The 72,089-nt window shown below is 38.8% G+C and overlaps 3 protein-coding genes across 3 annotated transcripts; 2 read left to right on the top strand and 1 right to left on the bottom strand.

The window, feature by feature from the left end:
• The first annotated feature begins 17,317 nt into the window (after window positions 1–17,317).
• On the top strand, window positions 17,318–20,482 carry hint3 (histidine triad nucleotide binding protein 3). The gene is made up of 6 exons (XM_066683437.1): window positions 17,318–17,351; window positions 17,772–18,001; window positions 18,360–18,477; window positions 18,629–18,698; window positions 18,800–18,926; window positions 19,644–20,482. Exons 2-6 carry the CDS (start codon window positions 17,864–17,866, stop codon window positions 19,680–19,682), a joined length of 492 nt encoding a protein of 163 aa, XP_066539534.1. The 5' UTR covers window positions 17,318–17,351; window positions 17,772–17,863; the 3' UTR covers window positions 19,683–20,482.
• A 58-nt stretch (window positions 20,483–20,540) lies between these two features.
• Window positions 20,541–23,134, bottom strand: si:dkey-29b11.3 (actin-binding Rho-activating protein-like). The gene is made up of 2 exons (XM_066683438.1): window positions 23,033–23,134; window positions 20,541–21,842 (listed from the first exon to the last, which is right to left on the bottom strand). Exon 2 carries the CDS (start codon window positions 21,809–21,811, stop codon window positions 21,341–21,343), a length of 471 nt encoding a protein of 156 aa, XP_066539535.1. The 5' UTR covers window positions 21,812–21,842; window positions 23,033–23,134; the 3' UTR covers window positions 20,541–21,340.
• Window positions 23,135–23,304: 170 nt separating this feature from the next.
• On the top strand, window positions 23,305–37,023 carry trmt11 (tRNA methyltransferase 11 homolog). The gene is made up of 13 exons (XM_066683775.1): window positions 23,305–23,566; window positions 24,085–24,150; window positions 24,577–24,650; window positions 24,880–24,961; window positions 25,056–25,148; window positions 25,239–25,373; window positions 25,591–25,747; window positions 27,326–27,406; window positions 27,549–27,713; window positions 28,148–28,220; window positions 28,915–29,049; window positions 34,165–34,285; window positions 36,787–37,023. Exons 1-13 carry the CDS (start codon window positions 23,489–23,491, stop codon window positions 36,931–36,933), a joined length of 1,407 nt encoding a protein of 468 aa, XP_066539872.1. The 5' UTR covers window positions 23,305–23,488; the 3' UTR covers window positions 36,934–37,023.
• Window positions 37,024–72,089: the final 35,066 nt, after the last annotated feature.

The following is a 72,089-nucleotide window of genomic DNA, read 5'->3' as shown; positions in this document are numbered from 1 at the left end:
GTAGAATATTAGACGAGGCAACTTAATTTTTGGCCAGACATTGTACAAGCCCATGTAGTTAAAGGGGTTTATACTGCTTTTTACTGAAGGGACAAAGTCATTGAAAAGACAAGTCATTAAGTATGACTCAAACATTCAACCTTTCAATAACCTTAGAGCATGGCATAATCATAAGAGATTTTATGACAAGGCCATTTGTGGCCTGAGAGGCAGAGGGAGGAGTAAAAATAGAGTGAAAGAACGAGCAAGGGAGGAGCGAGAGAGAGAGAGACAGAGAAACAGAGAGAGTGAGAGAAAGAGAGAGGAAAGAGGAATAAAGAGAAAGTGAGAAAGGGAAGAAATGAATTGAAAGCTGAGGAAACATGGCGTGCTGTGAATTTGTCACAAAGCTGGGTATATAAAGGGAAATCCCCCTTCAGGCCTTTACAAAGCCAGCAGTCAGTCAAGATGGATGTTAACCTTCTGATGACAATGAAACTCTAACTGTAATCTGCTGGCAAGCTGCGGCTGATTCTGTCGTCTTTTAAAACACGACAAGTCTGCTGCTGCTGTGTCCAACACACAGACACACACAGACACACACACACACACACACACACTCACACACAGGCAGAGGCGTGGGCGAAGGGTCACACTGGAGTCATGCACAGATAAACAGCATAGTCTGGATTCAGGCAAGACTAAACAAGCAGAGCCACGACATGTGATCTATTCCTGAGATTAGCTTTGTATTTAGACCCATACTGCATTTCAATCTAGGGCATCAGGTAACTTAGGAAAATAGGCTTCATGAGACAACTTGCCTGGGGCCATAGAGGGGGTCCTGAAAATGCCAAAATCCCCAATTCTCATTTCTTCTAATATAGCCAGCAAACAAGCTAATTCATTAATTTGTTCATTCTTTCATTATCTGTAAGCGCTTATCCAGTTCAGGGTTGTGGTGGGTCCGGAACCTACCCGGAATCATTGGGCGCAAGGCGGGAACCCACCGTGGAGGGAGCGCTAGTCCTTCACAGGGTGACACACACACACATTCACACCTATGGACAATTTTTGCGTAGTCAATCGACCTACCAACGTGTGCTTTTGGACCATGAGAGGAAACAGAACACCTAGAGGAAACCTATGCAGACACAGGGAGAACACACCAAACTCCTCACAGTCACCTGGAGCAGGGCTCAAACCCACAACCCCTGGAGCTGTGTGAAAGCAACACTACCTGTTGCTCCACCATGCTGCCCTAGCTAATTTATTAACTCACAAAAATTGTCACCCTGAATTCACATAATCCTATGTACTATATTTGAATCCTTGCCATCAAATTGGTAACACTGTTAGTCTTAGCAGTGGATATACACATATTTTCCAGTGTGAGCATACATTTAAATGCAAAAATATAGCCTTATAAACACACGAAACATCAAACAATGTAATTTCAGGCTTAAGGGATGTTTACAAAAAAGAAAAAAAAATCATATTTTCTGCATTGCAAGAAAATTCTCAGTTAAATTCAACGAGATAAAGAGTCATTTTGTTACTGAATGGCTACCTCAAAATTACTTTTACTTCACTAATTAATATCACATAAAGGGGACATTGTATACCCCTTTAACACAGTATTCTTGGGGCTTAATGAAAGGTTGGTCACATCCTTTAGTCAAAATACCACAAGGATCAAGTATGACAGCCTCGTTCTCTCCTGTCTAAACAACCCTGTTTAGATTGACCTGATTCTGCACCTGTTCGTTTAAATGATAATGTGCCACATACAAAAAGAAATGAGGCACAGAAACTTTTGCCATTTGGTTTTTACCATTTTTGCCCATTTCTCTTATCTCTTATTTCCACTGGCCAAATATGGTCCCTGGTGCCTGGAACAGAGTAGGTTTTCAGTCGAACTGTGCCAGTTAGTTACTAAATGGTGACATGTAAACCCTGCAGAGCCCTGATTGGCCAGAGAGACATATATATCACCGTGGAATGCAGAGCTCATTCAAATCCAGTACAAACTCACCACTTTAAAATCTCTTAAGTTACAGCATCTGTCACATTTACTTTTATCTGACTCACAACAGCAGCTCGTAAGATTACCTTGAGGGGTTTTGAAGAGGTTTTAATCTATGGAAGCAAATCTGTCTCATCAGACTTTAAAATATTACCACCTTTGAATTTGTAGCACTGAATTTTTTTTTTTTGCACTGAAATTCATTCATTCATCCATTCATTATCTGTAACTGCTTATCCAGTTCAGGGTCGCAGTGGGTCCAGAGCCTACCTGGAATCATTGGACGCAAGGCGGGAATACACCCTGGAGGGGGTCCCAGTCCTTCACAGGGCAACACAGACACACACACACACATTCACTCACACACTCCTACGGACACTTTGGAGTCACCAATCCACCTACCAATGTGTGTTTTTGGACTGTGGGAGGAAACCGGAGCACCCGGAGGAAACCCACGCGGACACTGGGAGAGCACACCAACTCCTCACAGACAGTCACCCGGAGCAGGAATCGAACCCACAACCTCCAGGTCCCTGGAGCTGTGGGACTGCGACACTACCTGCTGCTTCGCAATTATGCATCTGAATATAATTGCTCTTCAACTGAATTCGTGAATTTTCAAGAACACGTTTTCACTGTTATAATTTAAGGTTAATAAATTCAGATAAAAATATTCAAGCTTAAAAAAAATTAAAACAATATATTTTGAAGTTGCTCAGGTTCGATAGGCCAAATACAAATGTACAAACATTCAGAGTACACATCCGGGATACAAAGGATAAGCAATTGATTCTGTCTCCAATCGAACCAACATCCAACCGCGACGCTGAAGTTGGCTACGTACTCACCAGTTTCTTATTAGGATTTTCTGTTTCACCTTAAATGGTGCACTCTGTCGCTGCTAGATGGCGAAATACGAACACAACTTCCATACCGTGGAAAAGCTACACGTTTAGCTTCCTTCCGTGGATATTATCTCTTTATTTTCAAAGTGTCTCAAAACTCTGAAAGGCTCACTGAAGACACAATATAACAGAGTAATGATATTCTGCAGATGAAGCATGTCGAGCTGAGCTGAGTCGAGTCGTGTAGAGCGGTGTTCTGAGTTGTGCTACCTTGTCAAAACATGCTTCCATGGTGTACTTTTATACGTACAGTTGTTTAAATAAAATAGTAGGTAAGCTAAATGTAGTGTATCAGGGGATGTTGCCTACAGATGTATAAGCAGGAGATATTATAAGATAATATAAGATTACTACGGTGATGAGAAATAGTTTTATAGTTTTTACCTTTAATTCGTTTTTGAACACTTAAGCAAACAATAACAGTGAACTATGATTGTGTAATGCACCAGAGAAAAACATATTTAACACAAAAAACAATTTTGTTCTGAGCATGCGCAGAGCGGCAAAGTAGCACATTTCGACAAGTTAGCACAACTCAGGACACCTGACCCGTGTAGTGGAAAAGCACCATTATTTTTTCACTCTCATTTTTGTATGGAGCTCTAATTTCTGTGCTCTCTATTTTACTTGGTTATTTCTCCACTCTTGTTTTACTTGTTTCTCTAACTTTTATCTCATTTCTGCTTGATTTTTTTATTTCTCCATTCTTGTTTTGCTTGCTTCTCTTTGTTTTCTTCACTTTTGTGCTCTCATGAAATGACTGGGGATACTTAGATAAGGGTGTGGAATAATTCTAAAGGTTACCCTTACATAATAAGCAAAGCAACATCATATTTTTAATTTTTACTGGGTTGTATTATTTCGTAGGCTCAAGATCCACAAATCACTATTCCCATATATTCTTAAATAATACGTCACCTTTAAATGTTCTCTTCCCACTGACATCCTGTTTTCCACAGTCTAGGCTAAGTTTCCTTTACAGACATTAGCCAACTACATTAATTAGTCAAAGCACTTTCCCACTACCAGAGACAGGAGAAAACATTTAGTTTGTGCACTGTTGCTGTGAACATTGTCTGAACTTTTACGATAGCTTGGTAAGACACTGCTTTTTTTGTGGGTTATGATTTCTTGAACTATTCTATATGTGACAGCATTGTATCTACTTTTTAAAAAAAGTCAGCATCAACTGTATTTTGTAAATGATGTAGTGACTTTTGTTGACTAATTGTTTAAATAATTTCATTGAGTTTGAATGTCTGACTGTGTTGTTGTAGCTAATGAGAAATGAGCAGGTTGGGAAAACAGTTTGTCATTATTCTTCACTGACTCCTCAGCATTACACTAAATCTCTCCGGTGAATTCTCTGAAGAGGCGTCTGCTCTCTGGCTAGTGTTGGGGTGTGTGTGTGGCCATGTGGCTGCTTGTGCAGTAGGTTCAGAGCCTGCGCACGGCTGAGTGGCAGGCTGGTTATGCAGGAAATTCCAGGTGAGAAGAGAAAAGCTGTCAGGTGTGGGCAGCTGCACCCAGCAGAGCCCCAGCACCTAATGACGGCTACTTTAATGAGAGTTGATACATGATGAATGTGGCCATATGGTCAGACAGCCTGCCAGAGCCAGGAGCACACTTATCTTTTAGCATTTGCCGAGGTAAGGGAACCATCCAGCTCCAAAGTTACTAAAACAGCAGGGAGAGGATGTGACCTTCAGTCATCAAGTAGAGAGGGCTCTGTTCCACCTACAGTTCACAAAGGTCTAACTGCCATAAATGAACACTGTGAATGTTAATCTACTTGGTATATAAACTATTAATGCTGCCTCAAGTGTAGCCTGTAACTCTGTGGGTGATGGTTAATTGCCTATTGCTTTACATGGTTCCAAACCACTGAGTTCGAGGCGTTAATTTAAGTTCACTCCTCTACCCTATTAATGATCTAGTCTCAGTGCCTTGGATGCAGTGCATATAGAGAAACGTGGTAAGCCTGTGGGTCACCATGGGGCATAATGATCCACTGCAAAAAGCCCACCATCTTGAGAATATGTAGTAATATAAAAATCAAATGGCTTATCTTAAAATAATTCATAATTTAATTATGTCTCATGCTTCAGAATACTGTCTGTGGGTTGTAAAACGTGCGATTTCACTGAGTAGGTTTTAATTCTGTGCTTATATAGTCTGGAACAATCGTTCACTCATTAAATTTATAATTTGTTCACTCAGGCAAAAGTGATCAGAGAAGAACAGTGTGTGATCACTTGAATCATTGTCTGAGTTCTGAACTGCTGAAGATACCCAGCTGAGCAAATTTCATGCACGTATGCTCCTGCTGACCCATGGAAGAGGAAAAATCTTTCCACAGATACTAGTATGTCAATGCTACAGTTCTGCAATCTCTATGCTTTATTATTATTTTTTTTTAATGTACAACTTTGGGTCAGTGTTGAGGGTTTTTTTTCTTCTTTTTGGAAGAATCTGCGTGCAAAGATTTTGCTCACTTTCTTACATTATATGTTACTCTCTCTCTCTCTCTCTCTCTCTCTTTCTGTTTGTGTGTAGGCAGAACAAAAGCTGGCTAACATTATTGCTAACAGTTCTCTTTGGATTAAATAAAAAGAAAGGTTACTGTGTTTATTCATGTGAATTTTTTAAAGACAATTTTAGATCTGGTCTCAAAGTCAGGAATAGGAGTCAGAATAAGGCTTCAGTTTCATGCTTGTGTAGACACCCAGTCCAAAAAATAAAGCACTCATTATATTGGCAGATGACCACAGAACCCGTATTCATAAGTAAAGGTATTTCCAATTATTTCATATATTTTGCAGGAATTCACAGTCATGTATTCATAGAACATGCACACTGCATTCTGGCATAAGAAATGGAAAAATGCAGAGTTTCTGCACACAGAGCAAAGTGCTCCACTAGCAAAGTGAAATACTGTGCATCGCATATGGTTCCATTAAACCCTCCGTATCCAAGTGCATCCACAGGACTAAATAGCATTTCAATCAGATCAGAGCTGTCCTCAATCATCTCTCTGCTCTTCTCAGATCTCCCATAATCCTGTTTAGTCAGGCTGTGAAATTTCCAGTGGGTGTGTGTGTATGTGTGTGTCTGTGTGTACGTGTGTGTGTGAGAGAGAGAGAGAGAGAGAGAGAGAGAGAGAGAGAGAAGACATAGTGAGAGACCAAGAGGAAGAATGAAATAAAGGCAGAGAGAGAGGGGAGAGAGAGAGAGAGAGAGAGAGAGAGAGTCATTGGGCTGTATCAGAGTGGCTGAAGCCATATGCTGTCCCTGCTCAAATTTCCTAGCTTGCCTGTTTTGGCCCTCTGTGCTTCAGAGGGAGACACACGCTAAGGGTATGTGAGCGGAGCCACATTGTCCTCTCACACCAGATGTTATCAAGCTCACTAATTGGCTCAGCGAAAACAAAGGAAGGGCCTGGAATGCCCCTCGCTCACACTGGCATTGCACAGTCCACCGACCCAGTAAATGCACAGCAGCAAATCAAGTAGTAATCCCACTCAGAATATTCTCCAAAACTCTAGAGGTGTAACAATCCACAAATGATCAGGTTCAATGCAATTTTCAATTCTGAAGATTTTAAAGGATTTATTTTTACATTTATGGTTTAACATGTCTTCATCTAGGTTGGTGGAGTGGCACAACCATAACCATGTGTTATTCCTAACATTGAATTTTATCCTTGGCAATTCCACAGACATCCTTGCTTGGAGTCTGAGCATGATTGTGTGGGTGAGATGGCCCTCCCTTTCCTCTGTCCCCAGGTGGAATTCTTTGGGTGCCTATTAGCTGACCACACAAAATTAGCAATTAGCATTCTCCTCCAAACCTTTTGTCCAATGACACTACATTGCAGCAGTTGAGAATCTTGTTGCTAACTTTACATGACTGGGCAGAAGCACAGAAACTAGCCTTCACTCTCCCGTGTTGGTAGCTAAACGTGATGGGTGGGCACCAATTTTACCATGCTCTAAATATAAAAATCAGATTGATATGGCTCAGAAGTTACTTTGCCAACAAAATAACCTGAAAACCACAAGTTCTAGAACTGATGCAAATTCAGAAAAGAAGCTCAGTTATGAGCACTAACTGAATGCACAAAGTTGCATTGTTTTGATCTTTAAAATAGCTTTTAAAGAAAGTAGTAAATCAGAGTCTTTCATGGGAGGAAGTGTAATGCAGTTCGATATTTCAATACACCATTTAAATCTGGTCTTCGGATCCCGCTTTTCAACTTTTACACCATTACAAGACTCCTAACCTAAGACTAGTCAGTTAACAAGCTTTCTGCATGGGAAGCCTGTTCCACTCGGCCGGCAGTTTCTGAGTGTGTATGTGTTATCACATGAAGGCACAGTCAAAAGCATCATAAAAAATCTTCAGACAGACCTTGTAGACCCCCGAGAGGATCAGTCTCTCAAGAGCTGAACAGCCTTTCTCCATTTTAATGTAAAAGCATTTTACACTGAGATCAGTTTCCCATGGAGTGGATTTCCTCACCGTCCTCAGGTTTCTTGTTATTGTAACAATTAGGGTATTTTCACAGCCATCCTGTGCAGACGGAACTGTTAGAGACATTAACGGAGTTTGGAAATGAAAGAAAGTCAGAGGCGTCAAGAAAAAAGGGCCACTATATCCACTTAATCGTTATTTCAAAAGAAAACATTTGGACAGAATATATTTCCCACTTCTCACTACAGCCTTCCTGATGCATTGTTTTGAATGTAGGTAACTCATAAAACAGAAACACCAGAGGCTATTTGGGTTACCTAGTTGGGCTCTGAAAAAAGGGCTTTCAGCAGGTCCTGCTCTCTGATGTTTTGTCAAACATTATGAGCTGCCAGATGTTCTACGTGTGATCCTGACCTGGCTCTGGTGTGTTACGTCTGCGTCTGCGCTATATGATGCCGTAATGTTCCTATTCAAAGTTACTGCTCTTATTATTTCCAGTGGATTTACTGTGACTAGAAGTAAAGCAGCGTTTGGCTGGAGAATTCAAAGATGTGAATAAAATGTGTATCTCACTGCAGCAAATCATTGTCTATATTCAAATTCTCCTCTGTCTGAATTTAGTACATATCCAGGGCTACTATTAAATCATTTGCAGTGGGAAGAAATGGTTCATTTCTATGTGCGTTCAGTTTTCTTTTACGGTAGACAGTCTGGGACAGTTTTCCAGACACAAATTAAGTCTAGTTTTGGACTACAGTTAACTGCTCTAAGTGCCTGTCTAGTAGGTGGCAACAGCAGTGGAAATATGCATCTCCCAATGCCAGAACATTAAAGCCAGGCAAATGATCAATGTAAGAAAAACAAAATGCAGAAAAAGAGTTCAAACAGGCCAGATGATGGTACAATCCATAGTGTTCACCCCAAGCATGTGATCGGTTTTCTGCGAGTAAAGGCTTCATCAGTGGATTCTTATGCAACGTGTACAAGAAGGCCAAGGTTACTCGGAAAACCAGGCTATTAAGTCTCTCCCTTGAAATATGTTTGGCAGAATTACCATATAAAAACATGTACTAATTTATATGGACATCCTTTCCCTTGAAAGTGGACACAAGCCTCCAGACAACTGTGCAGAGGACAAGGTTCTTTAGGTGCACAATATACACGTGTGAGGAAACCTGCTCATTCAACATTTATGTTGTATAGCCTTTGCTGTAGCCTTTTATGTATTTCTTTTATCATTTCTGGGAGATTTTGATGGCATTCATCCTTGAGAACATTAGTGAAGTCAAGTTCTGATGTCAGAATTAGTTCTGTTAGATCTTACATGCCACGTCAACCTAACCTACAGGTAATGGATGAACATCATTCACTCTGGAGCGCATTTCCAGTGGCCCAGGGTCTGGTGGTCTTTACAACCCTTTAGCCCAGTGGTTTCCAAACATTTTCTGTAGTGCCCCGTTTTGTGGTTGAGAATATTCTTTCCCCCACCCATCCCAGACTCCAACACATACATCTCCAACACATCTATTGCTTCCACACTCCATTACAATGTATACAAACATTTTAATCAAACTTTTGCAGTGTAATTATCATCAGTGACATGCATTTTTTATGCAATTAATTTGCCTTGCTGCACACCCCCTGCATTAGCCTCCCATTTTAGGAACCACTACTCTAGCCCTTGCTTGGCATTGAGCATAGTGACCTTAGGCTCATACAGCAGCTTAGTGCTCTGAACACCTGTATTCAATGGATAGTCAAACACTTGTATCCACAATAGTAGCCAAATTCATTCATTCATTCATTCATTGGCTGTAACCACTTCCCCAGTTCAGGGTTCCGGAGCCTACCCAGAAATCACTGGGTGCCAGGTGGGAACACACCCTGGAGGGGCACCAGTCCTTCGCATGGTGACACACACTTACACATTCATTCACACACTCATGTCCACATATGGAAAATCTTGATTAGCCAATCTATCTACCAATGTTTGTTTTTGGACCTTGAATGTCTACAAACTGTTAATGTACTGATAATATATCAGCAAAATTCATTAATTCATTCATTGTCTGTAACTGCTTATCCAGTTCAGGGTCATGGTGGGTTCGGAACTTACCTGAAATCATTGGGCGCAAGGCAGGAGCACACCCTGGAGGGCGCCATTACTTCACAGGGTGACACACACACATTAACTCACACACTCACACCTTCGGACACTTTTGAGTCACCAATCCTCCTATCAACGTATGTTTTTGGACCGTGGGAGGAAACCGGTGCACCTGGAGGAAACCCACGTGGACAAGGGGAGAACACACCAAACACCAAATCCAGAACCCACGAGTCTATAAGGAGTGTCTACAAACTTTTAATATACAGATAATATACCAGCAAAATATTGAACCAATACTTACAGACTAAGCTAAAATTTACATTAAAATACATTTAAAATGGGCAAAGTTACATCTCTTTTGCACAGCATAATGTTGATGCAGGTAGTGTCACTGCCTCACAACGCCAGGATCTTGGGTTCTACATTCAATTCTCATCTTTGGTCACTTCCTCTCAGGAGTTTGGCGTGTTCTCCCTGTGTCTGCTGGGGTGTCTTCCAGGTGCTCCAATTTCCGTACTCAGTCCCAAACCACACGTAGGTAGGTGAACTGACTGTGTGTAGATTCTACTTTTGTGAGTGTGTGTGTTACTGGGTGAGCGTGTGATACCCTGCCATGTACTAGCGTTCTGTCTGTGGTGTGTTCCTGTGGTGTGCTTTATGATTCCGGATAGTCTCCAGACCCACCACGACTCTGCTCAGCAGTTACAGAAAATGAATGAATCAACATCTGTCTTTGTAAAGAGCTTTCATGTTAATGGCTGAAATGAGAATTCCAGTGTTTAAGTTCAGATAAATGTAGGTTTAGAGCTTCATATGAACAGCGTATGTCCCATTTCTTTGGTCTGCACCATTTCTATTATTAACATTAGCAGCAAATATCTCATTTTTGCACAATATTAGAAGTTAGAAAAGGTTTATTGTTGTTATACTTGACATAGAATGAAATTGCATGAGACATACACAACATCACCTCCTTTATCAGGCCTGAGTATCATTGAGAGCAATCACAAAGTACATGTATCAGTTCTCCTCAGGGCATAATGAAAGGGTTCTACTGTATAGAACTTATATAACTGTGTAAGATCTGTCTGCAGAGTGAAGAAATACAGCCTTCACTAAAGTACTAACACTCATCTGTAAGCCATTTCAAGGCAAGTGGCCTATTTACCGGTCACAGTGTTTTTCATGAGGTCTTTGTACAGCCTTAGAAATGATTTCTGAATAAGAAAATGGAACTGATTGGGAAAAGGGGGAACTAAATTGAGTGCTGCTTTTTTTAAGGATTTTTTTTATTGCTGCAAGCTAAAAAAATAAAACGATTCTGTATTGACAAGAAATGTCCTTGAAACCTGCACAGGTTTAGTAATTGCTGTCTATTGGACACTGAGAGAAACAGACTAGCAGTGTAGTAAAATTCTTTTCTGGAATTGCCCAGGAATGCAGCGATGAAGGCTTGCTATAAACTTAGCAACACGATATGAACTACTGGTGATATCTTTGTTTGTTTGTTTGTGTGTGTGTGTGTGTGTGTGTGTGTGTGTGTGTGTGTGTGTAATAATAACAGAAGTATTGTGGTGCTATACAAAACCATTTTAAATAAAAATGTTTTTAACTTATATTAATGTAACAAGGGCGGCACGGTGGTGCAGCAGGTAGTGTCGCAGTCACATAGCTCCAGGGGCCTATAGGTTGTGGGTTCAATTCCCACTCTGGGTGACTGTCTGTGAGGAGTTGGTGTGTTCTCCCTGTGTCCGCGTGGGTTTCCTCCCACAGTACAAAAACACATGTTGGTAGGTGGATTGGCAACTCAAAAGTGTGTGTGTGTTTCCCTGTGAAGAACTGGCGCCCCCTCCAGGGTGTATTCCTGCCTTGTGCCCAATGATTCCAGGTAGGCTCTGGTCCCACCGCGACCCTGAACTGGATAAGGGTTACAGGTGAATGAATGAATAATGTAACAAGATGCCATCTGAATCCTGTCTGTTTGTCTGTTCACCATAAGATTCAGACTGTGTATACTGCTGACATCATTTTCATATTATACAATATTATCAACTACAAAACCAACAAGTGAAGGAACACATCGTAACCTAGTGAAGGCAATTATAGTCTGATTAGAAATGTTGATACTGCCAAGGTTCTAAGAACCCCTTTATTCATTTTAGTGTGGGACAAGTACTTAGTGAGACTGAGAGGAGAAAACTGAGAGTGACACAGGCAGCTGGATGAGTAAGAGGCTGTGCTGTGAGTGAGAATGGCTCGGTCCAGCTGCTGTCCTGGCAGCAGGTCTCAGGCCCTCTATGGACTGGAGTGGAACATTTCAATGTGAACCTCTGCCAGCCGTGAACAAAACCCAGGGGCAGAAAAGCAGCTGAAAAATGAAAACTCCAGTTGAACCCTCTGATCTACCTAAACATGTTTTTTCCATGTTGGTGTCTCTAATACATTGTTCTTTCAAACATGGGATAGTATATCGCCCACTAATCTGCAGATAGTTTGGACCTGTTTACCATCTGATTATGCAGCTTAAGTGCGGCAGAACTTTAGCAGAACTAACATCTTAATGTGCAGGACGGAGAAACACAGAGGGATGGAAATGCTAGCCATCAGAGCACGCCACTGACATGGTTCAGCAAAAGCTTCATTGTGACATGTTAACACTGCCTCCTGCTGGTAGAATACAGAACTTTAACTCTACAATTAAGGTCACCCTTTCCTCCATTTAGCTCCCAGCAGTTACTGGACAGACGCAGACACAATAGGGGGCTTTAGATGAACAAACGCCCCCATACAAATCCCTTCAATGTATAAACGAAATAACTACAGATTTTTTTTAAGTCATTGCTCTAAGCAGGTGATACAGTTGCATTACATACACATATATGTAAAGATATTTTTACTATTACATTTGAACACAGATTAATGCAAATATCAGCAATTAAAAATGCAGCCTAAACCAATTAGACATAATTAAAAATCTACTTATTAGCATCTAAATGCATCCAGCAATGTTCATATTCTGGCTCTGGCTTTTTGTTTTATAGAGGATCTCAAACATATTCAGTGAAGAAAAATATATTTTTGTTTAACCACAGGCAGTGCTGCGATATTCAAAACAGCCGTTTACTTTTTTCACAGAGGAATCCAGCCCAGATTCAGTGTTCCTAATTTGGTTCTGATGCTGACTACAGAAGGAACACACAACCTAAAAGATCTGTTGCTATGTCGCCGCCATTTTGTGCTGAAGAATGTTTTTATTTAAATGGGGTATACTGGGTGTAAAAATGAGAGTACAGTAAGGCTGAATGATTCAGGTAAAATGTCTAGTTATGTTTTTTCTTGCCAAAAATGCCATTGTGATTTATATTCTAATTATTAACTTGGAAGGTCCAGGCCTGTTTTTATAATGAAAGAATAACAATATCTGGCTTTAATTGACACATTTTTAACATTGAAGGTAGACTGCCAGACAAAGTCAAATCAAGAAATATATAGATTTTCGGTTTAAATTCTGAAATAGTGCTTTTTGTCATTGTCTGTTCTGCTGTTTGAAAATAATTGCACTGTGGCATTCAGGCTTATTTGACTTTAGGTTAGCGCAAGTACTGGGACAATTTAACTGATTGGCAGGGATAGGGATTGCTCTTTTGAAGACTGTCATCTCTAATCAGAAGCACTAATTACACCTGATGAAGTGTTCACAGAGGCACGCACAGAACAGGCCTGAAATGCAATAGAACAACATTTGAGGTTTGTGAGGAAGAATACGACACATTGTTGTGCCAACATGCAAGAAATGCAACAGATTCATGACGTGCGACAGCCGTGCTGAGAGCAGCAAGAACCTGGAATAGCAGGGGTCAGAATCAAGTCAGAAAATGATTAAAGAATCATATTATTTCCATGCCACATCGCCTTTTCTCCTGAGATCCGAGGTGGTTTTTCCATTCCTTTCTGTTTCCTGTTTTAATCAGCAGGATCTATTTACAAAGTCAGTGCCTCATGAATAATTCCGCCACCACTTCAGGACAGAAACACTGAAATTTCACAGTGGCCATGCTGGTTTTCTGTCATGAATCATTTAAAAGGGGCCAGTGTGAGGAATGTTGTGATTATTCTATACGTTTCTCTTACAACAACTAATATGAACCCATAGTTTTGGGTAAGCCATGGCTAATTCTGTTTTCTTGTTTTTTTTCAGTATTATAATTACTCCACCACTGCATGCTATAATTGCATACCAGTAAGATTTGGGTCATGATTTATTGTATGGAGCAGCAAAACAACAATTAGCATAATAGCTGTGGCAAGCTTATGACCTCCTATATTGTGCCTGCAAATTGCAGATTGGCACGTAAATTATTTTCATATTCTTCGAGTAAATAGGAGAGAATGAACAAGGAGGGTAAATTTGATGTTTCAAGTCGTGATTATTTTCGTAATTTGTTGTAATGAATCTCTGGATTGTTCGGAGTGCCAGTAGTGCAAATGAGCACTTAATTTAGAAACTAAACATGGACATGCATTTTAATGGCATCATTTGCATACATTACATTGTGCTAAATGTGTGTACTAACAAACTGGAGTGCACAGGATTAATTGGTAGGCTGACCTGCTAAAGGCAGTTTAGAAGATGATGTTGGCATCTACTTATCCTCTCTGCCTGTCTTGACTGTTCAACTTTAACCCTTGGAGTGCTCTCGCTCTGTCACCCTTAACTGGGTTCAGCACATACAGGAGTGATATATCAAACTTGTAGCTTTCTACAGCAATTTCTGTAGCAGTTTATGCCACAAGATATCAAGTGTCTTTGTTTTTTCCCTTCCGTTGCTTCCCTGAAGGGACTGAAATATTCACAGATGCTCATTTTCGAGCACAGTGCCATTGCTCATGCTTGAGAAAGCAGGAAAAAAAAAACTGTGCCCTAATACTGTGACTCACAAACAGACTCTTAACCAGTTTCTATGCTCCTGCTTAAACATATATTGAGTGTATGCTGCTGTGCATGCGTTTGGGGGCAGATGTCCTATCTGCATAATTGCTCTCAATGTGTCTCACACCAAATCCCATAAAATGATTTCTTGAGGTAGTAATAAAATAAAGAAGGACAAAACTTGTTTCAAATACCCATCAGGCAAGAGATATTGTTCTGCTTGCCTATATAAAACGATTACACACAAAATAATTGAAGATGTAACAGCCTCTTCAGGGGCAGACACTGAAATGAGCTTGATAAAGGGCATCAACGTTTTACTATTATTTGGAGTGGGGTGAATGGATAAAAGAATTATCTGAATTTTACATAAGCATATTAAAAAATTGCCTTTTCAATTGAATTGCTTTCCTATTTTTCTTTATACCTGCTGTCGTTTATAATGAATGGAAATGCTCCAAATTTGCATGGAATAAAATCACATTATTGCAACATACATAAAAATTGTTCTTCTTGTAGTTGCCAACACTATTTCTCTGATTTATATACCCCTCTATCCAGCACTTGGATTGGTCTCATGTGTAGGTGCTCCAGATCATCCTATTCTATCTTCAGTGGTTGAACAAACTGAGTATGGGTGAGAAATGGATGTGAGTATCTGAAGAACCTAATTAAAATGGATGTCTGGGTAATTGTGCACATACAGTGTATATCACTATAACACCATAGTTACACTACGTTACATCAGCCTCTAAGGTCTGTTATTGTCTCCATCTGTTATGTTGATGAATAACTGGTATCTGTAAGCAGTCTCTGAAAAGTTCTCTCTGACACTTCTCCAGTGGTAATTGCAAAGCAAGACATTGCTTGGTTAGCATGGTAATTAAAAAAAAAAAAGCTTAGACCTTGAACATTAACATTGCCACCACTTTCCTAATATCATCAATATCTATGCCCTTTTGTTTACAAATGAGTTTAGCAAACACAAGTGCTTTCACAAATTTAATTCTCCAGACAGTGCCCTCACACAGCATTCTAATGAGATCAACATCGGAACATTTAGCTTCATTGGCATGACAGAAATGAACACTGGCCTAGTAAATGGAGAACAGCTTTGCTTTGCAGACCTTTTTAATCATCTAAAAGACATACAATCTGCTCCACCCCATAAAGATCTTCAAGTTCAAGGTGTCTTTGAAGAGAAGGTAACCTATCACGGAGATGAGACAAACTCAAGTACTCTCAACTCAACTGTCATTAACAAATTTCAGGAGTGCTGTAATAAATAACAGGATTATGTACCATATTAGCAGCAGAAAAAAGACAACATCCATAAAACTCCACAGTATGGAATAGAAAGGAAACATAGAGAAAAGGACCTGTCAGTATTAAAGGGGCTGAAAACTTGACTGCATAACTATTAATGATCCTAGAGATTTTTAATCTACAGATCCTAGAGATCCCAGAGAATATTAAACATAGTCAAATTTGTAATTAAAATCCATTATTCAAATTAAAATAACAGCTAGGAATTCATAGTGGTGGTGAGTGCTAGTGGCCAACGTCCAAAGACTGTGATTCAGTGGCTATGATATAAGAAATTACATGGTGGTCCTTAGAAAATATTCTGACGTAGGCACCTTGTAATCTATTGCTCACTCTCAAATGGCTTAAAAGGAAGCTAACAGATGCTTCCTTTTGACAAAAATGATTGAGAGCTGACATTTTTGATGACATAAAACATGATTGACATAAAACAATATCGGCTTATGAGTTAATACATATATACTTATCAAAAGGACCTGTCCTCTGACATAAAAAAAGGTATTGCTCTCTTTCTACTTGTGAAACATCTTCAGAGGCACAGTTGTGAAAATGCACACCCACTGAGAGCTGTGAATAAAGCACTGCAGAGGTGTCAGGGACACCAGGAAATCATTAAAGAAGCTCTCCATGTAACGCTGTTCAAAAAATGCATACATCACAATGACTAATGAATGTAACATATGGATACAATTCAGTAATATGGTTATAACAATCGTAGCTGGTGTAAGTATAACACAGAATTAAACATGTCTGACAATCCTGATAACTGGATCCCTTTAGAATCAGCCTATCAGCTGTCATACCAAGGATATACCAACACTGATGACAGTACTGTACTGATTAACAACCCAGAGGAAAGAAAAATCAAAAAAGATATTTACAGTTTCTCACAGACAATAACAAGATCAAATGGAAAAACAAAGGGGACTATAGACTGCCAGATGAACTAAACTCTACTCTCTCCTCTCTCTTTCTTTTCATTACAGAGCAACCTATGAAAAATAAAGTCTATGTCTGAATTAATATTATTTAAATAAATAAATAAACATAAACAAATAAATAATATCAGGTTTCAGCAAAACATCATTTTGGGAGGGTAAATAAGTATATGTTTGTATATCCTTCAAGCTTATACTTTACAGCTGACAATTTACAGCCTGTTTGTGAAGAGATTGCTAGAAGGGAACAGCCAGTTTACCAATATTATATTCAGAATTTCCACTTGACATTAGGTTTTACAGGAGTTACATTCTGGCGTATTTAAACTTTTTTTTTTCCATTTTCCAATGCACCTAAAATAAGCAACTATGAAGCCAAAGAACATTTTATTCAAATTTTCCATTCCACTTTAAATTATGAGGCTAACATTGGACATACACCAGGTTCTTGTTGAATGTTCCATTCCACCTTTAATGCTTAGAGATAATAGCAAAACCCCCGTGAAGTGTTTTTAATATGCTAAAAGATTTGTACACAAAACATGTCACAACAGACAAATTCAACCAGTCAGGTTTCCTGTCACCATGGAGGCGAGTTAAGGAGGAGATAAGCAGGTTGGCGGGGACAAACCTTTTTTTTTTTTTTTCTGTAGACCTGCAGAATGTAAGTCATTTTTACAGCACAGATTCTGCAGAATAATGACAGATTCTTTCTCTATTATCCCATCACAGCCATTTTATAGAAGTGAAGCATTAGAACAACTTTGAATTTTGCTATAAGATATTTCAGGATTTTATTCTAGGATTAATTACTAAATGCCATTGTGATGAACAGATATTTTAGGTTGCAGGGGATTAATTAAATTTAAGGGACGATTTCCCAAACAAGGATTAAGCTTAAAGGACTATATCCTCCTTTCAATGGTAAAATCACAGTTTAAAATGCTGTGTAGTCCAGGACTAGGCTTATTTGTCTGGGAAAACATCCTAAAATATACAAATATTTACTTATTCTCTCTCTCTCTCTCTCTCTCTCTCTCTCTCTCTCTCTCTCTCTCTCTCTCTTTCTCTCTCACTCTCAAAGAGAAACTGTAAGCCAGACGGGACTTGTATGTTGAAAGTCATTATACGCCATCTTGGTGTGATGTTATTAGCTCGCTTCACAGGGGTTTGAAGATGGCAAGCAATGACAACGCTGCGGCTCCAACAACAACAACTGAGTCTGTTACACAGGAGCAGCGCGTAGGTTACGATAAAAAATGTATTTTCTGTAGGATAGTGAACAGGGAGGTGGACACGGAGCTGCTGCACAGTGTAAGTTCAGTCTGTGTTTCAGGGTGGTAGCAGGGGTCTGGGGTTTAACTGCAGGTGAGCAGGACCCAATAGCTCTCAGGACCAGAGTGCGTTTACTTGCACCTTGCAAGCTTTTGTTAATGTGTTGAGCCAAAATAAATAAATAATATATATATATATATATGTTTTATTTTTGTAGAATTACACAGTGTTTCTGTAAACACTAAACAACTGCTCATACAATATTTCTTCTAATGTTTAGAGTAACAGCTTCTGTTCCACAGCTTTAGATTTTTGCTGGATTATACAATTCTAAGCCTATGCTTAATATTTCACTTTGTTAGAAGTCATTTTGTTCTTTTCTTTTTTTTCTTTTCAGGATGAAGAGATATCTTGTTTTAGAGATATAAGACCTGGAGCCCCTCATCACTACCTTGTTGTGCCAACAAAACATGTAGGGAATTGTAAATCGCTCCGCAAAGAACATATTCCACTAGGTAAAAGCACAATTCTGGCTGAATCTTTAAAGACCTTGTCAAGCAGTGCATATTCTGGATTTTTACTGTTGCATGACTCCGAAGGTATTAAGGACATGAAGGCAGAATAATGAGCTTTCATATGTGTATCTCTCTTAACTGATTTTCCTAGTGGAGAAATTGGTGGAAACTGGAAAAGAGATTCTTCAGAAGAACAACGTCACAGATTTTAGTGATGTCAGGTGATATAATAAATCTGTGCCCAAGTGTGTTTTAACTTTACAGATTTTTATCCTCTTGTAATGTAAGCTGGATTTATTTATATTGAGTCTTTGTGTGTTAGGTTTGGTTTCCACTGGCCTCCATTCCACAGTGTTGTACATCTTCATCTTCATGTGCTGGCACCAGCCAGTCAAATGGGCTTCATGTCTCGCTTGATCTTTCGTCCAGACTCCTATTGGTTTATCACGGTGAGCGTTTTATCATTCTCTGTATTCTGGCTGAAGCTTGGTAAGACCATCTATAGATGTCATCTACTAAGATTAATATTTTTTCCACTTCCAATTATCTTGTCCAAGTCACTAAATTGCTGAGATAACGTAGCTCAACAGTGTGTGCTTTTGTCTGGAGTTGGACAAGCACAATTATTTTAAATTGAGTTGTAGCAGGGAAAGAATACCTCTATTGTTTACAGCTGCTGTAGCAGAATGCTGGGGTTACAGTTAAATCTGTGAAAGGGCCCTTCATCTGATTTAGTTTACTCCTTAAGTAAACTTTGTAAGAAAGCCTTAATACACCAATTTGAATTAATACATGGATTCACAGCATAGTGTTTTGTTGGTTGGTAAACTATTCCCAGTGGAGGTCTGTGTTTTGCCAGGGTTTCTGTTGATGGGTTAATTAATAAGGGTGTTTGTAATCCTTTAATGAAATAATATGAACATGGATAATTGTAAGAGTTTGCTGTCCAAAACCTGTTTTGACTTCACTGCTACGTTACTATTCATGACAACAAAGAATCGTGTGTGGGTTGTCATAATTAAAGACTACACAATCGTTGAGGCCAAATTTCACACAAGGTGAAAACTTCATGGTCTGTTCTTTAAAGACATATTCAGTAGGATGTTAATTACATAGAAGAGAGAAGAATGAAGATGTATGACTTGTTTTTAATTCTTTTATTGCAGGCAGACCATTTACTCCAAAGACTGAACTCAATGGAATAACTGGATTGAGAAAAAGATTACATTACACTGATATTGGGAATGTAAGTTGAAGTACTGTGTGGACACGAGGTGATGCTCAAGTGCCTCAGTGTTTTAATGATGATCTAGGCATTATTATTTGCTTGTGATCCAGCCAGATGAACTGAGTGAAGTAGCTGCTACATGTGAATCCTTTTAAAGTGCTTAACTAGTCATTAGTAACTTTTGACCATTAAACTGGCTGTTTTTATCTTTGAGTGAATGAATTTCCTTTACTGATTGATGTATAATTCACTGGAATCCTGCCTGATAAATATAGACACTGGTTCTTACAAAGTTGTAGAAATATACTGTTTTTATGTATGTGTTTGTCAAGTTCTCATATTCCTAAATAACTGCATGACACACACTAACCTCAACACAACCCGAATGTAATGATTTCATGATGTAAAATATTGTCACTGTCCAAAGAAAACAATTATCTCCAGAATAGAGTAGGAGAAGAAATACCTTCTTAAATTTCAGGAGAAGTCAATGTAACTTTTTTTATTCCTCCCCCAAGTAGTTTTGGAATATTTCTATTGGTCTGTTCCTCATGACATTTTTACACAATGTGATGTAGTACACTAAAAAATCATCAAAAAATTGGGTACATGTTTTTCTTTGGACAGCGACTGTGTGCTACACATTTCAGTGAAAATCTGTCAAATTAATCATTACCACATTCTGATGAGCATTAAAACAAAAAGAGAAAATAGGTGATATTTGCCCTTTGGAATATATCCTCATGTCGAGCCTGAATACATTACAATTCTTACAAATGACATTTAAGAGAGATGTTATTTATTTTACTGCATAAATTTGCCTCATTTGTGAATAAACTTAATAATAAATACACTTGTATAGAGCATTTCATAATATATACAAAATCTATAAAATAAATATCATGACCAAAAATAGCATCCCAAATGTTATTGTGCTTGCTTTTATATGATGTAAATCATATATTCTAACATCAGCATTGTATACAGATACTGAATTGAGTGCGCCAGCGCTAATGATTACATTTTATTGAATGCCTCTGCTCAGTTTTGCTTTAATTATACTGATTAATTTATATAAAACTGACTTTTAAGCTTAGTTTTTTTTTTTCCTTTTTCCAATCATAACCTTGTCACATTTGTTTCCTTCATGTCTGATGGTGTCTGCTTAATCTTTTGTGTTTAAATATCTGCGATGTGGTTTCAGGGTAAACTCTTCTTAGTCACTGGAATTGCTGCTAGATTTTTTATATGAAGAAACTTAGCTTTGAAAGCTTTAAAATTAGAATTTTTTAACAATTCTGTTATAGATGAAAATATTATTAATGGCATTTGAATTTTATCTTTGGATTGTATACGTGTTCCAAATATGACTAAGGCCAAGTTGCCTGGTGAAACTAATGTTTTCAAATTTAAAGGTATGGATCAAAGGCAAAAGTCATCAAAACAAGTCAATAAAGCAGTTTGCATTTCCTTGCAATTCCTGTTTGAACAGAGGAATCACAGAAGTTTGCCATACTCTGGTTCTTTAGGACTAGACACGAAGGCCTCTGCTCTAAGCACTAGAGTTGGCAGAATGTTAATTTTCACAGCCTATTCTCATGCACCCATACAGAGTATATTAGTATTTGCCTACAGTTACTGAACCAGCGAGATTAGCACCTGGTCATCTCTTCCTTGCCACAGCATCTCCCCTTCAAAATGAACCAGCCCCTGTCTCCGGGCTCGCAGTAGCACCCCCACAACTTTGTTAGAGACGCTCACATAATATTCAAACAGCACTCCGAAGCGCACAACTGGCTTGCCATCCTCTTGCCTCACACCAATCTCTCGGATGATTTTACACAGTTCTTGCACCTCCTTGCTGACATGTGAGTGAGCATCTTGCCCTCTCTGCTGTGTTTTTGAGCCTTCCACAGGCCTCCCATAACCATCCTGACCCAGCTGTAGCTGCACAACCGGTGCCTTTTCATTGCTGAAGGGATTGTGTTTCTGATACTCCTGATGATCACTGGACCATTTCATCCAGCTCTGTGTTAATCCTTTAACAGAAACCTCACCAGTGTCTGATTTGCCTTCACTTGGCTCTGGTGCTCCATTGGTCTCCATGGTTTATTTCACAGTGTATACAGCCTCTACCCTGAAAAAAAGACACAATGAAGTAGTTAGTGCTTCTGTAGCTGTGGTGGGGTATGGGACAGCAGGTAACATGTAATATGTAGATGTTTAATGATAAAGCCAATTTTCTGTTAAATTTACCAATGATAATATATTAACCTAGTTATGATTTCCCTTTGCCTATTCAGAATATTCAGGACAATTCCAAAAAGTTTCCACATTCAGTCATTAAAATATGCTGTAAGCCTGCTGATCCAGAGAAAATAAAGTCGATTCCTCTTAAGCAAACTCAAACTAATACTTACATATTGGTCACCTGATGCCCACGATACTGTTTTACAGTAGATTTAAGGCTTTGACATAAACTTATTTTTAAATTCATCTTCTGGTCATATATTAAACTATGAAAAACTATTCACTGTTCATCAATATGACATTACTGACAATAACAGATAAAACTTATTGCCTTTAAAGCAACACTTGGTAATATTTTTACCTTAACAATTACTTCAAAATCATTGTGATACTTCTGTAACATGTAACGGGGAGAGTAGATCCTCCGTCTTTGCTACGTGACCCATAGAATTTGCCCATTTGAAAATTGGAGGGTGTCTTTCTCAAAGTTGTCACTTTGATAGCATAGTGGTAGCCAAATAACAGAGATATATGGAGCCAAGTTCTATCAACTGAAGGGGAGCTCAGTAATTTGCATGCAACAATATATTTTATTAGTTTTTACGTCTATGTTAAATTTACAAGATCATACGTCATAATTGAGTTATATGCAAATGAGCACTGAATTTAGCACCGAGCCGCGGAAAAGGGAGCTACAGTGACGCTTTAAATAATTTAAAACTAAGCACAACAGAGGGCAAAGTAGTATAAACAGCACTTGTCTTTGTTCTTAAATAAAGAAAACGGCTCAGTTTGTGCTTTGGAGACCACCAGTGCATTTTTTACCCATTTATGGGCAATAAATTATAACACAGCGTTTCCCAACAGAAGACATCCATTAAATAAAAATATTACTTAGTTTTATGCCTAGAAAACCTAGGGATGGGTAAAGCACAATAGTACTGAATAAACGAATAAAAAGAAAAGAAAAGAAGGACAGGTGTAAAGATGGAAATAGTGAAGTGGAAACTTCGAGAAAGCTTTATATTGTATATGTCACAGCGCCTAAAACCTGTAAAGTCATAACTCTTCACTCACCCTCTCCCTTCACTCCAGAGTCGAGCCTCATATGTACTGACAAATGAAAACATGGGGTGCGTCCAAAAATACAGTCTACTGTAGCCTACTACTCTAATGAGTGCACTTGTTTCTAGGTGTGAAGAACTAATTCTACCGCCCTCATTAGTGTAAAAAGTGTAGTTTTGGACACAGCCTCGGTGCTGAGCCGCTGATACACGCTACACCCTACAATGACACCCTAACGTTTAAATCATCTTCAGAGATAAATGTAGCACTTTAACCTCTGCTACACGGCTGAGCATGTGTATCATTTATTCTGACAGCAAACACAAATTACAGGATAAATATATCGAGTGAAACGGACACACGTAATTTTAACTGCGTTCATTAAACCCTCGTTGTTAAAGTATCACTGCAGGTCGGAACTGTGTTTGTGGAGCAGGCGCTGCAGTCGGAGCTGAAACACTGAAAGACATGGCGCTCCACTGTGGGAAAACATGCCGACAATATTTACTGCATTTAGCACACGACCATGTGGACTTCAGATTACCGGTACTGAGCATAAACCCTTCAAACTCTTCACTCGAATAATACGGGTATAACAGATCTGTGTCTGTTTTCAGCGCTGGCTGTAGTAGAATAAAGTATGAGCTGAATTACCTAGTCTCAGGCTTTACTTCACTGCACAGGGGGTTCCACTATGTGTTTACTATTATGTATAAATCGTTTATAAACCGAAGTCATTGCTTTCACTTTTCAGCAAGATATATATTACTACGGTCAGATGACAAATGGATTAAAATTGTCATTACCTTCAGCAATCAAAATTCAAGCACTAAATGCAAGATCTTCTTGGTGTTCTTAATTATAAAAATAAACCCAGACCATAGTTCTTAGAAAGTAAATGAATGTTCGATTAGATTAAATTAGATACTTTGTGCTATCCTAGGTTATGTCATCAGGACATATAAAATTAATTTCCATAGCTAAGTTTTATCACACTAGACATTGTATAGATAATTACAGACATTGTTTGAGATTTAAAATGTTTATATATTTGTTATTTTCAGGAGATTAAAGCATTGCTGTCCCTTAGAGGTCAACAGTGTGTTCCATCAGAGAACTTCAGAGAAATGGTGACCATCTGTTTTCTTATAACTCTTTCACAAACCAATGGACAAATGCATTTTTGGAAAAACAGCCACATTTTTATTGATTCATTAATTTACTGGTTAAACAGAACAGTTGATTGTCCCTGATTTTTAAATACACATCTACATATTTCATATTTTGGATAATTATTTTAGGGAATCAAAGTTTCAGGTCAGTGGGAGTGAAAAACCCCAAGGTGACCCTGAATCAATGTCTAGCTGACTTTTTATTATGCCTTATTGTTTGTTTTACATGAAAATGATACAAAAGGTTTTTACGTTTCTTGGGTGGCCGGATAATCCTTAATAATTATGCAGTTAACAAAATTGATTGAATTAAAATATGTTAGCACGATAAAAAAAAAAAGGTTATGCAAGCATTTGCAACCAGTATTTTTATTACACCCACAGTCTCCATTTTGGCACCTAAATGGTCTGTCAGAGGACGATGTGCGGAGTGTCATGTCAAGAACAGTCTGCGCCAAGTAAGTGAATTAGGAACAACAATAATAGTTATTTGTAATCCATTGTGCTACGAAGATGCCTGCGCTAAGAATTTCTTTTTAAACAACGTCTTTGACTATTGTTCAGCACATAAAGAATTCTTCATATTTGTGCAAAATATAAAATTAATATAAATATTAATTTAATAATTTTAAGAGCTGAAATTTTAAACTCATGATAAAAAGTTTTTTATATCTATTTCATTTCTAGATCTGCTTTTGAGCTTTGGGGACATGGCAACACAGCTGCAGAGCTGAAGTCATCACTGTTGGGATATCCATTGAAAGATATGGTTTGTGTCTTTTTTTAGTTACTTGGTTACCCTTCTTTATATAGATTTTATACAGATTTGTTTTCTTGAATTTCTATGCATTTTTCATACACAGGCTCCTTTTCTAAAAGAAGAATCAACGTACAAAATTAATGTCTATACATTCAACAAGACTTTGTTGTTTAAGGACAGAATAGAGAAGATAGATGTGAGTGTTAATATATAACTCTTTATTTAAAAATGATTTATTATAAAGGAATTCATGTAAATGTAAAATAAACTTGCTGTCACTCTGTAGGCCTTGGGCTACCTGCCTTTTCAGGGGAAAGTGAATCTGAAGGATCCAGATCATATTTTTTGTTTATTGGAAGACTATGGACTTGATCCTAATGACATCCCAGAAGAGCCTTTCCACATATATTTTGGCAGATGGGTGAGTCAAGGTTTACTTTTAAATCTAAAATGTCTGATCCTGTTTGAGTTAATAATAAAAGTGAGTTATAAAAAGCAAAGCAAGAACTGTAGTGTTGTGCTTATTTAAGAAATACAGAATTTAATTGATTATGGTTTTGAATTTTCTACTTCAGTCCCGTTTTTTTTTAAGTAGATGTTTTGAAAATGTTATATTTGTAACTGTTGTCTGCCTACAGATTGCAGACGGGCAGAGGGAGCTTATCCGTTCTCACAGTGTGAAGAAAAGACACTTCATTGGGAACACCAGTATGGACGCGGGTCTATCTTTCATAATGGCCAACCACGCCAAAGTAAAAGCTCATGATCTGGTCTATGACCCTTTTGTTGGAACAGGTGAGGAGCAAAAACAAATAAAGCTAAACAACATACAATTCTACGAGGATATCATGACCTCAGCATTTAATTGAATTATCCACGGCACACTCCAAATTTAGCTATAAACTTGATGTAACTCACATCTTTGCTGAATTCCCAGAAGAGATAACACTTTTGAAACTTTTGCAGTGAGCCATGGCAGAAAAATACACCAGGTGTTGACATCTCAGTGCTGTAGATTAAAAGAAAATGTTCAAGCTTTACTTGGAGGAGCTGTATGTGTGGACACAAACATCAATAACATTTGTCCAGGACTTTGCCCATGCTTTACCCTGCTGAGGCCCTAGAACAAATTCTGAGTAATATCAGAGTCAATGCGTGGGTGACTAGAGGCTTTAATGGTCCAGAAAATCATGCTGTATCACCTGCACAAACTGCACAGGTCCAACACCATGACCAAAGCTTGCAGAACATTTCCAGCTGCAAGAACACATCTGACTGAGAAAATCTCCCACTGTTCACTATATGTGTTAAAGGACAACTCCAGATAATGTCTGGAGTTCATATGTGAAAACATATGTGAAAGCTTATGAGGAGTATTACAGTTTTTTTATAGTAAAAAAAAACTGAAAATAGTCCTAGTCATTACATATATAATACTAATAGCATTGTATAATATATAATTAATTAAATGTGTATGAATTCCTTATAACATATGACCCAAAACACAGTTAATTATGGTGTTTGTGAGCAGTGCCATTTTTAATAACGAGCCTTTCATTTCCAGGATTAATGAGTAGTTTTGAGAATATTGAAAATTTGTGGACTGATAATGTTTCAAATACAAAAATGGATCTAAGTTAAAACACATTTTCTTAAAATGATAAATAGTTTATATTTGATTTAAAATGTGTAATAAAAACTAGCCTGTTTGCTTGGAGCTTTTTATTTTTAAAGCAGAACCATGCAGGCGTCTCATTTGCAGTTGAAATTGGACTATGTTTGGTGCCTTAGTGTGTCTGAATGATGGAGGAGACATAGTACACTTTACTGCTTCTCATTCCCTCTTAACAGGAGCCAAGAGCTGACATCTCTCTCTGTATAGGTTATTTTTTTGTCTGAGCATGGAAACAGTGTTCCATATAATCAGTCTGATTTTTTTTTCTATCTCATCTCTAGCCCACATTTTTTTTGTACCTCAGAAAGCTTATGGTGTGTCATCAATCACATTAAAGAAGGGTGTGTGTGTGTACTGTGGAGTTCCTTACTCTTCTGTCTTCTTGCCTGGCCGTGCCGTGGCTGTGTACATAGCGTGCTGTGGTGCCTGTCCTTTTGCCAGGCTTTATCATAAGCGTCTGCCATCACTGTTTGAGGTGTGAGATCTGCTGGCCAGATGTGCTAATTTAATACCAGCTTCAGTGGAAAGGCCAGGCATGTCTGGGCAAAGTTTTCCTCACAACCATTAGATGCTGTGGTGTTTACAGCTGGAAAGGAAACATCTGAATTAATTTATTTTAAAGACTAAAGTGCTAATGATTTCATTTTACAACTCTGTAATTCTGCATGTGTTCTGCCTTTTTTGTGATTCTTCTCTAGGTAGCCTTCTGGTTGCTTGCTCTCACTTCGGGGCTTATGTGTGCGGAACAGACATAGATTACAACACCATCCATGGAGTAGGTAAATAAGATCACATTGTTAGTGCCATACTTTGTTGTCTTCAGGAAAATTCAGGTCTTTTTTAAATGTATTCATATTGTCAAGTGATTAAGAGACTATGGCTAGTTTAGCTGTTTTTTTAATAGTGTCCAATGTCCTACAGGTAAAGCCAGCAGGAAGAATCAGAAGTGGCGGGGTCCAGATGAAAATATCAGAGCAAACTTACGGCAGTACGACAGGGAGTGCTTCTTTCTGGATGTGATGGTGTCCGATGCCTCTAAACCTGTTTGGAGGAAAGGAGCGCTGTTTGATGCTATAATCACAGATCGTATGTTGATTATATTATTTCCTACCTTTTCACGACAAAGCTTGTCAACTTTTTATTGCTGGGAATAATCCCTATTCATTTCCTTTGTACATTTAAAGGTTTCCTTTATATGTTTTTACCCTGGGTTGGTTTTGTGGGATTAAAGGACTGAAACTATATTTCCCTCAGTGTTTTAATCAAAGTGTGTAGAAGTCATCAAGGAATTATTTTGCTTTATGTAATAATGCAAATGAATCCAACCCTATTTGTATTTTGGCAGCTATTATTTTGTAAGTTAGCCTTGCATTCTTTTATATACACTGTCTTTTAGGTGACTTTAGTGGCAAAGTATTATAAGCTAAAACAGTGCTTATCAGTCAGTGTTTATAATGCTCAATTTCTAAAGCCATATTTGCGAAGAAGGATATACAGTGTCTATTCTCCCTGTGTTACAGCTCCTTATGGCATTCGTGAGTCAACAAGGAAAACAGGCTCTCATAAAGAGATAATTAATCCTCCTGAGGAGCTGTAAGCCTTTCACCTTCTTATTCCTGCATTTGTAATACATTCACTTAGCACTAACTTTAGCTTTATGCCATCAATCCATTATATAATCCAAAATTATGATGTTTAATCTCATGCTCTATATTAATTCATTCATTGTTTATAACTGCTGATCCAGTCCAGTTCCTGGGCGTAAGGTGGGAATGCACCCTGAAGGGTGTGTATTCCACAGACACTTTGAGTAGCCAATCCACCTACTAACATGTATTTTTGGACTGTTGGAGGAAACCATAGCTCTCATGCTCTAAACATGTATTACAGATATTTGTCTTTATTTAGCCACATTTTAAAATTTATTTTTCTTAATGAAATGTTCAGTTAAGGTTAATGGGAAATGTCTTATACTTTTTCTATGTGTTTTTCTGTGGAGAAAAAAAAAACACCAAAATATATATATCATGAAGGAGTTGGAAAAACTACATCTTGACACTAATAGATTTAAGCAATACTTACTTACTTTTTTTGTTTTACGTTTTCTGAAAAATAATATCATACACTGGCTTTTATTGGTATGTATTCTGTTCTAAATAATAATTTTTGAGTTACTTAAACCTATTTTATCTATAATTAGTTAATGACCACCCACAGTGCTTTTAGGTGTGTGTTGAATGTTTAATGCTGTAATCACAGATCATACGTGCTTTCTGGTCTTTTACAGTTCTGGGGAGAGTCATGTCCCTGTTTCCATGGCATACCACCTAAGTGACATCTTTGCTGACCTATTAAATTTTGCAGCCCATCACTTAGTAATGGGTGGACGGTTGGTCTACTGGTTTCCAGTGTATAGACCAGAGTAAGTAACATAATTTATTTTCTACAGTTACAAAACATGACCACAATCTGTTCTTTTGTTTTTTTTTTATCCAAATTGAGAATCTATACAAAACTTCATATTTTATTTCAGTATCATTTTAAATGGTCCAATAGAAATGTGTTAGAATGATGAGGGGAAACAAAGTTTACCATTTTACCAGTTTATATTTTACAATGCAAGGTTATGTCCTGACAGAATTTAGTAGAATTACAGAATATACAGACTATAGCAGAATTACATGTTTTATACCGTACACTAGGGGGCAGTCTGGCACTTTCTGTTTTTAGTTGTATCAGTGTCAGTAGTTTGAGCTACTCATTCTGAGATACGTGCTGGACTTGCTGAAGCCTGCTGGCTAGAAAACAGGTGGAAAGAGGGACATTCCGCTCAGCTCCTGCAGCTGCTGACTACACACAACCCTGTCCATGTCCATAAACCCACAGATTACAGGGCTGGAGATGAAGACTAAGGAGGAGGGTCCCTCAGTCTGTGATCAGAATTACAGTCAGCACTTACCTCATCTGTCATAGGCAAAGCACCCCCATCCCCTAAAAATCTCAACAGTAACAACTTCAGTCTGCTCCATTTTATCTGTATACTCTCCTATACCCAGGAATAAAACCCAGGAAGGTATTTGAGAATTGATCAGAGCATAGCCATAATGTGAAGAAATACTTGTGTTCTAAAAGAAGTTTAAATTTTCATAAAGGTCAGAGACTAAACCCCATTTATTTAATTTCTACACATTTTACTGAAGTAAAACGTGTACATTTTTTTACCTCCAGTCAAAAAGCTGATAATATATCTTTATTATATTATAAGCTGTAATAAAGTCAGCAATGTCGCTCAGATATTTCTGCTTTTCTGCTAAAAAATATTGTCATTTTTCTGTCATGTGGGTTAGTAATATTTACCAGTAGAATGTTGTATGTTTTCAGAAACATCTCCTGAAAAAAAAAAAAGAACACCATGTTATAGTTTACCTTAAAATTACAATTTCAAAATCATTGTGATGCTTTACTATGCTGTAATAGGAAGTATAGAGCCTCTGTCTTTGCTACTCTTGGCTGAGCACCGCAGAAACTGCACTTTGTAGTTTTGGAGGAGAGTAGGAAACAACCCCTCTACCTTCCCCTCCCCATTGAGTTCAGTACAGTTCTGTAAATATGAATCACAATAGGGTGTAGCTGCAGGAGCAAAAACCCAAATCTTACCTAGTGTTCCTTTTAATGACCATTTTAACAGGAAATTAATGAATGAACGTGTTCTCTGACTGTTGTACACGACGAAACTCACATACATCATATACTTTAATTAGATGTGCTCTCTGATGCCAACATTTAGAGTTCCATAAATACAGATGTAGAAGAACCAAACTCTACTGATGCCTTTGTGACAAATCCAGAGCCTAGTGCAAAAACTAATCCATACTAGCTCACGCAGACTAAACAGAGATGAACTCCAGTGTAAGGTCAGGTTCTGGGTCCAGTAGGTATCTTCTTACCCCTGACATACATGTGTGGGGCTCCAGTTACAGACATAAAGGGTTTCTAGCAGTGACCACACAGAATGCAGAGACCTAGGCATGTTCACAGTGGCATTAATGAAGGGTAGCTGTGTGTCTAGTGTTGATCCGTATATTTGCTGCAATGGACTGTAGGCTGCAAGATCTCTGGTCAAAAAAGCAGCACATACTTTACTGAACAGTGGTGTCAATGATTAAAGTTAATTCGATTCTAACATATGAAAATTGATGCGATTATATTCACCATGCTCAAATACGTTCACTCCCGTGCTGTCCATTGCTAAAATCGAAATATCACTAACCCACATGACAGAATAAAACTATTGTGTCCATGAGGGGGCAGTAGCACCTGGTAATTGAAGTTCTGTGGGTCTGTTTGAGTGACTGTCTCTGGAGTGAGGGTTTGTGTAGCAACACACTTGTTTATAAACAGTGGTGTCGGAAGAGGGCCTGAGTGCCGCAGGAATCTGGGCTTGTGGTGCTGCTGGGTCTCCAACAGTCAGCAGTGGAACCTGCGTAGTTTCCCCTCACAGGACACACGCAAACGCAGGCCTGTGGGGGTGAGCTCATATGAACCCCCCCACCACAACCACCCTCACCCCTTTTAAACACCTCTGCTGCTGTTAGGAGCCTCTGCTGTGCATTAACACACTAAGAAACTTCTTGAACTCGTTAGCCGTTTCCTCCTTTATCTGTGTTATAGCTGTTGCAGTGTTCCAGCCACTGCAGCTCTTATTCTCTTTGACTTTTGAACAGAACGGAAAAGGATTATGAGGCTTATCTCATGCTTATTTTTTTTATGTTTTTTTTTTTTGCAAAGTTAAGCAGAACACCACAAAGCTGATTTTCCATCATTTACCTGGCATGCAGGGTCATTAGGTGTAATGACAGCTGTTATGACAGTGTCAGTGTCACTTATCTCTGAATTTCAGGGGTATTTTATAGAATAATAGGTCGACTTTGATAATATTTTAATATAACCATCAATTTTCAACAGCAGAAAACTAGACATTAATTTTCTGTTCCTTTTCACTGGGTGAAAAACAGACTTGTTGACCACACTTCGCAGCAGATCATTAGTACAACACTCCAGTTGATCTAAAAGTTAAATGAATATTTTCCTGTCCTGATAATAAAATAACACACAATCTGAAGACTGTTTATTACTGAAATAGTTCAATTAGTTTTAATAATTCATTCATTCATTCATTCATTATCTGTAACTGCTTATCCAGTTCAGGGTCCAGAGCCTACCTGCAATCATTGGGCACAAGGCAGGAATACACCCTGGAGGGGACGCCAGTTCTTCACAGGGCAACACACACACACACACACACACACTCACACACTCACACCTACGGACACTTTTGAGTCCCCAATCCACTTACCAATGTGTGTTTTTGGACTATGGGTGGAAACCGGAGCACCTGAAGGAAACCCACGCTGACACAGGGAGAACACACCAAACTCCTCACAGACAGTCACCCAGAGCGGGAATCGAACCCACAACCTCCAAGTCCCTGGAGCTGTGTGACTGCGACAATTTTAATTACTTTTAGTGAAGTATAATTCATTTTAAACTTAATTCATACTGTTTTATTAAATATAATATTGCCAGTGCATTTTCAAGTGGCAGAAGCATTGAAATGTTTGAAAGCTCTGTCCTGTACTGCTTAAGTACAATTCATTTTGAGCGCTTCACATAACATCTCATTTTTGGGATATATATATATTAGATAGTCTTCTGCACTTACTGATTTGCTGTACACATCTGTTTAGATGATGTTCTCCTAGGTAAGGCGAAGAATATGATGCAAACTTAGCAGTAAATAGAGTTATCTTATGAGATGTCATCTCCCAACATACTGATCTTAGTAAACATAGGAACCCTAATAAAAGGTGATCCTTTGAGTCTGTTCGCACTCTTAGAAAAGCACCATTAATTCCTATGAGCTGATCACGCTAATGTGAAACGAAAACAAACAGAGAGTGTGAAAGCTTTACTCTTGCCAGTGTTGTTTTGGACTTTGCTCAAGCCTAACAAACACTGGCTCGCTTGAAGTATGTCCAGGCCTTAAAAGAGCATGGGCACCACAAGGTTAAAGCAGAGCTGAATGTAATCCATATGAGCTTCAAGTTAATCAGTCTCATTAGAGCATACTGGGACTGGTGGCATCCTTCCACTCTGACTCACAGCTCTATATTCTGAAGAGATGTCAGATGATTTCTGTGCAGAGTGCTCTCTGGAGTGTCCTTTCCTGGAAAGAAGCAATGTTTGATATTTCTCCTAGGTGACTACAGTACCGTCGTATAAACCGTCGGATGGAGGTGTATGTGTATCTTTCAGTGGGCTGTATAAACAGTTTCCTTTGTAAAGGCCACTGAGGTGATGCTACCTACATGTGACGTAATATAGATTTAGATTCTGAAGAATAAATCAGACCCAGAATTTAAATGCTGCCTAAGCATTTGTGTGTGTGTGTGTTTAGCTTTATTATTCTGTTGATTTTCCACTGATATGATCCATGACTTTTTTGCTTTTCCATTAGGTGAATCTGTTACCTGACACCAGGTACTCTAAGAGTAGGGACAAAACAGTGACATGTAATATTTGCAGAGTGCTTATTGGCCACAATGTCATCAGGCACCAAGCACAATTTAGCCATTTGTTAAATCTCTGTGCTACAGTATTGGTCACATTTATTTTCATCCAACTGTCAATGGCAGCTCATAAAATTACGCTATGGTCTTTAAACGAGATTCAAAGTCTGTGATTTTGTGTCTGTGGCCAACAAAAGAATCCAACAAGACCAGAACAGTGCAACAAGAAATAATAAATAAAAAAAAAACCCTACTGATCTGTCTGAGCTGGTGCGCAGCAGAGGTCTCATCACTCCCAAACAACAACAACAACATGCAAATACATGCTGAGTAACCACTTAACCCCACTGCCTCCAATGTTGTGCTTTCAAAAGCCTGTGGTTCCTGTTAGAGATGGTGTTTCGCAATGTCACAGGCTACAATTTGGGGGGAGCTGTTGTAGTGGAAAACCTGACAGGTTTCACGTCCCAAAAAGTAAGTAGAGCAGAATAGAGTAGGAACCATGCAGAGGAAAAGCACCATAAGATTGTCTCTAAATGCCTAGTTTAATCACTGATAATGGCTTTCCCTAAATATGGCAATGGACTGACTATCAGAAGACCCCCGTGACAGAGTTCGATGTAGTTGAGGCTCTCAATGGTAAATACCATTCATCTGTGCTGCTGTGTTTGTTATCTTGCTGCTCTTTGAAGTTTTCAGGGAATGCTTTAAAGACACATTTAAAGAATATGTGAACAAGAGCGCCAGTCGTGGGTTGTATCACAGCAAAATAAAATGAAAAAAATCAAGAAGCTGGGCGTACTATAGGGTGTAGACAAGGGTCAACCCAAGAAAATGCTTTTCGAGACATGAATCATTTTACAGTCATAAATCATTGCACATATTTATGTTTATTAACCATGTCCTTTGAAGTCGTTTCTCTCATATTTAATCTATATACTTGTTGCCATATGTCTTTCCACCTGCAGGTATTGTGAAGAAATGGTGCCATTGCACCCCTGCCTCTCACTCATCAGCAACTGTGAACAGACTCTGTCCAGCCACACATCCCGAAGGCTCATCACCATGGAGAAGATCAAGGAGCCAGAGGTGCGTGGGTGCGGGTGGCCGTACATGTGTGCAGGTTTTTAGAAATGGCAGCATTAAAGATGCATGTTTATTGTGCTTTGTTAAGAGTAGCGCTTTTGCTCTTATACGTGAGGCTTAGAGAAAACCCCACCATCTGGTAGTGGTTGAGTCACTTTTTTATACTACACTTTAATGACTTAATCACACATTGTATGGAAAATAATCCATCTTTGGATTTGACAACCACTTCACTTCAAAACCCCAAATTGTTCCCATAAAGGCCCATGTGAAACATTTATACACACACACACACACACACACACACACACACACACACAGGCCTGCTATTTTATCTGTGCAGACTGGCATGTGTCTCTAGCTTTTGTGCATCAAACCTGGAACACATAAGCTGTATGTGTCACATTTTCTTTGCTTGTTCTGTTGCTTTCTCCACCCCTTTTGAGATTGCTTTAATGCAATCTTGGCTGCAGTCCTTTGTTGAGAATATTTATATTTTTGCTCAGTGCTAATTTAATCATTTAAATTGAATCTCTAGTTGCTTGAAAATTATGCCACTTTTTTAAAGATATTCCATGTTGTAAAGATGATGGTTTGTTCTCTATATTAGAAATTATAGCAACATAAATCCTGAATGTGGAGAAGTGTTTAATTTTTATTTGCTAAATGATTGTTGACGATCCTAGTTTCTGAGGTTAGCAGTAAGGCTGTAAAAATAGCACCATAAAGTTAGGCTCTACAAAAACTTTCTGTTTCAGTACATACCAATCAAATGTAAATATGGCCAAAGCTTAAGAAGAACCTTTTGTTTTGCACATGGAATCCTATCATATATAACTGCTAGCTAACACATCAGTGTTATACGACTCATTGTACTGTAGAGTCTAACAGCAGAATCTTGTACATATGCTCTTTTTATCTTTCTTGTTTCCCAATTCCAAGTCGTGTCAAAGATTTCCCAGATGAATTGTACTTTAGCCGTTTATAGATGCTAAAATGTGAGATTTAATCTCTGTAAAGTACTGCATTTTCTTTTTCCATTCTAGCATTAGTGTAGATGTGTTGCTTTTTGGCACACTCTTGCAAGTACAGCTTTCGTTTAAAGAAGGCTCAGTAGAGTTGGTTAACGCTTTTCATTACAGTGTGCATTGCTATTTAATTTGTCCCCACTATATTCACATGTACAGGTGATAGAGAAATGGAAACTCATGCCTTTTTGGTTACACTGTCAGATATACAATGTGCAGTTAAGTTGTCTGGGAAAAAAGTGGAGCTCCATTTGGTTAGGACCAAAGCAGAGTCAGCATTGGTCTATCTCAGTCAAACAACACTCAGCACAGATGTGGGCTTGGTTTCTGTCCTCCCCACACTGTCTCATGCTGTTTCTCACTCTTTCTCTTGTTCTGTAAGTGCGGTTTAGGCAAGATTCTCAAAACCCTGGTGTAAGTGAGAACCAGTTTCTAAGACCAGTTCGGACAGCAGTGACACAGCAAAGTTTTTCAAAGCAGGCAGACATTTGTATGGCTAGGAATACTCTACTGTTAGGGTATTAGGTCTCACATTTACAAGTCCCCCAGGAACATCATTTGACCATATGTGGAGCTTCAACACTGGCATGAAACCAGAAACTATGAGGTGCAGCTAAATAACTTAAAGCATGACCACTGCACAATCAGCAGATCTATTCTTCCTTTCATACAAGGACCATAATTGTTTGAGAAGGAAGAACTTGTTTGGCATCACCAAAACATAACTGAACAGAGAGTTTGCACTGGTTGCTCAGCAGAGATTAAAACATGGCTTGGTTTGGATGTCCAGGAAGGAAAAGTGTGAAGACTGATCACATACAATAAACTCAAAACTTGGTTGTGGGTTTTGCCATTGTAAGGAAGTGATTGCTTCTGACACATCTATGGCGAATCAGGGAATCCTTTAAGCGAGCTTCTCTTTAAGGACTTCTTGGAGTTAAGGTTGCAGGTTCAGTGATGCGGTAAGACTGGGTTGACTGGAAGATGAGGGCATAAGGGGTGAAGTGGGCACAGGTAGATTTGATGATTCAGAGTGCTGTAGTCATCACTTCCAGTTCTCCGTGTCCCTGGCACCTCGTTAGGTCCTTCCATCCTGTTCTCCTCCAGCCAGCCCTGCCCTGCCTAACAACCTGGCATAAGACCCATTCAGGAAAAACTGAGCAGCTTTATACCTTTCTGTCATTACACCCTTGGCTGTCGGGTGGTGACGGAAAGGTACACAAATGAAGGTACTCACCAGAAATTACCCAGTTTTTTTTTTTTTTCTGCTGGCTAGGAATGGGAGGAAAATTATAAAGCCACTGAGTAAGTTCTAATAGTGTGATTTACTCAGATTTATGGGTTAATATCTCCTGGTAATAACTAAAGCAGTTCACATTATTAGCTAAATCTTTTGTAATTAATTCTTGTGATATACAGAATGCTACTGATCTTGACTCAGAAACTCATGATTATGGTATTTGTGTTTTCTTTCAGGAGTCAGATGTGCTCTCACAGTTAGCAGATCCACGCTTCAGCCCATACCAGGGACATAATTCCTTCAGAGAGAAATATTTCAGTGGCCTCACGAAAAAGAATGGGAAAAGCAATGAACGAACCACCACAGAGAGTGATGTGTCTTAGAGAGTGATGAAATTCTACATCATGTAATTTATATATAAAAATGCTACTTCTTTATATCCTGTATTTTAAGTTTTACTTTTTTTAACAAACACCGCTGCAGAAAAGATTTCAATAAAAAAAAGTCTTACTTCTCAACTTTATCTGCTTTCTTTCTTATCTCACCTCAAGGGAAGGCAAGCTCAAGAGATCTGGTTGTATTTATTGCTGCATTAACTTTGAGTATTTAGATAAAGTGTGAAGGGGATTAAAGTAATCCCTGTGTCTCAGAGTGGACAGAGATGATGTAGAGGTGGTTTCACCTACTGTATATTGGGGGAGGATGATGAACTACTGTTTCCTGTTGTATGAACTTAGTTAACAAAGCTGATTAATGAATCGCTCTTAAATTTAACTCCAAGAAAATCATCTAGGAGACTTATGTTCAACATAAATTGGATCCGCTAACATTAAGCGAAGCATTTTCATGACTTTGCTTGAGCATAAATTAAATATTATAAATAAAGTGCGTGCACGTCTAGGTGTTGCTGCAAGGATTCTCTTTAGACAGAAGTCCTTTCATATTGGTTTATATTACCGATGGAACATTCCAACTGTCTCCAAAGCTCCTCTGACATGCTTCTTCTTGTTTTCATTGATATTATTCCTTGATTGAATGGTTCTTGTTCATGATTTCCTTGGTAACTAACTGATTGTCTCTTGTTGTTTCTAGAAATTTCTCTTTATCTTCAGCTTTATTAGCAGTACAGTGCATGTGGAAATTCTATTACAGTTAAAGAAGAGGTCCTTGTAAGAAATGGATGTAAAAGGTTGAGTGATATACATCAGTCAGTTTTAAAAATGTCTCCCCAGAGTGTTTCATTTTTAAACCTTTGTAGGTGTGACAGTGGGTGGACTATCTCTTTGTCTTCAAAGAACAAGGTAAGAAAACAATGCTGAATTTATGGTCTAGACATTTGATGTGTACTTATCTTGGCAAAGTAATAAAATTGATTTTATTTGATGTAGTATGTAGCACTATGGAATTATAAAGTGTCCACAACAATATGAATTTTGAAAAAATTAAATGGGGCAATATCTTTTTTTATATACTACATGTTTAAACTGTATAAGCAGTCTAAAGTCTTAACAGCCATTAAAGGCAATGTCTACACTGGGGCTTTATAAACATTAAATTGGTTTCCAGTGCAAACAGACAGGAGAGCAGCAAATGGTGAGGAAACATCCTCAGAATATTATAAGAAATGTTTTTTGAGACACACCATTGGTCCCGCTGTATTACTGAAATGATGTATGTTACAAGATTCTTGGTTTACCCTTTTTAGCAGTTGTGGAAGCTAGGTGTTTTTGCCTGAAAAAAGTCAGGACCACATCTGTTGATGACTTACTCTCGATTTAGCTCCTAAATGTTTCTTGAGGGGGCTGGCCGTTATAAGTGCTCAAAATATCCTAATTGATGTTAATCTGCAATACCTCCCCTTTGTGTGTAAATGAGCTGTGCAGTTTAAATTGGGTGCTCATGAACAGCCAATAAAACTAATAACCAGCAAAAACAATAAGCACATGCTCCTTAGCACAGTGAGGGGGCCAGGGAGACGGCTTTATTGGATGCAGATGGCCTTGAAAAACAAATGCTCCTCATTCACCCACACACTCCTCAAGATGTTTAGGCGAAGAAAGAAACAAATAGGCACAGCAAGACCAAATATCCACCCTCCAGTTCCACTATTCCTCACAGTTAGTCAGCAGCTTTTGTGTTTTCCAACCACGGTTTACGTGTGGCCGTGCAATTATTCATCTCAGTATTCTCCACCCCGACTCATTGTGCGTTGTGCTTCAGCAAATGTTTATCAGTAGGCTATTGCTTCACCTACACTGGCCAAAAAAATGAGGCCGTTGCTCAGTGATGGATCAACTGAGATTTTTTTTTCGGTGTGTGTAGTTTCAAATTCCCAATCTGGCTCTCAGGGATATGCCATGAGGACTCCCCCTCTCTCCCTCACTTCATCCCATGTAAACAAATAGTCCCTGCACAAGAACAGATGTGCAGTCCAAGCTTGTTGTTTTTGTTCCAGGCCCATTGTGGAAATGTGCCATCATGTAACGACTAAGGACAGGTCTTCCAGACAGATTAAGAACAGTTTAGTCTAAAACTAGACTTAATGTGTATTTCTTTGCCATCTTGAACTATATAATAATTTTAACTCTCATAGAGTTTTGACCATCTGCTGTATGTTGTAAGCTGTAGTTGGACTAAATTTAGAAACCGAAAGTTGTGGATGGGAAATTATGTCTGAGATAAGCAGTGGCTTTTGTGTCTGATGAAATGCTGAGTCAGATTTGGCAGCGAGGTGGTTCAGCTTGGTTAAACTAGGGACAGGATGATGTGGTCACCACTCCCTCGTAGACAAAGGGAGGGCAGATGCAGTTAAATGCCCAAATGCCAGCCTGACAAATTTGTTCTACTATTGATATTACTAAATGTGCGTGGGGGATCTCTACTACATTCACTGCAAAACAAACCTCTGCACAAAGCCTAGATAGATGTAGGAGAACCTCTGTTTGTATGTTTTCTTTCCAATGATAACCTTCTACTTTCTCTAAAAGGCTACTTGGCCTCTGGAAATGATCACAGTACTGCAAGAACCCTTCCAACAGAACAGAATTCCAACAGTGATTACATGCATTTAGGTGATAAAAGTTATCACAGCAATGCCATTTTCCATACTCTAGCCTAGTTACCAAAATAATATATATTTTTAAATCAATATACTGTTTCTTACAATATCTGACATGCTTTTAACATGCATCCACTGCGATTTTAGACCATGGCAATGCTCTGCGGGTCTTTGAGTTTGGAAGGCTTGTTTGCATAATGTTGCACAGTTTACCGGTGCTAGAAAAGTATCTCAATATTTTGTAAATAAAAAACGGTACAATACCTCATAGAATGAGTATCAGTACTTTTAAAAAGGAGGATTTTAAATTAAGAGCGGAATTTCCAATGAGTGCCACAGGGGGCAGTGTGCACATTCAGCGCTTTGCCTCCTCTCCCTCCCTCAAATATTTTACCGCTAGTTTTAATGAGTTTTCAGACCTTCTAGCGAGTTATTTAAAAAACAAAAATGTGCTGCCAAAGACACATTTGCTTCCTTTTATGTTAAGTTTATTCCTTTTTCTGAACTCCTGAACTGAGATCACATAATTGATTGAGACATTCAGCTTTATTTAAACAATAAACACGTCTTATGAATGTATGACACGTGGCAGAAGGCATGATTGGACCCAGAAATGGTGAAACGTCACGTGTGGCATCCCACATAACAAGCAGATACCAGTGATTTTGCTGACCACACTCAGCTTGTAGAGAATGTACATTGCTTTTCCTGGTGTTTAAGGTTTTTGCCATGGTATTGTTTCAGTATCTGTATCAAGATATTTAGGCAGGTATCATATAGAAAGTCATAATTTTGGTATTGTGACAACACTATTGCCTTCATACTGGTCTTTAGTTCCCTCCACAGATTCTCAATAGTATTCATTTCTAGACACACTATGAGCCGCTCCAAAATGTTGATATTCTGCTAATTTTTTAAAACACTTTGGATATATATTTTGTAGTACTGTCTTCCTGTTAGGCCAGCACTCCCTCTAGAGTGTGTTTTTGCCTTGCACCCAGTGATTCTGGGCAGGCTCCAGACCCACTGTGACCCTGACCTGGATAAGTGGTTACAGACAATGAATGAACGAATGAATGTCTTCTTGTTGAATTCATTCCTCACCAAGGCCAGGTTTTCCTGCAGACTGCTTGATGTTTCCTTCCAAAATTTTAATGAACTCTTTTCTCATGATGCTGTTTACTTTGATGAGGTTGCCTGGCTCATTGGCTGGAAAACAGCCCCAAATCATTACATTCCCATCATGGACTGGCGTTCTTAGGATGCATTGCTTCTCCTTTCTTGTTTAAATGCCTCCATTTTTGCCACATCATACCACATAATTGCTTAACATCAGCTTACTTCTTCCAAGTAAGCATTTGCAAAAATTTGGCAGTTGCCTGTCTTGGACACGTGGGATCCTCCTTGGTAAGTGTACATGGTGCACAGCCTTTTACAGCGTCCACTGGAGGGTCTGCCTTGAGTTGTTAGTACAAGAATTGCTCAGATTCATTAGGATGAACTTGGTGGTGACCCTTGCATTGGAACTGCCATTATTGCCAGAATCTGAGTCAATTTTTATGCGTTCTGCCATACCTTTTGATATTTTTCATTGTGTGGAACTCCATGTACTTCTTTTTTTTATTATGCATTGCACTGTGGCCAATGGCTCTTGGATATGCCTTTATAGTTTACTCTATCTTTTGCGCATCCTTAATGTGCAACAGGTCCTCGTTTTTATTTATTTTATTACATATTTTCAATCTCATAGGCACAGACATATAGCTTTAAAAGCCGGTTTCCTGACGTTTTTTCCAGCATACAAACTGTTTTGATTATAAATCAAAATAAAACAAATAAATAAAACTCAGCAATTAACCAAATCTCTAATGCCTCTTTTATACATGAACTATGAAGAATTTCTAGGGAAACAGAGATGTCCTTTTTGCTTTAGGTGTGGTGCAACACCTATGCAGCTTGTGAAGGATAAACGCCAAAACTGGGCAGTACCAGGATAAAGTCTGCGTAATATCTGGGACGAATGTTTTAGGTGGTTACATTCACACATACAATTACTTTGGGTAAACTCTGGAACATCTTTGGATTACTGGATGTGTGAAAGGGGCATAAGGATCTGCTGACAAGCCAATTGTTGATATTGAGGATCAAGTTCAGGAGCTTAGCATGATCATCTCTGATCTCTGTGGTAGGCTCTGTGCTGAGTTGTGTAAGAGTCTACCCAACATTTTTATCATTCACCCTGCCATTATTGGTTTCAGTACAGACCAGACTTTATCTCACTTCCCCTAACAAAAAAAAAAGACATATGCCTTGAGTTCTTAAGATACAAAAACAAACCTTAATGTTTGATATGGATCGTTTTGACAAAGCACAGATCACTGAAGAGCATATGACTGTCTTTTAAAGAAAGAACACTGGAAATGGATAATGTCAGTGACCTGGAAATGTAGCGTGTCAGTGACCGGTTTGATTTACAACACAACGTCCGCTTCTTATTTCTTGGAGAGTTTGTACTGGCCCCGTTTAAATGCCATTATACAGAGGGTTCAGTTTGTACCAAGAATGTCTGTTTTTATCCTTCAACAACAATACCATTAGCACTTCCAGGGATTCCAGTGTTATGCAACAAAACTTCACATCCTTCTCTGAGGATGTGTGTTAATGAACATTAATGAGTGATACAAAAATGCATCTCTGACCTTAATTAGCCTTGACAAACAGCTGCAAAGGAAGTAAGAGAGGGAAAGTGGTTAAAGAGCAGCCAGGCATAAAACAAACCACTCTGTATGGGTTTATCCCTCCTCGTTTTAATGATACAGTGATGCCAAGTGGGCAGTCTGCAGTGTCCGTGACTATCCCTAGCATTTCCTTTTCCATTTTGGAAAAAATATTGAGTCTGATCACAAACAAGGGTTTTTCTATTTCCAAACATTTGGAGCAATGATAAGTCAGTCTTTCCATTGCCAGTTATTATGGCTTAACTAACAGCTTTACACTGAGCCACACATAATCATTATAAACTTGATAAAGCATATCGCTTAAAGGTGACATTCACTATTGTAAGCAAAAAACACTTTTTAAAAAATCTCAGATGTTGTTTCCTCACATTTGCTAGTTCTCCAGTCTGTTTGCACGCTGGAAACTGGTCTAATGTGTTCAAGAAGCCCCAGTGTCAGTAAACAAGTAAAACAACAAAGTGGCTCGGTCAGACATCATGTCTCTCTCTCTCTCTCTGTCTCTCTGCTCATGGTGGAAAAACCATAAAAAGCTATCAAAATGTTGAAAATCATGAAAAGAGATCGGGATATTGCTTTATTCCTGCTCCATAGGTGGGTAATATTGACTTATATTTGTTGTTTCAGATTATTTAATTAGGAACCTACTCCAAATTCTGGAAAATGCTAACTGCATGAAAGTAACAGACCTAAAGTACAACAAATGAAAAGTTAATTCAAACAGTGAATTAAAAACTTACATACATGTTAATTATCAGCCATATACAAATAACAGTCGCTTTTCTCCTTAAGCATCATTCCACTTTAAAATACCAGAGCTTCTGAACATAAACAAACCAGAGAGAGCTACAGTTCCCCACAATCGGACACGTTCCCTTTAACATATTTGAATTAGAGCATTAGAGCACAGGAAGAAAAGCAGGTGCTTTGATACATAGTTTTCTAGTTGGTAAGCAAACCCTAACCTAGAATATCTACTACTGGTTTTCCTTGAGTAGCCCCTTTGCTAACACAAATATTTACATTTACATTTATGCATTTGGCAGACGCTTTTATCCAAAGCGACTTACAAAAGAGGATCTAACATTCGAACTACAGCACAAATTATACAAAATACCTTACATTAAGTGCAATATGCCAGGAAGTAATAAGTGCATTAAAGAAAGACATTCAGTGCAAAAGATACTCTCGGAAGAGCTGGGTTTTCAATGATTTCTTGAATGAAGAGAGGGTTTCTGTTGCTCTGATAGTGCTTGGAAGCTCGTTCCACCAGCGTGGTACCAGAGATGAGAATAGCTTCAACTGACCTGTACGGGGGGTTGGTCGTGTTAGTAGGCGCTCCTTTGAGGAACGGAGAGGGCGGGCGCTAACGTATGGTTTTAAGAGTCTATTGAGGTAGATGGGAGCAGAACCAGTGAATACTCTGAAGGCCATCATTAGTGATTTGAATTTGATGCGAGCAGCTAAGGGTAGCCAATGCAGCTCAACTAATAGGGGCGTGACATGTGCTCTTTTTGGTTGGTTAAATATGTCCACACGAATATATAATACCTTATATTGATCAATTTCTAGCTTCATTTATTACAAGTCACGTGTTGGTTTTCTTCTTACCTGTACTTGGAACAAAACCGCTACCCTTCAGCTTTAATCATGGTTAAAAGACTTACAAACACAAATGCTCTTATCAAGTTTTACTTGTCACAATAAACATGATTATCCATCCTTAATTACTTAAAGCAGACCCGACTGTTTTCAAACATGTTTCATAATTAGACATATATCCCCCCATTCTCACTTACTAACAGGACAGCTGGAACCATAGTAGAACCATTTCGTTTGTGAACTCAAAAATGACTCATAGGATGCCTGGATGAACCTTCTAAATGTTTCCCCCTTGTGAGCTTCTTTTGTCTAATCTGTGTTATCTGAATCCAGAATGCCTGAAAGAGTCCCTGGTTCAGATCTATGGTACTGCAGCATGTGCACTGAATTATTTCCAATCTGCTAATGTATGTCTCCTTGATGCCCTGATGGTTTTAGGGACTGAGGTATGAGGCATATTTGTGTGCTGTAAGGGTTCTCCAACCTAAGCATCCTAGATTTTTAAGGTTCCACCTGTTTCCAATGCTTGCTTATGTTTATAACAAATCTACACAAGGCCTTACCTGAAAAATCTAAAGCAGTGGACCTGCTGTTAATTTCAGAGGCTTTGTTCTGATACATTTTTTGGTCCTGACATATTGGGTCTTTGTGCCTCTGACTGAAACAAGTCGTTCTCATCTATAAATCTAAAGGGTGGTTGCTTTCATGTTCTCATCACTGCTATTTGCCTTTGAAGTACAAGCGTATCAATTCAAAGTTTTGTGTCCTTTGGCCTATCACTTACCCCAAGGGTGGTCATTAGTGGCGTGAAAGAGACTGAGTGCCAGGAGTGTTTACTGAGAACAATGGGCATTAAATATCTTCATTATTTGTGTCATCACAGGAAGTTAGACCGTCACAAGCCTTCAGATGCTGTTTCTCCTGGAGTAAATGTCAAACATGATGCTGGTCCCAAATCTGGTAAAGAGCGTTACACAAGTTTAGATTATGTAGTTGGTAAACCTGCCTCTGGACTATTTGGTGTATTTCCCCCTTTTTTTTTTTTTTTTTTAAACATTAGCCTAGAAACGAATCATTTGCTCATTTGCCTTTGAATCAAAGGTCTGGTCCTCAGAAATGGTAGCTTATTAGGTTGTGGCAACTTTGGCAGAGGTGAGAACTTGCCAGTCTGCTGGCCTTGTATAACCAACTGTTGAAGTCGGCCAGGACGCCATCAAACTGCATTCTGTCACCCTTGATTAAAACGTAAATAAATCTGATTGGCAGTTTCATAGTTATGTCAATGCAATTTCAGCCTTCATTTCATTCCTTCTGATGCCACTCCCTCAACATATCAGGCAAAGATCTTCCCAAGCCCATCCCAAAACTCAACACATTCTTTTTGGTTCTCATGTTTCCTTTCAGACGATTTATGTGTGTAGATATACACGTGGTTGCAGTATATCTTGCATTCAACTAGATAAGGCGAGTGAGTGTTTCCGAACTTGCTTTTCTGTGAAGAGGTATGTACTTTCAAATACAACATTTCAAACAGAACTCAATAAATATCAGTTTTTCTGGTGTCAGAGATACAGTGATTTCAAGGAGCATCCAAACGTTCCTACTACTGATGGGTTGCTGAAACTGCAAAAAGTGGTAAAACCTCTTAGTGTTTTTATTGCTTACTGTGAACAAGAGATCTCTGAAATGAACAATAAAACACCACTACAGACACAGTTACAAATCAAGGTCTCAACACAGATGTTCGTTTCTGTGGTGTGGCCTTCTTTGCACCAGTGGGATCCAGAAAAATATAGTATGTCAACAAATGGGTGCTTAAATGAAGGTCAGCTGATCAAGGGCTCACAGTACAAATCAACTTGGTTGTTATTTTGAGGTGAGTCATTTTTCCCTGCTGCATCACTACTCCACATCTTAGGAATCACCCACCTGCCAAATCTCACTTAAACCCCTGTGTATAGTGGCATTTAAGATGCATGCAGGACGCTTACAGTTGAATCCAGTCAAAGCCTTGAGGCATTATGTGGATTTTACTGTTAGCATTCATCCAACACACCACCTTTTGTCTGCTTCAATGGCAAGAGTAAAATCACAGGCTCGGTGGTGTTCTAGGCTGTTTAACAGCAACAGTTGCTTGATTATCATTAATTGCGGCCTCTGACAAACACTGAACTCTGTTAGAGTTTATTAACCAATGATACTTCAATAGGACAATCACAGGCCACATTTTAAGGTACACTTACCTTATTTAACAGTTTGATCATGTGCACTTACAGTATTGGTACATTTAGTAGTTTTAGGCAAGGCCTTGTTTGTAGCAGTTATACAATTACAGGTAATCTATGATATTCCATAATTTAGCACCCTGCCTTTTTCGCCATTGTCAATGGTTAGGAGCCACACAGCACTCCAACTCAGCAACTATTATTTAAGTGGCACATTATTTATAAAATGGGAATGTTTAAAGCTATCTATGGACTTTTTTATCTGTGCTGCCATAAGACCCAAAACCAGAACACTTTTATGAACCTTTACGTTAACTGAGGAAGAAAAATTGACTTCAGCCATAATTTCAGCCCATTTTCGAATCTCAGGTGAATCGCAGAAAATGGCATCTTCATGAACACATTAATCTGTTTTCTTTGGGCCCTATAGTGTTTGGTGTGAAGGTCGTTGGGTTTGAATTTCGATGCCGTGCCTGAGTGCACACAAGGAGGATGTGTGTTTGTGCTGTGGGGGTGTGTGATGTGTGGGGAGGCATAGCCGCCAAACCCAGGCTCTCACGGCTGCCTTGCATAGTGGAATGCGCAGCCGATGAGGGCGTGCGTTAACTGAGGCCAGGAAATACGCAGGCCACTGAAATTTTGTTTTCTCTTTCACAGCTCCTAAAACGCCATCACCCTTATCAAGGCACGTAAATTTGTGCAGGTAAACATGGCCCGTGAAGGCTCCTCCTGGCTGAAGTATAGTCACACCTGTCTGTGGTCCACAGGTGAGAGAGTTAAAGAGGCCTGCTCTATTACAGCCCATGTACCTCCAACGTCTGCCAAAACCAAGGCCAACCAAGCTACGCTGCAGCCAGGAAGCAGAGGTTTGTCCTCTGTGAACCCTTTCAGACTGTAATAGATGGACTTGGCTCTTGGGCACCTGGGGCCAGATGCTGTTCGAATTGGAGGAATGTCTATAAAAAAAAAAAAAAAGAGGAATGCCTTGATAGAAAGAGGTATATGTACAGCCATCATTTTCACTTTCATAATATCAGGTGTGTTTTCAATGACTGTTTAGTTAAACTTTAAAATCTTCAAACCCAGCCTAGGAAGTGTTAAGGAACGCCTTACATATGCATTCATATATGATAACAAACTTTTCATAGTTACAAACTTATATGTGAGCCAACATTCGTAATTTTACAGAATAATGCTTTTTTTGTAGACAACGCTGATAAAGGTAAAATGATAGATAATCTTAAAAAATAGTGTTTCATATACTTTCAATTGTTAGCTAGCATTTTGATGAGTGATGAGAGGAGAAGGAAGGCCTTCCTACCCATCTAGAGAGCGCACATCCAGTTATGCTCTCTTGGATTGCCAAATAACATGCTTAAGATCTATGGTTTCTATTATTCATGTGAAGATTTCTGACTTAATTAATTTTTGCAGAACAGAGTGTTTCAATAAAACCACTCAGAATGACTTGTGTTTAAATCTTTGATTTAATTACAAAGGAATTTTGAAAAGATGATGGAATATCCCTTTATTTACCAATGTGAGTGACTTACTGTGACTCATGGTGGTTGCAAAGCACTGTTATTAAGCATCATATTACACAAAAAAGCAACAGTAATTCAAGGATGTTTAATATATGCCATTGCAAATTTCCCCCCAAAAATATTCTTGTTCCAGATTTTACACCACAGTGCAATGTGTATTTCAAAATTGGCTTATGTATACTCTGTGATGACTGACTAACCACTGATTGCTGTTTTGTATTATTGATAATCCCTTTGTTTGCACACTGATTATTCTGAGCTATGTTTAAATAAAATAAAAACTACAAGTTGGTACTGTCATTTACAAACTACTTTAGAATTTAGCAAAAGCTTTGTTTTTTACATGCATTTTAGTATTTCCCAGACATGCAGTTTATTTATAGGCTGTCTATTTTATTGCACTTTTGCTAACCGAAGTTGCTCCTTCATGCCAGACACCTGTAAACATGCCCCTAAGCCTCCAGCGTGTGGAAATTGAGACAGAGGCATATGTTGCTCAATGAAAACAGTGATGTCTAATTCCTAGTTTCTTTAGTTAATCATTCTAACTGTTGGAGCTGTTTAATTTGTGACTGATCTGGGAGTTTGGAGTAACTGTGATGGGCCACCTGAAGCACTTTTAAGAGAATAACTTTTAGTTCTTCTGGACTTCAGATACAGTAGTCGTGTGATCTGATTCTTTAGTTTCTGAAAGACCTGTAGATACAGTATTAAGCCCAGCATAACACAGTAATTCAAGGTTAATCCATTTTCTGATGCATTCTGTATTTATAAAGGACCACCAAAACTCTGCCTGTGTTCAGTACTCAGTGTCCTGTCCACATTAGGATGTCCAAGTCTAAGCCTGATTTCAGTATGACACAAATGTAAGAACAAGTCGTTCTAATTCTGCTCAATGTCTGACGTCAAGTGCAGAGACTTGGAATTGCCACACCCCCTCATCTGAGTCTGTCCAATCACAGCGCTGGGCCTGCGTTTATGTGAGTGCGCAAAGACGAGGTTGAAACGAAACAAAACAGACACAGTGAGCGCAGGGAAATAAGAGCACTGAGTAAAAACAAAGAAAACAAGAATGGAGAAGAAAGAGAACTGAGCGAAAACAGCTAAAAAACAGAGCTTCTGCTCCTCGCTCTGCTGTGCGACTAGGTCGGGGTGAACAGCAAATAGCTCATTATCATTTAAAGGAATAGGTGCTGCAGGGTAACAAAGGAAACAAAGGTGGAGACACTGATTACAAAGCGGGACCAAGGCTGTTCTAGGGCGGTGACAAGGGAGGAGACTAGAAAAAAACAGGGCCATGTGCTCAAGGAACATATGGCAAACAAGGAAAACAAAGAACAGGGCAGAAAGCATGACAGTAGCCCCCTCCTGAACGTGCAACTCTCAGGGTGCATAGACCTACCAACAAAACAACAAACTAACAATCTAAATAGCACACATTTTTTTGAATTTCTGCTGTAAACAAAAAAAAACCATGCAAACCCAATACAGAATTTTATTCCCCAAATGTCCTTATATTCTGTGAATTATAAATTAAGGAACTGAATAGTCAATTTAGCTACAGGAAATCTAATATTACTGTGAACTGGCCACATAAGACATGCAACCACACCAAAATACCCCAAACTGGTCATATCTGTCAAGTGTAGTAAGTCATTTAGCAGTAGCAGAGCCGAGTTTAAGGGTTTGGTGTTGTTATGTAGCAGGGATATTTAAAAATATAATTGGTTATTGTCTTAGACAACTAAAACTCGACCTGGAATTCCTAACATGGCTATAACGCAGACTACAGAATGACTCTCAACTTTAGTGGTCAATAACCTAACTTTGTGTCATCCCCATTACAACACACTTGTTTTAAACCTAAGCTTTTTACTGCATCTAGGAAACCTATAGGAAAGTCCTACCAAAGAAAAGCATTTCAAAATATAACAATAATAATAATAATAAAAAAATTAGGCTGAATAATATGTGCTGCTTGAAAAGGATGGATTAAAAAAAATGTTTGGATCCCATGTCCATGCTGATGGAAAGGAAAGGGTCATATATCATGTTGTGCTCAGCAGCCCATTCGCACTCTTACAACTTTCTGCTGTCTGGGAGCCATAGTATGAGCCTTTCCATATTCACTCCTTCTGAAACATATTGAACTCTACAGCTTTATTGATGTTGGCTTCCTGTAATGGGCCTCATTTCTTTCCTTTTTCTTCTTCTGTGGACTGTTCACAGCTCCAACTTTCCGTTTTATAAATAAAAAAAAAAAATTGGGGGTGGTTTTACTTCCCTATTCGTCATTGCTTATTAGACCTGAGATCAGTCTGCAAGCCTCGATCATGGCACAAAAGGTTTTTTGTTGTGTTAGGTTGGGAGAAAAAAGTAAATATATATATATTTTTACATGAAATGTCCCTAAATCAAATGAACATAGCAAACAGGAAAGTGAGGTGGGAGTTGCAGGAGCCGTCTGTCAGAGCTAATCAGAAGATGTATGAGTTCATGTGATTCTCTGGAGCAGAGAATCATCAAACTAATAGCTCACTATTTCATCAGTTCTCCTGCTTTGTGTAGAGTGATATAATTTACTAAGTGAAAGATCTCTTCAGCTGATGCATTAGAAAGACTGATCCATTAAACACTAGCAAGAAGTGTGATTATTTTGTCCGCGAGGAGGTTTGCTGAGGTCTGAAAGAGACCTCACCTGATTTAGTGAGTGCTGATCTGGCTTTATGACACACTTAGCACCTCATCACCCTTTTCCAGATGGAGCAGATGGGGTCTGGAGCCTCATTGAACCATACACATGTTGTTCTGCTGCCCATGGCATGTTAGACCCTCATTACCAGGTCTGTTCCTTCTGCTGATCTTCACTATAAAATCCAGGATTTTGATTTTATATGAATAGTTCAACAGAGAAGGAGATTCATGGAGCACTAAAAATAAGCTTGTATTTCTTTTACTGCAAGTTACATTGTCAGAAAGATTACATATTAGGAGACATGCCTACATAGCTCTTAACAATACTTTTAACAACACTGGATCTAGGGATAGAGTATGGAGGTATATTGTAGTGTGGGATTGGAAACAGTTGCTGGTATTTAAAAATGATGATGGTACACCAGAATGGTAATGTGATAAATGTCTGTTCCATGTATACTGTCAAATCATAGTGAGATAAGAACACACCAACAGGAAGTCATCCCTCTTTTCAATTAGCTCACAGTAAGATGGGAACGCTCACAGCACAAGTACTTCTTCACGGTGATTAAACCCTGCTCTCCAACAGCTACCACATGAAGATCAAAATCCTGCTCCATGAGCTACCACACACTGATTAAACCTGGCTTCATACATACATACATGTATATGCAGATAATTTGCAGATAATGTACATTGATTGTCTTTACAACTAGTTCTAAGAAAACCTCTTGTAATAAATAAATGTAATAAATCACTAACATTACCTTATTCTTTCATTCATTGGCTGTGACCGCTTATATAGCTCAGGGCTGTGGTGCGCACAGGGTGGGAACACAACCTGGAGGGGGTGCCAGTACTTTGCAGGGCAACACACACACTCACACATTCACACTTATGGACACTTCTGAGTTGCTAGTCAACCAAAAAACATACGTACAGTAGGACAGTGGGGAAGCCAGGTCACCAGGAGGAGGCCCACACAGACACGGCCTCTATATCTTTAAGGTATATGTGAGTCTGTGAAAGGTGAGGTGTGCTTCCGAAAGTCATGCAATACTAATACTTACATCCAAAACTGAATGGTTTAGACAATGAAGGCATGAAAGAACTGTGCGCTAATAAAAAGCAGACATGGCAGAATTCCACACAAACAACAGGCAAATATTACATTATAAGGGCTCATTTATATTAGGGTGGAAAAAAAGCTTTAGAATTTCCATTATTAAATCTTGTTAAACTTTGTAAGATCTTTGAGGGTATGAGATATTTATAAAACAGTTTGGTAAATGAGCTCATAAGCAGTGACTTTAGATAACAAAATAAACACAGGTCAGGATCTCTAGCAGAAATAAGGATACATTTATATATGGAAACAACACTTACTAAATATTTCTTTGAAAGTATACTGACAATGGATAGGAAAACAGTTCTGCTGCATCCCAGCTCAGTTCTGTGGGTTTTACACACCTCAAGCTGATGCTTGGCTCTGGGCATAGTCACTTAAAGCTGTTGGCTCCTTTCATCTTCTTTTATTTAACATACACATGCTGAGTTTGTTCAGCTACATAAATATACCATAACAGTCAAAAGTTTGGACACATCTTGTCATGTTAGTCATTGGTGGAATAGGGCTATTCACTGTATAGAAGTGTGTACCAGTCCCTACCTCCGCACAACACAAGTTATGGCCTCAAACACATTAAGAGGATGAGCAGTTCTACAAATTAACTCTTGACGAGGCCACAGCTGTTCACTGAAAATCATTCCAGGTGATGACCTCATGAAGCTGATGGAGAGAACACCAAGGGTGCGCAAAAGCTGTCATCAAAGCAGAAGGTTTGAAGAATCTAAAGTATAAAACATATTCTGGTATGCTGAACACTTTTTTATTTACTACATAATTCCATATGTGTTCCCTTGTTGTTTTAATGTCTTCCATATTCATTTACAACAATATTTTAAAAAATCGACTTTTAGTTATTACGATAATAATTTTAAAATATAAATAAATAATTCAACGAGATGTTATACAATGTTATACAATGTTTGACTTTTGAAAAAGGAAACCCTCTCTCAGTGGGCATATATATATATATATATATATATATATATATATATATATATGTCTGCAAACCTTTGGATATGTGTTGTACATATAAACAGAAGAGGAATTAATAAAAGGCAATAACTGAAAGGTCCAGTAACTTACTAAATCATAAAAGATTCTCAGTTCCTAACACTTTATTCTCACCTAGACAGATCTTACTCCAAAAGCTCTGAACGTCAGAGAACTGGCTGTATTTTGGCCCTTTGAATGGGGAGAACAGTCATAACTTTTTACTTTGGAAACTGCATTTATCTATTAAATATCAAAATAACATTAATTCGATTTATTACCAATTATGTGAGGTATACTTTAGGTTATGTGAGGTTTACTTCTATTTGTTGAGGATCTCATTTCTTCAATAATATTATTAAACTGACAAATGTGCTGCAGGAATCTGAAGATGTTCAGGAGTGTAAACAGAGAGAGAAGTTGAACATGACTCAGAACAGATTGTAAGCTTGTTTGTGTGGAAAAGCCATTGGAAAGTAGAAGAGAGGCTGTGACTGTGTGAGTGTGTGATGCCCTGTGATGGACTGGCGCTCTGTTCAGAATGTGTTCCTGCCTTGGCATCCATGATTATTGTTAGATTCTGGACCCACCGTGACCCTGATCAGAATTAACTGGTTACCGGAGATGAAAGAAAGAATGATAAGTAGGGGCCTGGTTGATATTAACGAAGCATCATTTATTAATTGTGCTTTGGCTGAACTCTCTAAAAAGCCCAAATCTATTTTTTTTTCATTGTCAGGTATTTGGGATTTTATCATGAAAAAAATCATGATTCAATTTTTATGGCTCTTTTCCAACCCCTTGTTATCTTTTAGAGTTCAACAGACAGCTTTGTTACTACGCCTTTCACACTTCAGCCTTAACTGTAAAATGACCTACGTTCTAATCTCATTGTCCAGTTTATCAGCTTCACTGATCATACAGGTGCACTTTTGTAGTTCTACAATTACAAACAGTAGTCATTCTGTTGCTCTTGATACACTGTTAGCTCCTTGTCAGCCTGTTCTTCAGTGGTCAGCACCCCCTCAGAACAGGTTTAATTTGGATTGTATCTCAGCTGTGCAGTGAAACTGACATGATGGTGCTGCATTATTGTGTGTTGCACTCGTATAAGTGGATCAGACACAGCAGTGCTGCTGGAGTTTTCAGACACTGCACACTCACTGGCCATTGACACTCCTACCTCATTGGTCCAACTTGTAGATGTCAGAGACTGTAGCTCATCAGTTGCTGCACAGTTTGTGTTGGTCGTCCTCTAGTCCTTCATCCATGATCATGCTGTTAGCTTTAGTTTTTGGTTAGTGGACTATTCTCAGTCCAGCAGTGACACTGAGAGGTTTTTAAAAAGTCTAGGAGTTCTGCTGTGTCTGATCCACCACAACCTTGATAGTGTTACAGCAGCGCTGACATGATCCAACACCCAAATAATAATTATTAAAATGTGATGGTCCCGAGAGGGTCCTGACCACTGAAAAACAGGTTGGAAATGGCTAACAGTATGCCTAAGAACAGGGTTGCGCAGCAGGTAGTGTGGCAGTCACACAGCTCCAGGGACCTGGAGGTTGTATGTTCGATTCCCGCTTCAGGTGACTGTCTGTGAGGAGTTGATGTGTTCCCCCGTGTCTGTGTGGGTTTCCTCCAGGTGCTCCGGTTTCCTCCCACAGTCCAAAAACACACCTTTGTAGGTTGATTGGTGACTCAAAAGTGTGAGTGTGTGTGTTGCCCTGTGAAAGACTGGCGCCCCCTCCAGGGTGTATTCCCGCCTTGCGTCCAATGATTCCAGGTAGGCTCTGAACCCACCGTGACCCTGAATTGGATAAGCGGTTACAGAAAATGGATGGATGGATGGAGGATGCCAAGCAACACATGGACTACAGTTTGTGACAGTACAACCTCAAAGTACACCAATGTGGAAAGTGAAGCAAATATACTCGACTATGAGTAATATTGACTATGACTTTTTGGATCTGTTAGTGAACTTCTCTGGTACAGGTTTCATCTTCAATGTTAGCAGCTGTCATAAATTTCTATAAAATTAAAACATGATGCCGAGTTACCTGTTCCTGAGAAACAAGCTTTAGATGACAATCCAGGAAAGCTTTTACGCTCTGAGATTGAACACAGACATGCCATGACAGTGCAGCACTATAGAGTAGTGGGATTAATTCAAGTACCTTACATTAATGAATTTAAGAATAACCTCACTACATTGAAGTAGCTCCAATATAAACCTGTTAATCATGACCTGTCCTAGCAACATCAGAGTGAGCAGAGGGCAGGTGAACAGATGGAACTGACCTATGAGACAACACACAGTGGCAGCTTATAAATATTTTTCCTACTCTCCAATAAAGAAACCTGTTTGGCATTAACAGCTTTATTCATTCTGTTGGTGCATGATGAGGTGCCCTGAATCGTGCTTTATAGAACCTGGACTCTTACCCCTAATTCTAACAAGCACTGACACTTTTGTTTCATTCCTGTCCAGGCAACTAAAGATCTTCTAAATTATAAGTGAGTAGAGTTTATTGGTCTCATTTCTCTCTGCTCTGAAAGGTACATTATGAAAAAACACACAACCGGATTCATAGAATGGAAAATCTGATACAAGACTCTGATTGAATAGATAAAATAAGGTAATGGACCATATGTGTACTCCTGTTCCCTTCTGCACAGATGTGTTTTTTACTTGAAAAAGGAGTGTTTAAAGTTTATGAGCTAATACCAGGTCAAATAAAGAGGAAACGTGCTAGAAGAGAAACTATTACAGACACACATTTAAAAAGATTACCCTCACACATGTATGTCATTTCATACAGAAACCTGATATATAGATTAAAATACATATGATATATATTAAAATAAGCATTTCCCTGTTATCCACTTTATATTTCTATCTCTGTCTCTGTCACACACACACACACAAACACACACACCATATATGCCAGCTTATTTGACATATTTTAGCCATGCGTTAACATATACACACATATATAAGCAATGTATATTTAAAACCATATCTGATATTGCTACTTTCTAAATAACAATCCTTAGCGAAGGTAGGTTTATATGGAGTAGGTTATGTTGAGAGTTTCGCAGGCCAAGCTGAACTAATATGTAGCTGAATACACCAAACCCTTCACAGAAATTGACCTGAAGCAAGGATTGAACCCAGGACCTTATGACCTAGGAACGGTGTAGGATTGATTGCCTGCTGCTCCAACATCCCACCTAAGAGCAAAATATAAAAATATTCACCTATGTATAACAAAATAAATCTAAAACTGATATTGTCCTCTCCAGGGTGTGTTCCTGCCTTGTGCCCAGTGATTCAGGAAAGGCTCCTGACCCACCGTGACCCTGAAATGGATAAGCAATTACAGAAAATGAACGAATGAATGAATAAAACTGATATTTACTTACATTTTATACATATATATACATATATCAATTAATGTATCAATATATATACAGTATTTAGGCACATATATTTTAAAATATATTCTGATATATGTACCTATATGGCCATAAATAAGATTTCCATGTGTGAGTCTACTTAAACACATTAATTTTGACTAATATCAATATTTAAAAAATTCATAATTACAATAATTTGCTGATTAAAGCAAATTGTGAACATTATTAATGCAGGAAATCCCAGTGGCGTAAACTACTTGTGATTCAACTTTGTTACTATATTTAAGTGCTATTCTGTGGTAACTGTTCTTTTTTTGTATCTTTGAAAGTGTCCTTTTACTCCTAGTGTCCTAGTTATTCAGGATTGCCAGATTGCTTCTATTAGCTTCAAAAAGAAATCCTCACAAAATGGATGAGACTATAAACTAGTAAATAATGTATCACTGTGATTCAGTGGAACCTTTCAAAGCTTTGAGATTAATTCGAATGTTGTTTGTTACCCAGAACTAATCCGTATCCACTGTGACCTCACTGTGTCATTAAATGCAACCAGTTATATTCCAACATCTAACGTAAAGCCTTATTTTCCTTGGAACCTCAACGACAATGAATTTTACTATCAGAACGAAGGTAAAGTGAAGGTAAAGTAAAATACTTTGACAGCTCATGAGAAAAGATATGATGGACATTCATAGTTCATAGTTCATATGGACCATTAGACCCTTAAAAATGTAAAATATGTCACTCACTCAGTGAAGTGCAGAGGGCTTTTCAGAAGTGCTTGATTGTTTGGTCTGACAGAAAACATTTAGGGCCATCCCTTAGAGCCGTAACTCTGGGCCTCAGTTCTGCCGTTGGAGGAAAGCAGTGACAGGCTTTTTAAGCTTCCTCTTTGATGTCCTCCCCTTGTGGGAGTTGAAAGGGTAATGTGAGAAGACAGAGAGCACAATGCTGCTCTCACCTGCAGCCTTTGAAGATCCAAGAGGGGCCAAGTATACCCAGGACATCTCCATCAGTAGATCCACAGACATGCACTAGTCAAACTACTACAAAGTCTTTGAGCTAACATGTTTCTCAGTGCTCCTGTTACAGTCTCTCTTGTTTAGTAGGAGAAGGAGGTCATCCCACTTCATGGCCTAAATGCTTAGCCTCTGTATGCTATTGAACCGTAGGCTTCACCTCTCTCTCTCTCTCTCTCTCTCTCTCTCTCTCTCTCTCTCTCTCTCTCTCTCTCTCTCTCTCTCTCTCTCTTTCTCTCTCTCTTTAACCATTAGCCATGTAGAGTGGTGATGGGGTGTAATGTCTTAAACAAAATGATAAATCAATGTAGTGTACCATTGAATTCAAGCACTGTATACTCGACTTAACAGCTTTCATGTGAGAGTAGAGTGTTGACTTCTGAAACCCACTATTCAACACAGGTTTGTAAGAAGCCAAGATCTCATGAACAATAAGCATGTAATAACTGTCGAAAAAGGCAGGGAGAAATATTTATTTAATTTCAAGTCTAAATGTCCATTACATCCGAATACCAAAATTATGACTTTCGATATGATACCTGCCTAAATATCTCGATACCAATACTGAAACGAAACCATAGCACGCCACACGTGACATTTTGCAATTTCTGGGTCCAATTGTGCCTTCGGCCCGTGTCATACATTCATAAGACGTGTTTGAATAAAGCTGAAGGCCTCAATCAATTATGTGATCTCAGTTCAGGATTTCAGAAAAAAAGAATAAAGCCCACAATAGCGGAATCAAATGTGTCTTTGGCAGCACTTTTTGCACATTCGCAGCTCAGTCTGGTCTGTGTGAGCTGTCATGCGGCCCAACTGTGCTGCTCCATCTCTGGAAGGAGCCGTGTCGAGGGAGCTGTGTCTTTTAGAGGTGGGCGATACAGGGAATTTTGGTATCGATCCAATGGGCTACTCTTCGCAACGTGAGTATCGATCTTTTTACACAAGTATTGATCAATACCGATACCAGCATTGGTATCAATATTATCAATATTTGGATCGATCGACCCACCTCTAGTGTCTTTCAGAGCTCCGTCTCCGGAACAGAGAGGCCACAGAGAGAAGCTGTCTCTCCCATTCATGGTCAGTCCCAGTGTTCTAACGACTTATGCTACCGGTGTTTCTCTTCTATATAAAGTAGCTAAGGTTCGTACTGAAAGTCGCTGGTGCTAGTCGGGTTTTTTTGTTTGTTAAATAACTCGCTAGAAGGTCTGAAAAGTCGTTAAAACTAGCGGCAATATCATTAAGGAAGAGAAAGGAGGCAAAGCGCTGTGGGCGCACACTGCCCCCCATGGCACTCCTTATAAATACTGCTCTTATTCTAAAACATTAATTGTCTGAAACCGCTTATCCAGTTCAGCGAATCATTGGGTGCCAGTCCTTCGCAGGGTGACACACACTCACACATTCACTCACACCTATGGACACTTTTGAGTCGCCAAGAACACAGCAAACTCCTCACAGACAGTCACCCGGAGTGGGACTTGAACCCACAACCTCCAGGAACTGTGTGAGCTGTGTTACTGCACCACCATGCCGCCCCTATTTTAAAACACTCCTTCTTAATTCTATGGGGTATTGTACCTTATTTATTGACAAAGTATTGAGATACATGGTATACCAATACTTTTCTAGTATCGGTATACCATGCAACACTAATTGCATACATTTTATTAACATTGTTTTTCAGGAGATATTTTTATGGCGTTATATATTATATAATTCCCTTGCATAAAGAAGCTAAACATCAAAGACATAAAGTGGTTGAGAAGTCAATATGGACAAAAGGAAATAAAGCTGCTGCTGGTGTTCACAGAATGAATGAGGAAGTACTTGGATTGTGAAAAGCAAATACTTAGTACTGAAAAATATCCTCATAAATTCTTTAAAAACTGAAAGCAAGTCTAAGGTAAAAAATGGAAGCTATAACAAGGTAATGCGGGGTACACTAAATCCAGTCATTTGTAATGTTTGTGTATTTTTGACCCTAGAAAGTCAGAACTCTTAGTATGCATGATAATCTGGCCACAGGAGGGAGTTGGAGGGTCATGAATACACTATACTGGTCAATAAGTAGAGTGCAAGCCCAAATCCAATCCACATATGAGGAAAACTCACACTGTTCCCTGTCAATAGTGACATTGTTCATAGGGCACTGACAGTTAGAGTGTAATACTGTACATATGAATCAAGGCAAACAGAGCCAAAAGCAGCCATCCGATTGCAGACAGGTGAACAAGATACTCATGCAGGTCAGGACAAGGTCGTCAGGCAGGAGAAAGACAAGCGACTCTGCATGAGGTAATTCCCTAACAATCACATATGCGTGCACACACACACACACACACACACACACACACACACACACACACACATGTACACACATATCATTTGGGTTGGCAAGGCCCAATTGTCAATGGGAAGAGGTGCTGATGGTTTCTGTCCCTCTTTGCTAGGGTCACAGAGGGCCTTTTCTGAAACAGAATAGGCCATGCACCTGCCAGCAATTCAGTCCCATCAAAAATTCATTGTTGTGTTCATATCTGTGCTGCTTTTTAAACAGACACTTTAACACTGGAAGTAGTACAAAGTTTCTGTTGTAACCAAACAGTGTAAATTCATAAATGAAACCTTAGAAGAAACTTTCTTAAATATAATATTTTGGAAATTGTCTCTCAGTTGAAACATAAAAATGTATTTGTTGTGACATCTATAACGTGGCTTTAATAGAACCCCTTTAAAAAATGTTCAAGTTATTGAGCTCTTTGCTGAGAGTGTACATTTCATCTGGCTTTCTTTGTTCATATTACTGTAACAATGCAACCACTGACATTATCATAAAAAAGTATTCATTTGTACTTAGTGATCATCATTGTAACTAAAATGCTATGTAAATAGAACTATGGTCTATACCCATCCATTGAGCCTGTGTGAGGCTCCCAGCACATCTCAGGGAGGATGAATTCTCCATATCATATTTCCATCTGGAAATAATGACCACATTAATCTGGGCTCTGTGCTATTCATCACCCATAAGTCTGTGCTGTGACCTACATGACCCTCACCTCCTCTGGTGTCTCTCTCTTTCTCAGGTCAAGTCCCCCGTTCCTCCCCATCCTTTCACCTCTGAGTGACTCTGGCTTCTGGCAGTGTGACAGCCCCTGTCTGTCTCCACTGGACCAGCCTGAACCAACACTGGCCTAATCCCTGGGATCGCCTTCCCCTCATGGGGATACAAGCATGGATCAGTGGGACGGAGCTCCAGGAATCTCCTCTTCTTAATCTCACACAGAACAACATGACACCAGGCATAGCTGCACTGTTATTAGCACAGCCATTGCATTAGCAGCCTTGTTTATTAACATCTTCATCTGGTGTGATATGGTAGCACTGGTTTATTTATATCACTTGCTCTAATTATTGAATGTGCATGAGCCGTGGGTGTGGATTATTATGACCTGTATACTCAACAGACATAACAAGTGACAATATCAGAGACCAACCTTCAGTTAAATAGATTTCATTTGAAGAGTAGAAAGCATATTTAACCGAAGTTTTAACCAAATGTACACAGAAGAAATTTTCATTGTATAATTCAAGTGCTTCCAAACATATTTCATAACGCTGAGTATTTGAGCATCTATATTTTTATATCTTTTTCTTTACCGTCTTTTGTCTGGTTGATGACATGTACAAGTCCTAATTGTTCTTGTATTTCATGCAATAGCAAACATAGTTCCTTTATATCTAATATTATAGGCATGGTCACGATCCTTACTATAATAGAAAAACAATTTTTTTTCTTTGTAGATTAGATAGACCCTAGGTTTCCATGTTTAACCAAAGCAACTGTTTTAGTACTATATACATATGGCAACTCTTCATAAGAGAAGCTATATGAGGATTGTTAAAGACATTATCAGAATGACTGTGTGCTTTATTTAGTCTCAGCACACAGACTGTTGAGTCCAGAGAATATTAACAGGTGCTGCTAATCAGAACAGAGTAGCCATAACAGGCCAAGACCGCAAAGATGTTTTGCAGGAGCTTGACAATCAGCCAATCAGCAGTACCTTCCCCAGTAGCAAACTGACCATGATAAACTGTCTACATCTGCTTAATTTCACCACCCAGGCATAGGTCAGAGGATAAATTGCTGTTGAAAAGGATTTAGTAGCTACGCTAAACACATTTCTTAATTGTCTTGCTTCATGTTGGCTACGGCTCTTCTGAACTAGCACGAGACCCTTAGAGGAAGACCACTATGGCCAAAAGTTCTTGTGCTGTGTTGACTGGGCCTGGTGGAACAATGTCATATGAGGAAACCCTCAAAGCCAGTGCAGCAGCAAGTGGAGACTCCAGGCATGAGAAGCATCTCAGCCTTGTAGTCTCATATGTTCACAGGCTGAGGTCAGTGAACCTGAGCATGTAAAACAAAAGCGTTAAGCTAATACAGGGCACCGTGCCTCAATGCACATGCTTTCTCCCCAGGAGAAGCTCATAGGGATTTCACAATCAGACCCCCAGATCAAGTTTATTAAAACCTCTGCAAAAAACTCATAGCATCTTGGATTTTACATTTTTTTGTTGTTGCTATAATTGGCATGAATGTGTGTGTGTGTTTTGAGTACTCCTGTGCTCCTCTTCTCACCCTGGTGCCCTGTGCCTAATTGGACTGGGGCAGGCATGACTGATGGGAGGGAAGAGTTGTGCTGTAATCAGAAAGGCTTGAAGCAACGTTGGGCTGATAACACCAGCGTTCACCCCCCCAGCTCTAAGCCATCAGCTCAGTGAGCAAACGTCTTACACAACACACAGCCAAAATTACACACAAACACAGTTTTACAGAAAATATATTGCTGCCGTTGTAAGAAAAGCTCCAAGAAAAGATTCCTGGAGCTGTGTGACTGCTACACTACCTGCTGCCCAACTGAATGTTATATGATAATGGAAATTCCAACAGAGCTGGTTCTGCTTGTTCTGAAGTACATGTATTTTGTTGTAAGCCAAAGTGACAATATTTAAAAATATTTATAACATTTTACCTTTTCTTTTTTCCATTTGAGATGCAAAAAAAGGTGTGAAAATAAAAACTGAAAAGGCATAATATATTTAGATATTTACTGAGAGATATTTACATTATGGCTCACACATATTATGGAAGGTCTCATATTTTGTGTTAATTGTTCAGTTTTTAATTTTAAGACCCACTTTTTTTATAATTATAATATGGTAATTGTAGTTATGAATGCAAGGAATAGAAATCTAAACCCATCAACATGTCTCTCTAGGGTTAATTTAATCATTTGAAATACTGCATATAAGAAACTTCTCCTCCATTTCTTTTTTAAAATGTATTAGCGAGATACTGTGAAATGCTTGATAAGCAGTTCTGAAGTTAACACATTCTATAAATGCTTAGTATTACCAGGAGGAACATAACAGCATAAAGCAATACAACAAAAGATGAAAAAAGATAAGAGAACAACTGTGTCGCTGTTTGTGTCTGATACTCGAGCAGTAACTCAAGCTGAGACAGTTTTATACGCTGAAGTGCTTCCCGCAAAGACACAATAAATCTGCTCTGTTTGCCGTTTGCCTCAATGACATGTCCCTAAATCTCTGACTTTGTGTTTATAAACACTTTTTGTATATGTGTGTTTTGAAAACCCTTAATATATCTGCAGATTTCCTATATATATATAAATGCATAAAACCATTTTCTTCTAAAGTAGGCATCTTACAACATTCATTTACTTTACAGAGCCACCATTATCATTAAATACACAAAGAATCACTGCTAATGAACAAACTTGACACACAGGACAATGCTGGGACAAGATTGCAGGCAATTTGAGCATGTAGCAGAAACAAAGGTGTGACTGAAATGACATCCCTGATAGCAAGAAACAATGAGACCTTGTAAAGGCAGATAGAACTCTTGACTGTATGAGTATGAATCAGCTCTCTTCATTTATTCTGTGCATAAAGATGAATCTGCAATTTTTGGATTTGTGTGAAAAACGGATTACATATGTATCACAGAAGACACTGCACTGTAGAGAGTGCAGCTCTGCTGATGCACTGCGCAAACAGGCTTTGGTGACTTTAAGCTCATGTGCAGCTACTCCTGAGTATTGCCTGTTTTGAAGCTTTTCAATGGAGATTATAGGTTATAAAAGTTGTGCTTGCACAGAGGTATGTATGTGTCCACAGTAAGGGCAGATTAGCTGTGTTCCCTACATGAAAGAGGTGATGACACATATCTGGACACATAGCGTTCAGAACCTTGGGAAGTATCACAACCTCAAGTAAGAAAATCATTTATTACTTTCCTGGAAATCTAAAATCAGCAATGTCTTGTGTGCCATGTTTACATTTGTGCTATTTGAAAAACAGCAGGGACTGCCTGTGCCCTGAATCTGAAAGCACTGCAGTGTTAAGATCAGTTACTGATAGAGTCTTCTCACTCTGCTATCTTTCGATACTTATTGGGCAACAGTTCTTTCAGGGTAGCAGGTCCTGGCTGGCTGTTAATGAGGAAATGCTGGAGAGGGGATGCAGTCAGAGCCTGTAGTGGGAGTGCATGATGTTCTGATAAGATGCTGAACTATTGGAGTCTCCAGTGTGTCTCTGACACCCAGGAATGTCATCAGATAACAAGCAGCGTGAAGTGAGACAGGAGTGTTATTCTCTCCATGCCTTTGGGTGGGGGGTGATGAGAGAGAGAGAGCGGGAGAGAGGGAGAGAGAGGGAGAAAGAGAGTGAGACCTGGATAGATGATCAGTGGAGCTATAACACCAAAGCCCTCAGATCTCTGATCTCACTGCTGTCTCTTTACAGTAGACAATGTACAGATATTAGAGGATTGATGTAATAAAACTGAACGGAATATAGAGAAAGCCTGTGATGCCTAGCTTAACAGCTACTTCATTACTATAACAAATGGTCCACGCTTTGACAGCTGCTTGTTATTCTTAAATCAGAAACCTTTTGTCACAAGTAGCGGCTGCCCTGGTCCCCCCACCCCTTCCCTTCCCTTTAATCCATAACCCTGTCAATATTTATCATTCTTAATATGGGGAGCTCCGGAGTGTCTCGCTCACACAGCCACAGTTGGACCCATGGTCTGGGTTCTGTACCACAGCGAACATAAACACCACAGGGGAATGCAAACAAATGTTCCGTCTCTCCTCACTGTTTCCACATTCGCTCAGAGCCACACTCTACGGCTTGCTTCCGCAAGAGATTGTATTACAAAGGCCACTCGGACAAAGCTCTCAATGAACTCCTCAGCTCTGGGGTTGAGACTTTTGGTTAAATAAGCACAAGGCAGATGGATTGAGTTTGCAATTAGGCAAAGTAATTAGTCTAGTGGCAAAAAGAGAAATGCTGAAGACAGATGTACATTAGGATGCTCAGCAGAACCCTCCACTGGCTGGATGTTTGAGATTCTTGCTGAGGACAGGTGATTCTGCTGATCAGCAAATCACAGCAGCTCAGATTCATTCAGGAGCCATTGTCAGGTAGTTTACATTTTCACTAGAATCAAACATAGACGGTTTTGATTTAAATCTAAACAGTGAAAAAAATGGGGTTATTTTAACCCACTGCACTGGGTCCAGGCTTCTACAAGTTTGTTTTGCCTTCAATGTAAGGTAATGAATTAGGCTTATTTCAATGGTTAACTTCAAGTGTTAGATTTGTTTCATGACCCTGCTTCTTTTTGGAGAGATGCACACAACAAGAACAACAGAATACAGAACAGGCAAAGACTTAGATAAAAGCTCATGTATTATATACAGTCTTGTGTATATTTACTGTAAGTACTGAACAAAAATATAAACGCAACACTTTCATTTTTGCTCTCATTTTTCATGAGTTTACCTCAAAGATCTAAGACTCTTTCTGTGTACACAAAAGGCCTTTTCCTCTCAGATGTTGTGTTAGTGAGCACTTCTCCTTTGCCAAGATAATCCATCTGCCTCACAGGTGAGGCATATCAAGATGCTGATTAGATAGTATGATTATTGCACAGGTGTGCCTTAGGCTGGCCACAATAAACTCAATAACACAAACACAATAAAATGCACAGTTTTATTTAATTGTATTTGGGGTGGGATGGGGTGGGGGGTAAAACCAGTCAGTATTCACTATTTAGCTCATGCAGTGCTCAATCTCCTTTCCATAGAGTTGATCAGGTTGTTGATTGTGGCCTGTGGTATGTTGGTCCACATGACTGTGTGGAGTTGCTAAATATTGTCAGGAACTGGAACACGTTGTCATATATGCCGAGCCAGAGCATCCCAAACCTGCTCTCAATGTCCGGTGAGTATGCTGGCATAACCAAATTTCTGCACAAACTGTCAGAAACCGTCTCAGGGAAGCTAATCTGCATGCTTGTCATCCTCATTGGGGGTCCACCTGACTGCAATTCCTTGTTGTAACTAATGTTGTTTGCTAATGTCAACATTATGAATCGAGTGGCCCATGGTGGCAGTGGGGACAACAAACATTTCATTGATGGCATTTTGAATGCTGTGATGAGATCCTGAGGCCCATTGTTGTGCGATTCATCCACGACTATCACCTCATGTTGCAGCATGATAATGCATGGCCCCATGTTGAAAGTATCTGTACACAATTCCTGGAAGCTGGGAAAACATCCCAGTTTTTGCATGGCCAGCATACTCATTGTACATCGAATGCATGTTTAGGATGTTCTTGATTGGCGTATACGACAGCGTGTTCCAGTTCCTGACAATATCCAGCAACTTTGCACAGCCACGTGGACCAACAATCCACAGGCCACAGTCAACAACCTGATCAACCCTATGGGAAGATATGTTGCACTGCATGAGTCAAATGGTGGCCACACCAGACACTGACTAGTTATCTGACACCCCCCCCCCATATATTATGGCATATAATTAACATCTTGACATGCCACAACTGTGAGGTGGATGGATTACCTCTGCAAAGGAGAAGTGCTCACTGACACAGATTTATGCAAATTTGTGAACAATATTTCAGAGAAAAAGGCCTTTTGTGAACATAGAAAAAGTATTAAATCTTTGAGGTCAGCTCATGAAAAATTGGAGCAAAAATAATAGTGTTGTCTTTATAAATTTGTTCAGTACATGCATACACACACACACACACACACACACACACACATATATGTACTGAACAAAAATAAAAATGCTCTCATTTTTCATGAACTGACCTCAAAGATCTAATACTTTTTCTATGTACACAAAAGGCCTTTTCCTCTCAAATATATCCATCCATCCATCCATTATCTGTAACCGCTTATCCAATTTAGGGTCGCGGGGGGTCCAGAGCCTACCTGGAATCATTGGGCGCAAGGCGGGAATACACCCTGGAGGGGACGCCAGTCCTTCACAGGGCAACACAGACACACACGCATTCACTCACACACTCACACCTACGGACACTTTCGAGTCGCCAATCCACCTGCAACGTGTGTTTTTGGACTGTGGGAGGAAACCGGAGCACCCGGAGGAAACCCACGCGGACACGGGGAGAACACACCAACTCCTCACAGACAGTCTCAAATATATGTATCTATATATAGATTCAAAAATAATGCTGACATGTTAAAACAGTTTCCATCCTCTAGGTCCAGCAAAAGCAGACTGCAACCATAAAAGAATGCTCCTGCTCCGGTTTCAGTTATGAAACTCCCACTGTTTTGCTCCTCTCCTGCCCTGAAGAAGCTTTCAGATTTGATAAGAGTTCAGCCTCAAATAATGAGAGAAATAACTCCATGGGGACGACATCGTACTAGTGGAAGCTTCCTCCCACAATAGAACTTCATTCCTTGCTATTCCAGAGTCATGCTTTCAGTTCTCTGTTCAAGACATTCCTTTCTTGATTTGTGGTGTCATGTCACAATTATCAAACAAACAACTAAATATGTATATGATAACTAAATATCAATATGTTAATTCAATATGTTAAATAGAAGACAGTAACGTCTTTAAATTTTAAATTCAAGTAATGTACATTGTCATAAAGAAAACAACAACAAACAAATAAAAAGACAACTACAATGTACTGTACAGGTACATTATTGACTCTAAATGTACCAATATCATAAATGTGTCTTTAAAGGTACAACAAAGGTTTTAGAATAAGGTTGTGTTCCCTAAAGATACAAAATATTGTCTTGTACAGAAAGAGTATTGAATATTTTTTCAGTTTTCATCTTAAAATTGTGTAAAATACATTTGTAAAGTAATGTATGACATAATCACAACTTATAAATCTACAATAATATAAAATATGGTACAATTTGTTTCCCTAACAACAGGTACAGAATATACCTCACATTGCCAGACTCTCTAAGCCACTTATCTTGGCCAAGAACTGCCTACTACTGTAGCAAAATAAATTTGACTGACACGCAAAAGAACCAATCACAAGTCTGCTTTTTGTCATGAGTTGTAGAAGGAGGTGATTTATGTCGGACCAGTACAAGAGCCAATACAAAACGATATACAGAAGTGGGCATACGTGGATGTACAGACAACCTATCAGAATGCAACTGGTAGAATCCTGACAGTGATCCCTCATTCAAGTGGTGTCAGTTTTATTCAGGAGGCACCACATGAACACCCTTTTAAGTTAAGCTGAAGTCGGACACCTCGAAATTTTCAATGCAACACGAACGTGTTGTGAAGTAAACACTGTTTTCAACATGGCGGAACAGTCCATCAGCAGTAAAACATCAAATAATAATGTACAATTTGTACTTAATTCTAAGAGTAATGTCATTTTTAAACACCCACAATGAACACATATAAAACACCCGTAGAAGGGCTAAATCAAAATGATGTGAAAGAACATTTTGAGAGCATCCATATTTTTGTTAAAACTTCCCACACAAACCAAATGAACGAGGTGGATTTTGGAGCAGTTTATTGACTGAGTGAATTGACTCTTTTATCTCTTGTTGATCTCATTTATGTCAAACAACACAAGTCTGAGGTAAACACACAGCGACGGAAGCTGAAGCAGAACACAGAGATTATTCCTGTAAAATATTGTTTATAGGAGAGTGCTATTGAGCTCTATTCATATCAGAAACTTATTGTGGTATAGCCTTTCCATTTTCCACAATCTGACTTAAATGATCGCTGTTTATTTTAAAGATTACGGTTATGTGTGTGTTACTGTGAGTAGAGCACGCCGGAGAAAGAGAGAGAATGTTTTGTTTGTTTTATTAATAAAGTTCAATAAACTACTCCAGTGTCTACTGTCATCATTGGGCTTTTGTGAAAAATAAAATGAAAGGGTGCACTGATTCTTATCACTATAAAAAAGAACCAAAACAGTAAACGCAGCAGGAGAACATTCAATCAAAATGGGTGTATATGTTACAAACTATGATTTATTTATTTAAGATATCTTTACAGTGAAATCCACAATAATAAAGCATTTTAATCTCCAAATGTAATAAATTAAGAAAAAAAAGTAATTGAAAGTTTCTGGCCCCGCCTATAAAACGCAGGAGCCTCCAGGAGTTAAGAGGAGTCAAACAGGAAATCCGCTGTAGAGTTTGACGCAGCTAGACTCATCAAATATGTCTGCGTTCCAATTACAGAATGACCAGGTCCTCCTGTCCTTTGACGTACTTTGCATTAAGAAACAGCCAAACTCTCTGTCAACTTGGAGGCAGAAAGTTTGTAGCTGAGACTGCAGAATATGTACCCTTGTGAGGACCACCACAGTGACAGATTTTCTAATAATCCATCCATCCATCCATTCATCAATTCATTCATTCATCTTCTGGAAACAGATCATCCTAATCAGTGCCAAAATGGGACTAGAACCTACCTGGAATCACTGGGTAAGGCAGGAACACACCTTGGATGTCAGTCTCACCCAGTCACTCTCACAATATCACACAGCCAGTCAGCCTACCAACATATGCTTTTAGACTGTGGGAGGAAACTAGCGCACTCAGAGGAAACCCACACAGACACAGGAGAATACACCAAACTCCTCTGATTATTTCCGTATGTGTAGAAAAATTAAAATAGGAAAAAGATTTTCTACTGATAGTGATTATATTTGGATATTATATAACCCACTATAAAAATAAATAATCTAAAAGTGAGTGTATTTAAATTAAATACTTATTAATGCAATATTTTATTTACATTATTATAGTCTATTTATTTCTATACAAATATAGGAGTTATAGAAGCACTCTGTGTTACAAAGGATTAATTTTTAATGAAACTTATTTTAGTAAAAAATGTAAGTGTGCATGATATATTTACATGATGTAAAGCTTGTATAGCATAATTTCTATACCCATTCATTTAAAACCAACAACTGATTAAAAACATGTTCAAAACTAGTTAAAAAAGCATTACGTATGAGATATTAAACAACAAAAAACTTACTTGAGTAACCCAGAGAGTTATAGAAGTTCTTTTATGACTTTAGACAATCTTCTGTCATCTTTCAGTGACATACTAGTTACTGTACTTTGTTGAAAGCAACACACTACACATTGAAACCCTGAACTTAGCTAAAGATGTTTCCTCTAAAGTGGATCTGAACAAATTCCCTGCCAACCCCCTCCTTGACTGTAAAAGAGGTTTAAATCCAAGCAGCCATGCCTTTGATGTCTGGCACTCATCAGAATTCCAGGGATCCATGACTGATTAATCATATTTGCAGTGAAGGATTCTGGGAAAACCTTCTGGATTGTGGACAAGTGATGTCTTCAATACGCATAAACACACATCATATACACAAAGCCATATCCACAGTTATAAGTGCCATATTCTGTCTCAGGGCATATCATCCCACTGGCCTTAGTACATTTCATAGTGAGATTTTCCACAGTGGCATCTTCAGAGTGATGCTAATCTTCTCAATGAATTTGCCAAAGGCATGTATTAACATGTCAGCTATATGGCCTTCTTATCATATGGAATTCATTCAGTTCTAGAGCTCTCCTCCATGTTCCCCAAGCTATTAATCACAGCATCATTCCTAAGGAGAGTAGAGGATGATGTTCCCTTCATCTTCCATGAGTGGACGATTTGTTTAAGTCTGACTGAAGGTTCATTCTCTGGGTTTCTCACCAAGGCCATCTGTACGCAAAATAACTTGAATTCTGGCTATGTCTGTGGTCCAGAAGGCACAGCATGGTTTTTATCTCACCAAATTGGTTTCACTTGTTCCATATCAAAGCGTGTTTGCACTCTCAGTTCCAGTTGAAGCATTAGTTAGTTGGTCATTTGATGCTGTGTTTGGGTGTTCATCGGAAGGCTATACATACCAAGTGGTTTACTAGAAAATACGACTTTACTCCATTAGTGTGATTGTCTTAAGATTTACCAAAACACCTCAATAAAGTGATCTCTCATTAAAAAATAACAACAAAGCCTTTTTTGAATAACAACAAATCAGATCTTAATATTTAGTTTTTATCTTTAGAAAACATAATTAATAAGATGATTCATGAGCAAATGTGGGTGGCACAGCAGGTAGTGTCGCAGTCACGCAGCTCCTGGGGTTGGGGGTTCGAGTCCTGCTCCGGGTGACTGTCTGTGAGGAGTGTGGTGTGTTCTCCCCGTGTCTGCGTGGGTTTCCTTCGGGTGCTCTGGTTTCCTCCCACGGGCCAAAAACATGTTGATAAGTGGATTGGCGACTCAAAAGTGTTCGTAGGCTGAGTGTGTGAGTGAATGTATGAGTGTGTGTGTTGCCCTATGAAGGACTGGTGCCCCCTCCAGGGTGTATTCCCAGCTTGTGCCCAATGATTCCAGGTAGGATCTGGACCCACCGCGAATGAATGAATAAGCAATTTTCTCCTGGGGAAAGTGTAAAAGTGTCCCATTTTATCTCATGTTTTCTGAATGGGTAGCAAAATACTCACTGGGTTATCTTGACTCATGCCTTGTCTCACATCTTGTTGTTTATATATTAACTGTATATTATTCCTATTTTGATGTTTTCCCACTTGTAAATTGTGTCTGAATGACTGACAAAATCATATTTACCAGGGGTAAACTCTGTATTCTAGATGATTTGAGATTTGTACCACTTCCTTGTCCAAGTATCAGCAATTGCAGCACTGGACCTGTGTTTATTTAGGAGGTTAAAGACATTAAGTAAAATAAAACATACACAATGATCCTGAAAATGTAAATAAATTGCTTAAATATTGCAAAATGAGAATGGAATCAGAGAACTAAGCAGAAATGGCTAAATGTGAGAGCTGCTGTGCATTTGCTTCTCACTACTGGGCACTCAGGTCAGGGTGAACATTATCTCTAAATTATCATTTAATGAACTGGAAGTCAACGAAAGTGTTGGACAGGGTGAGAAGATCATTTTTTTTTATAATTTATAACTTTAATAAAATTGCATATTTATAGACATTTAAAGAAATGCTGATTTTTCAACCCATCTTTATCTAATCAACCCTTACTCGTGTGAAACAGATTACCCAAAGTGTCAAGATATTCAGCAGTGACAGGAAAATCCTCAGCACATATTTCTTGTGAATCTGTGTGCCACATTACTGCCTTTATGCACCTGCTTCAGTTTGGAAATCTGTGCTGGAGGTCTGCTCTCCACAATTGCTTTAAGAGTCGACAGATGTCTTTTGTGGGGTCACTGCAGATGGTAGTAATTTTGACCAACCGGATTTGACAAAATGCCTACTGCATCACACCTTTAACCAATCGCTTTGTCAAAATGTTTTAGGCCCTGTCCAGTGCAAATCCAAGTGTGAGTTGCCTATGAGTTGATACTACACATAGTGGGTGCAACTTCATTGAAATAGGATGTCTAAATCACTGGCCAATCTTACATTTTAAAGTAACACAGAAGGTGATCTAAAGACACACTGCCTGATGTAATCCCTGGGGGACAAACAAATGAACCCACGCTAGAGCTTTCATGGGCTGTTTTGTCTTCTCTCTTGCTAATATTTCTGTCATTAACTCGGACTGGGTCAAGCACGTGATAAAGATACTCAAACGTACCTCATGATTGTAAATACAAAGCTGAACAAAGCACAAGGCTGGACAGCAGATGCTTGGGTCGAGTCCCTCCTTCTTCCCTATAGGCCTGATA

The sequence above is a fragment of the Hoplias malabaricus genome, chromosome 10 (genome assembly GCF_029633855.1).
Source record: "Hoplias malabaricus isolate fHopMal1 chromosome 10, fHopMal1.hap1, whole genome shotgun sequence".
NCBI lineage: Eukaryota > Metazoa > Chordata > Actinopteri > Characiformes > Erythrinidae > Hoplias > Hoplias malabaricus.
This window is presented reverse-complemented; position numbering and strand designations above follow the sequence as displayed.

Bases quoted from the DNA above. Each gene is read 5' to 3' on its own strand.
- hint3 (XM_066683437.1), top strand. From the start codon at position 17,864: ATGGCAAGCAATGACAACGCTGCGGCTCCAACAACAACAACTGAGTCT. The intron at 18,002-18,359 runs GTAAGTTCAGTC...TTTTCTTTTCAG, and splicing joins ACACGGAGCTGCTGCACAGT to GATGAAGAGATATCTTGTTT. The intron at 18,699-18,799 runs GTGATATAATAA...TTTGTGTGTTAG, and splicing joins ACAGATTTTAGTGATGTCAG to GTTTGGTTTCCACTGGCCTC.
- si:dkey-29b11.3 (XM_066683438.1), bottom strand. From the start codon at position 21,811: ATGGAGACCAATGGAGCACCAGAGCCAAGTGAAGGCAAATCAGACACT.
- trmt11 (XM_066683775.1), top strand. From the start codon at position 23,489: ATGGCGCTCCACTGTGGGAAAACATGCCGACAATATTTACTGCATTTA. The intron at 24,651-24,879 runs GTAAGTGAATTA...TTTCATTTCTAG, and splicing joins TCAAGAACAGTCTGCGCCAA to ATCTGCTTTTGAGCTTTGGG. The intron at 25,374-25,590 runs GTGAGTCAAGGT...GTCTGCCTACAG, and splicing joins ACATATATTTTGGCAGATGG to ATTGCAGACGGGCAGAGGGA.